Raw genomic sequence first — 72,089 nt, 5'->3', positions numbered from 1 at the left:
TTGTAAGTATTCTCATACTTCTTATCAAACTGTCTGTACTGGGCTAGCTTGATTATCACTTCAAAAGTTTTTTTCTCTTACTTAATTGGCCTCTCAGAGTTGGTAAGACAAGTCCCACCTGTTCATGCTCTCTGTATGTGTGTATATATATCTCCTCAATGTATGTTCTGTTCTATATGCATCCGAAGAAGTGCACTATAGCCCACGAAAGCTTATGCTCTTATAAATTTGTTAGTCCCTAAGGTGCTACAAGTACTCCTGTTCTTCTTACAACAAATATAAGGCTTGGTCTACACTACCCCCCCCCAATTCGAACTAAGGTACGCAACTTCAGCTACGTGAATAACGTAGCTGAAGTCGAAGTACCTTAGTTCGAACTTACCTTGGTCCACACGCGGCAGGCAGGCTCCCCCGTCGACTCCGCGGTACTCCTCTCGCCGAGCTGGAGTACCGCAGTCGACGGCAAGCACTTCCGGGTTCGACTTATCGCGTCCAGACTAGACGCGATAAGTCGAACCCAGAACTTCGATTTCCAGCCGTCGAACTAGCTGGTAAGTGTAGCCAAGGCCTAAGAAATTTAAGAAAGCCAGTCAAGTTCTCTCCTTGATCTTTGGAGAAATCCCTTTATAGCTAGTCTCTTTATCTTAGACTCAGCAATACATTATAAAGAGTAGGGCATGCTCCTTTCTAAATCCTTCTCATAGTTATACCTAAATATTACATCATCAGCTTTAAAGAAAGTTGTATTGGCATTCTCAATAAAAATGTTCTTTACTTACCCCAGGGCTATGGAAATTACTTTAATTAGTCAGAATTAACTATGGGTCTCCACAAGTCACAGCAACATTGCTTAAAAAGCTCCCACATATTAATTTCCAGAGTTAAAAGGTTCATGTTCACTTTTGTTCTAAGGTAGTTTAGTGTCCACCCATCTGTTAACAGATGTTCTAGTATCTGCAACTTTTATAAATGTTCCCTATAGCATTTTGAGATTAGAAATACATAAATAATAGATCACATCTCTTGAATGGTATATTTTTACCAAGATTATGCCCTGACAGGCTATGAAAAGTTTGGTTTTTGTATAGATGCGCATAACTCAGGGGACAGGAGGAACGTTTGGGAGGGCACGGTGGGCCGGGCCAGCCCCCAATCGGGGCAGGGAAGGAGCACCACCCAGCCCTGCCCCCAACTCTGCTCCAGCCTGGCCCCAGCTCCTGGCCCTGCACCTGACCCCCGTCCCCAGCCTCAGCATGGATCTGTATCTGGCCAGGGGCCTGGCTGCCAGCCCCCACCATGGCCTAGCTGCGGCTCCACTCCCGGCCCCACCCCCAGTCTTGGCCCCTGCCTGTGGCTTCGTTCCTGGTCCAGGGCTGAGGCTGGGAGTGGAGCCGCACCCAGCCATTGGCCCAGCTGCCAGCACACCACTACAGCCTGGCTGTGGCTCTGCTCCCGCTCCCAGCCTCAACCCCTGGCCACAGCTCTGTCCCAGGCCCCAGACCCATCTTCAGCTGTGGCCCCAGCTTTGGCCCTACTCCTGTCTGCATCCCCAACCCCCCTGGAGCTACGGCCCCGCTCCTGGCCCTGGCTCCGAGGTGGGGACACAGACCGAGGGAAGGGGAGTGCTAACCTCAAAAGTTTGGGGACAACTCACCTATTGGAAAGGGTCTGACATCTTCACAGAGTCCTGCAGTGAATCACCATGACAATGCATTTCTCCATTCTGCAGCAAATATATGGGGCTAGACTGTGATCACCTTTCCTCACGTCACATGGAACCTCCATAAGTAGCTACATTGAGTTCTATGGAGCTCTATTTGGAGTAACATACTATTCAACATGACTAAAGGTATCAGAATCTGGCTTGAAGTAAAAGGTCCTGTATAGTTCAAGTTCCCCTTTAAAAGACTTCTGTTTATTTTGTATTCTTCTGTTTTAATTTTTAATCAGGTGTAATAGCTGACATCTATCCTATTCAGTTGTATTGTCTAGATGCCACTGAAACCAAAACAATGTTATTAACTAAAATAACAAGGCCCGGATTATCTCTCACAGAATATCAATAGCTTCCACTGAAGTCAATGGGTATTTTTTGTATCAGCAAATAAACTTTCTTCCCAGCATTCCTGGGTGTCACACTATTATTAATCTCAAAGCATGCAGGTAGAGTACATCAAAAGTTTATATAACTCATTGAAATTATTCCAATTTAGATATACTACATAGTATACTCACCAACATATTTCTCTCCTACTTTCATTCTTATGTGCAAACACACTCACTCGTCTCTATATACTGTTGTAAATACAGTTAAAAACCACCAGAAAGATGGTAACCCAGGGATACATTCCCCTCTCAGAGCAAATATAACTCCCATTAATTTAATGGGAGGATGGCAGCACATTTAGAGAAGACTATATACCCTTAGGCATCTATTTGAACAAATGCTGTGCTGACAAGGTAAAGGAACAACTCCGTTAGCGCTTATCTTCCCCAGGCTAATATTACAGTCCTGAAGTAAAAAGCTTTGCAGCCTCTCTCTGAACTCTTAACCAAGGAACCCTTATACATTTTTGAAAATTTTACCTAATATTTCAGGGATGAGCAAGCAAACATAGTTTACAAAATCCACAACCAAACAATATTGTCCAGCTTTGTCAGGATCACCTGGAGCAAATTTATATAGGTAAGAGAGGAATACTTATTAACAATTTACAAGTAGTCTTCCTGGGCCTCGCTGAACTTCAATAAATCAGATCAAATATTTGGTCTATTCTCTCCCATTTCTTCACAGTCTCTTGGATAGATTTTAGAAGACTAAAATTAGAAAACCATTTTCAGCTTTTAATGGGTTTCATAAAAAAGTTTAGAAAACGATACCGATGCTGTTTTTGGTTTGTTTTTTGTTCTTCAGTCTGAGGATCCAAGATGGAAGAACCTGGAAGACATTGTTTAGAAATATTTAGAGATACGTGGCACTGTAGAATATCCTGCCTGGTAGTTCTTTTCAAAGGTTTGTTCAAAAACATTTTTTTCAGTGGAAGGTCTTAAAGAGAGAGGGAGAAAACGGACTCTTTAGCTTTAAAAGCATTATTTACCCTACAAAGTAAAATGTTTTAAAAAAAATCTCTTAAACTTTACAGAAGCACCTATTCAGAATAGTATTTAAGCATGTGTTTAAGAGCTCTGCTGAATAGACTGCTTTCCTGAATCATGGACTTAGAGTATAAAGTCTTCTTGGATTTTGATTGTGAACTGTTAATGGGATTCATGATCCTGAATTCTGCAAGTACTTTTAACCCCCCCCCTTTATTATTTTAGAGAAAATGTTGCTGGAGAAAAGATGGGGTTTGAGATGTGCTTTGAAAATGGTCATTCTGTTAGGCACAGAGACATGAAGGTGCTATTCCTGATGGTGGGGGTAACATGAGGGAAGCATCTGCAAGAGTCCACTTTACAGTATAACTTCGAAGTGAGTTTGTAACTAATTAGCAGAATGGATAAATGCATAGTCTGTGTCCACACAAAACATGGCTAATATTCTGTTAGTAACTGTAACAGCTCATCATGCTTTTCCCTTGCTAGTAGCCAAGATCGGTCAATGGTTGTCTTACTCCAGCTTGTTCAGCAGGCTGCTATCCTGCTTTATGGACGTGACTCCCTATGATAAAGTGTACTCCCCACACCAGCTGAATGAGGCCAGGTGGGCCCAATCAGCCAATTAAGCAGCAAACAGGGAGAGAGTTCAGGCTAGGAAGAGACCACTAATTGGAAACAAGCTCACCTGTGAGGGAACAAGCAGGGGCTTACAGAAAGCCAAGACTAGCAGTTATTCTTCTTATGGGAAGGGAGGATAGGACTTTGTGGGACTTAAGAGAAAAGGGTCTGACTAGGAAGAGTGGAATCAGTTTAGGGGTAAGAACAGTAAGGTTAAGGAAACTGTAGACCTTGATTGCTTGGTAAAGGGCACTGGACTGAATTGAACCCAGAGTAGAGGATGGGCTTAGATACCCCTTCCAACCACTGTAGGGTGGTACCGTTTGGGGGCAGTGCAAGAGTGATAGTGTTAGGGTAGTGGTCATGAGGACTGTCTGATGCCACTTGAACAGAAGAGAATTTGAAGGACTTTACCCTGGAAAGGGAAACCACTTAGTGACCTGCTGGAGGGCTGAGTTACAAAGAGGGCGCTACAGCTCCTGGAGTAAGAGAGGGGCTGTAGCGTGAGTGAGAGACTCAAGAAATGACAAAGATCACATCCTGCACTTGCAATCAGCCAGATAGAGCTAATACCCAGAATCACCGGGAGGATGTGCTGTCAAATGGTAAGTAGGAAACCCCCACCCCGGTCATACCCCCTAACCATGACTATGTAGCCAGTTTAATGAGTTCTCCACCCTCTGAAGTCTGTGTGTGGCAGGACATTTCAAAGTGTGTGGCCTTAGTGCTGCTAGTACCATGCTGTGTGCATGTCCTTAGTACACTATCCTGTACTGACTCTAAAGTGGAGAGCTGAGTCAGATGCCCCCTCCCCCAATTCATGAGATTTGCTTAAACATAATGAGATATTCTTTAAGTATAACTATGGTTTGTTTGTTTTTTATTGTATCTGCTTCTTTTTTCTGAGCACTGAGTTAATATTTTCAAGCTTTCTCCTGCAATTTTGAGATCTAAATTTAAGTGGCAGCTGATATTCTGGTGCATTCATATGGTTCATTAGGAACTGGGTATTTAAGACACAGAGTAAACATAGTGAGACTCATGATAAGTTTGCAACACTGGTGAGTGTCACAACCCAACTACAAAATCATGGTGTACTTGCAGGGTAGCTGGGCCCAGATGGGGGGTGGGGGGAAAGAAAAAGACCTCTGGTATTTGAGGACCATAAGGAACAGGCTGGGGCACGGAAAGAGATTAGGTTAATGGATCTCCTGTAAACATCAGATCCCTTCTTTTAGAAACATCTCACATTTTAAATTTACCTATGTGGCAATAATAGTAAGCTCAAGACTAACACACATTTCCTCCATAAACCTTGAGCATATTATATGATAAAGCAGCTAAACAAAGGTGCAGACAAATGGCAACAGGTTTTCTTATCTTGGCTAATCAGGCTAGAGATAATCAAAATGAACATATGCCCTTAGAGAAGTAATTCCAGCATGCAAGTGATCCAAGGATCGAGGCCTCATTCTATAAATGCATGAATAAAACAAAATCTTGGTTTGTATGTTAAAGCAGCTGTGACTATCACAAGTAAACTTTTTTTTTTTTTAAAGTGGTCTAGTCCACTGGACCCAAAGCCTGAATAGGATTGAAAGTAATGGCAAAACTCCCATTGACTGGACTGGTTCCTTATTTTTTTTATTTGGCATGTCATTTTATTGTAAAATGATCCCCTGGTTCCCCCAATAATGCTAGTTTGGTTTAAGATTTAAACAAATCTTGCAGCTCCCTTTGGAATGCTTCATACTTTCCCTTGCCCACTGTACTGCATCTTCCTAGCTTGTTAAGAAAACACTGAGGTTTTTTTATCTTTATATCAAGTGCCCCTTAGTAGGTCTCAATCTTTCCCATCTCTCATCTTCCAGTTCTCTGCTGGCAAGAGCAGAGAATAGCCCATAATTCAGAACTAAGGATAAACTATTATATAAAGATGGGTGTGATAGGTAAGGGGGCACCGAAGAATAGGGACATATTTCAGGAAAATAAATTGGCCTACCTGTCCTTAACTCACAACAAATACAAATGACTGCCTTCATGCAATCCTTCATATCAAAAATAGCAAAAAATTGGCACTACTTGGTCATCTTCCAATGAATCACTATTAGACGGTCTCTTCAGCAAATGTGGAACTAAACAGAAACACTCCTAGATGGATCAACTTACTCCAGTAAGAACTTTATCACACCTTAAAGGAAAATGGAGTGAAGAATTGCTCGTATCCTCACAGGTAAAGAAAGGGACTAGGATTCTCTCAGTACATCAAGGACATCCCTAGTTTCTTAGCACCCTATTTTGTTCCAGGATAAAAGACTCCATACACATTACTGGAGTCCAGACTATTGGTATAAAATACATTTAACAGTCCCTTGGAAGGATACAAAATGTTTTGTAAGTTTGCCATAAAATATGTAATCCCTGGAGCAATCTCTTCAAAGGCCCTTCAGTTCTGAACAGGCATACAGCATCACCAAGTCTGGGTATTAGGAGTGAAATCCTGGGCCCACTGAAAGCAATGGCAAAAATATTATTGATTTTAATGTGGCTAGGATTTCACCATAAGTCTATGGGATAAGCTAACTTATCCAATGGAAGTCAAAAATGCCATTCTGTTAGCCAAAAGAGTAATTCCCATGAAATAGAAAACAGGATCTCTTCCTTCTGATGCATACTGGCTGAGCAAATTGTCCACAATGATGTAGATGGAAACACAGGGGGATGGCAACATCTGGGGATACTCTTGGGAACTCCACACTTATGTCCTTTCATAACCACTGGATTTTGTCCCCTCACTTAGAATCCTTAATTCTCAAATAAAAAAATGTTTCTTTGATTGTTATTTCAAAAGCCTTTCCAGGTATAAGTGAGGTCAGATACCCAGGCCCCAGTACAGCAAAATACTTAAGCAGATGACTTCAATGGGACTACTTGGCCTTAAAATTAGGCACAGGCTTAAGTACCTTGCTAAACTGTGGCATGGGGTTAATTACTGAGTATTGATTAAAACTGATTAAAAACAGGCTCATTTGACAACCACTAGATGGGGATATTACACTAACAAAAATAATGAAGTTGGTGGAACAGAACACATATAGCTAGCAGATTAACACAACTGCTACTCTGAAATTAATCTGTATCTGCAAAAAGAACAGGAGTACTTGTGGCACCTTGGAGACTAACAAATTTATTAGTCTCTAAGGTGTCACAAGTACTCCTGTTCTTTCTAGTAGATAAAGTGATTCAAGGAGGGTGTATGCCTTACTTCTGTATTATTCTGTCACGTAATAAATGAGTATTAAACTTTCTTTGGTCTGATTCTCTCACAATACAGTAACATTTGTTTTTCTAAAAAATCAGTGTTGAAATAGTGTCCTCTAGTCATAAATATTTGTCCATAAAGCTAAGGTAAAATTCCTGAACTGACAAGCAGTTATTTTCAGCTAATAAGTATGACAAAGTAGCTGTAAGTTTTTCTGACTCAAAAGGACATTAAGAGCTCAGTAGCATTACTATATATAATTGCTGCAATCAGGAGAAACTGTGTAACAAAGGATGACTTCAAAGATGCTAGATGTTTTGATCTGCAATTGCCTTCTTAGCTGAATGCAGCTACACAATATTTGCATTGATAATGACTGGCTAAGTTATATGCAGCAAGTTTTATTTACCTGTTTTCATTTTCTCATCTCTCAGTTTGAGAACTAACCAATCACTAAGACAACTCATTTTTTTTTCAGATGAATATTGTTTAATAATTGTATATGAACCAATTTTCATCTATCACTATTAAATGTCCTTGGCTAAAATAGTGTGGGTGGGTTTTGTTTTTTTAAAGAATATCTTGGAAAAGTCAATATTTTAGAGTCCACTAAGGACCTAGTTCTGCCATCTGCTCTACTGGCTTCAGCAGTGGCCCCACCTCTTCCCTGCTCTTTCCCCTGTGAGATGTGGGGGCATTCCCTATGCTAAGGGGACTCCAGGAACTGCAAGTATGACTGGAGAGTGTCTCTGTGTACACAAGGGGCTTGTACATCCAGACACACAGTTCAGTGAAATGCCCCAGGCAGCATCTGTGCAGTACTCAAGTGGCTATTCATAACTCAGAATAAATATGCTAATGCTATTTTGGGGATGACCAAGCATATATGCATTAGTTCTCCTTTATCAAACCCTGCCGGGGTGTGCATCCAGAATGTTATGATGCGTCCATCTCTTTAAAAAACACCCTGCTCACTCCATCTCCCTCCGTCTGTTGCTCACTCTACCTTATCCTCACTCATTCATTTTCACTGGGCTGGGGCAGGAAGTTGGGGGGGGGCTGGGTGAAGGCTCTGGCTGGGGCTGTGGGCTCTGCAGTGGGGCTCCAGAAGGGAGTCTGGGTGCATGAGGGGGTTCTGAGCTGGGGTTGGGGAACAGGAGGGGGTTTGGGGTGCAGGCTCCAGGCAGCACTGATCTCAGGTGGTTCCTGGGAAGTGGTGTCATGTCCCTCCCGCTCCTGGTTCCTGGCCAATAGGAGCTGCAGACCTGGTGCTCAGGATGGAGATGTACAGGGAACTCCCATGGCCACTCCTCTGCCTAAGAGCCAGATGGACATGCCGGCCGCTTCCCGGGAGCCAAGCAGAGTGCCCACCAGCCCCATTGTGCCACCAACTGGACTTTTAACAGCCCAGTCAGCAGTGCTGACCAGAGCCGCCAGGGTCCCTTTTCAAAAACCGGACACCTGGCAACCCTAACTGTTGTCTCCACTTCTATTAGATTAAGATCTTCAGAGCAGGAATTGTTCGTTTTGTATCATGTACAATCCTCAGCAGATTGGACTTCATGGAGTCTCATGCACACTAAGGACCTGGCTATTGCTATGGATTTTATGTGGAAGGTGTTCAGCTGCTAGCTGATGGGCGGTGGCATAAAACCTTCAGCTCTTTGAGAAATGGTAAAATAACACAAAGCCTGACTTACACAGCTAATCTATGTAGTTCAGTGCTATTTTATATACAGTGGGATAGAGAAACAAATTGGAAAATGTAAGAGAATTTATTTTCAAATTAGTGCCTAAGATACTGGAGCCAGCAGCAAAACTTTCATGGAGTTCTTTGGGATTTAGCTGTAGGAGTCTTCCATTTGTACACTGGTAAATGATTTGGTAACACTCAAAATGTTAAGATTTGAGAAACTTGGTTCTAAACATTCCCCTACCCCCTCCTTCCCCATCCTAGGATCTATCCTTGTGACAAATGTGTGTCTGCGCAGCCTGGGGTGTGGGTATGCACTGCAAGAGCTGCAGTCATTATACTAAAGTTACCTACACAATTCATTTAATTAATTCTCTTCCTTCATCCTGCCTCAACTCACTACTTTTCTGTAGCTTTTCATCACTAATCTCCATTTTGTGCTGTCTACAACCCACTTTACCGCCTGATTATAAAAAGCCAATACATTGCATAGAATTATAGTAAGCAAAAGCTAAGAAAAAACAACCTGTTTTCTGGGAAATCCCATGCTTTCAAAAGCCATGTTTCCTTTCCTCTTGGTCTCAACTGTTTCTTCCAGTGTTCTGTTGTCATTCTCCATTCTGCTTTCCATCTCATGTAGGAGTCTGTCCTGTGAGGTGTTGTCAGCACCTCATAGGAGGGGCACCATCCACAATGCCCATAAATCCCATCCTGAAATCACTCTCAGCTCATCAAAGGATCAGCAACTTGCAGGATTTGTACCTTCGCTTTTATAAGCAGTGGCCATATGGGCTCACTTCTTTATAAAGAGTCATATGCACCTATGTCATAAACCCAATCCTTTACCAATGAAGTCAGTGAGTTTTGGCATTGGTTTAAATTAGAGTAAGATCTGGTTCTTTATGAATAATAAAACATAAAGAAATCTCTTCAGATAGCAACAATAAACTAAAGATTTCACCTGCACCATAATCCTCAACTTTATGGAAGAGACCCACATTACAGAATTAGGAATAAATGGAGATGCCAGGGGACCCTTCCTTTTAGTATTGTAAAGTTAATTAAAGCTACTTATCACAGGCCGAAGTCAGCAAACACTTAGTAGATTTTTAAGGCCAATAGAGGACTGCTGTAATTATCTAGTGTCACCTTCTATATAACACAGGCTAAAGAATTTCACCCGGTAGTTCCTGCATCAAGCCCATATCTTGTGGTTGAGCTAATGTGCTGCCACCCCCCCCTTCTTTTTTTTTTTTTTTTTTTTTTTTTTTAAGACATCCAATCTTGATTTTAAAAACTTCAGATGGTGGAGATTCCACCACATCTCTAGGTAAGTTGTTTCAATGGTTAATTATCCTCACTGTTAAGCTGCAATTTTTTAAATCTCTAGACTGAATGCATCTAGCCTCAGTTTCCAGCTACTGGATCGTGTTCTCTTTGTCTCCTAGGTAAAGAGCACTCTACTATCTAATCTCTTCCCTATGTAGATAATTCAATACTATGATCAAGTCTTAATCTTTTAGCCTTCTCTCTTGATAAATTGAAAATACAGAGCTTCTTAAATCTTACTGTAAGGCAGGTTTCCTTGAATCATTCTTCTATCTGTTTTAATGTCTGTTTTTTGAAGTGTGAACAACAGAACTGGATGCAGTATTAAAGTACTTTTTTCTCCCATGCTGTATAGAGGTAATACCACATGAACCACTCAATCGTCTCCTGCTTGTACATTCAAGCATGTGCTTCCCCCCCCATCCCTTTCAAAGCACTAAAACATGTCAGTGAAATCAATGGAATGTAAGTATATCTTAAAATTAAGCATGTGCTTAACTGATATGCTGAATGGGGATGGACTTTAAGCATAGTTTAAGTTAAGCAGATGCTGAATTGAGGCCATAGATGAATGTACTATGGCTCCCAACTGCTTTTCATGTACAGTAACTCCTCACTTAATGTTGTTTCAAAGTTACGTCACTGCTCAATTAGGGAACATGCTCATTTAAAGTTGTGCAATGCTCCCTTATAACGTCGTTTGGCTGTCTGCTCTGTCCACTGCTTGTAAGATTCTGTAGAAGAGCAGCAACTTTACAAGGGAGAATTGCACAAGTTCCTCTTGTTCGCCTCCTCCCCCCTCCCAGCACCTCCCCTTAGGGCTTAGGACTTTCTTTGTGGGAGGGAGAGGGAGGAGCGGGGATGCAGCATGCTCCGGAGAGGAGGTGGAGTGGGGGTGGGAAGAGGTGGGCCTGGAGTGGAGCAGGGACAGGAAGAGGCGGGCATGGAGCATCCCCCGGCAAAGACGGCACCTGTTCTTTTCCAGGGAAGCTGCTGCTGTGAAGGTGCTTCCTAGCATCCTTGTCTGCAGCAGGCTAGGCCTGTGTTAGGTAAGCCAGGGGCATTTCCCAACCACAGTACAGTATATAATGCCTTTTGTCTGCCCCCAAAAATTTCCTTGGAACCTAACCCCCCACACTTACATTAAATCTTATGGGAAAATTGGATTCGTTTAACATCGTTTCACTTAAAGTTGCATTTTTCAGTGCAATGTTAGTTCACTTAACTACAATGTTAAGTGAGGAGTTACTGTAGTTTCTTTCTTGCTTTTGAATTTGCTTGATGTAATCCTTTTACAACTTAACCCCAGACACAGTATCTATACTTTTAACTCCCTATTGGTATTAGTTAGTAATTCTCCCATCTATCACAGTTAGGGATTTCTCAGGTGCCATTATGTATACATTGAGTGGCTATACCTCTTTTCTGATCTTTGGGGGGGGGAGGGTTATGTAAATATTTTTCTGTAGTGCTCTGGGTGCTTGTTTTGAAATGGATGTAGGCTTTGCTACACTACAGAGTACAAAGGGCTAGATATATTTTCTGAATAGAGAGCTGCATAAACTCTTCTCTCTGAACCAGTCTAATTCCATTGCTTCCAATCTGCCAACTGTATGAGAGCACAATTTTTAACAGGCCTAAAAGAGGACACAAAGTTTCAACGGAGAAGCACAAAAACTATTAGAAAGGGGATTACAGAACATAAAAAAAGTAACAAATCTCTTTGCAAGTGACAGCCTTAACTGACTACCCTTGAAATGAAATATATACGTAAACTACTGTGGGGTGGGGGTGGTAACCTATCAAGTGTTAAAGATTTTTATTTAATCTCAAAAAGCATGTTGCATGAGCCTTCCAGCATCTGATAACAGACCACAACTGTGATTATCCTGCTGTTGCTGCTCTGTGACCTGCTAGAAGTTTGTTCTTAAGTAACAGTCAGCATGGATTTGTCATCACCTTTTTATCTTCTATGTGTTTCCAAATTGCTTAATTATTTGCTCCACAGTATTTCAGTATCTGAAGTTAAAAAGCTGATAGGTCTGTAATTTTCTGTCTTGTCCTTATTTCCCTTTCTATAAAATGGCTCTATTTGCCCATTTCCAGTCCTGTGGAATCTCTCCCATCTTCCATTACTTTTTTTTTTTTTAAGCTAATGGCTCAGTATCTCCTGAGTCAGCTCCTTGAGTATTCTAGGATGTATTTCATCAGGCTGGCGACTTGAAGACCTTTAACTTGTCTAAGTCATTTTTAACTTGTTCTTCCCTTATTTTAGCCTCTGATCCTACCTCATTTTCCCTGTCATTCACTAATGTCCAATTGCTACTAACTGTTTTGGTGAAACAAAAGTCATTTACCACTTCTGGTATTTCTAAATTTTCTGTTTGTTTCCCCTCCTCATTGAGTAATGGGCCTACCCTGTCCCTGGTCTTCCTCTTGCTTCTAATGTATTTGTAGAATGGTTTTTGTTGGTTTTTTTATCCTTTGTCTTTAGCTAGTTTAATCTCATTTTGTGCCTTTGCCTCTCTAGTTTTGTCCTCACATACTTGAGTGTTTGTTTAAATTAGAAAGGATGAATCTAGGCATAGCCAGCCTCGAGAGGCAATTGTATTGGTATAGCCAGTTTAAAATTGTATTTGTCTGTGAAGTAATTGAGTTTTGATTTCGGGATTTTTATTTTCTTCCTGGGGAGAGGAACTAATAACTTCCTGAAATTAATGGAACAATCATGAGTTTGGCAGAGGTGTTAAGTCTCCTGTTCTTTTGCTGAGTAACTCCCAACTTCAGGTGTACTAACCTCCTGCCTGAATCTCCCAGAGAAATGGGGCAGTTTACCAGGAATCAGGGATTAGATACGTGTGTGTGTGTGTGTTCGTGTTCATCTCCTTTCCTGCCAGAAGACCTCCGAGCATAGATGCTACAGGGTGTGTTGTGGGATAGTGCCTCTGTTCAGATGTATGTGTGGTGGACTTTTAAGTGTCAACTGAAGCTGGGTGGGGTGGGAGGGAAGAGGAGAAAGCCCTGTAGATCTCTATGATTTGAGCTCTCAGGGAGTTGGGCTGCTGGACAGGAAAGAGCATCTCCACTGAAGGAAAAAGGAGCCAGAATCATCAACGATCTTCTTTCCAGAAGCTTTTGCTATGAGAGTTCCTATGGGCTCCTTCATGCTTATGACCTTTATATTGTGCAGGGCACCTAGCTTCAGATGAGTGTCCTGTTAAGATGCTCTCCGGCTGTGGGGGAGATTGTACAGAACTGATGGAATGAGTAAAACTCTTTAAACACACACCACAAACCTTAACCCAAAATGGTGTCAAGTATCAAAGGGGTAGCTGTGTTAGTCTGGATCTGTAAAAGCAGCAGAGAGTCCTGTGGTACCTTATAGACTAACAGACATATAGGAGCATGAGCTTTTGTGAGTGAATACATCCGAAGAAGTGGGTATTCACCCATGAAAGCTCATGCTCCTATACGTCTGTTAGTCTATAAGGTGGCACAGGACTCTTTGCTGCTTTTACTTAACCCAAAAGACACTCCACACATGAATGGCAAATGAGGACTTCCTTCTCTACCCCTGTGAGTGTGACTCCAGGCAGGGGACTGCTAACATTAACATTTGTGTGGCTTTTTTCTTTGCTAGCTTTCTGTCCTGGTTTGGCTGGACAGCTCATTTTTACCCCCATCTCTTGCAGTGTCTGGGTTCCACTTCTTGTGGCTGCTGGAGTTCCCAATATGGGAGATTATTGGTGAAGAATATTTTTAAACCATAAATCCAAGTGTTTAACTGGGACATAGGGCACTTACATTTCCAATAAAATGTTAGTATTTTTACTGGCTCTTCTAATGTGCCCACCATTGTAGCTGAGCTACTGGTTCTGTGGCGAGAGAGTGAAATTGTATGCATTATAAATGTATGCATAATATACACATAGGCATGAGGTAATGTGTATTAATCAAATATGCAAATTGGAGAACTACTTTCAGGTTCACTATCTTTGTAAGGGTTGCAAGAGGTACTAAAGTGGAGAAAATTTCATGCAAGCAGTACTCAGTATCTTTTCCTTGGTCACTGAGGTAAAAAATAGCTTCTCTATCTACTATTAAATGTCTGTCAGTTTCAATGATGAGGGAAATTGTATCCTGTACTAAAATAATTTTAGTTCATCTTTAAGAAATTGCAGAGAGAAATGGACTGGTGCTTCCTCTTTTTATATCTTATGATTTTCTGAGACTTCCTGGAGTATGACTTGGTTTTTCTTCAAATTTCTGCTTTTATTTCAGAAATATCAGGTATATTAAGACTTGTCTTTCCTGTTCTCACTGGAGAATTGATTGGGAGTTGTCAGCTTTTAATTGAATATAGACACTGAATCTTGAACAACTATATTTTTCTTCCAATTTATTTTTTTACAACTATCTGAATAAAAAAACACTGAGTCAAGCCTCTGATCTTGCAAAAACATATAGGCTTAACTTTACACACGTGAATGGGGAATTCAATGAGATTAGAATGTTAAACTCATGCTTACACTTTTTTTTGGTAGGATTAGAGCCTTAGACAGAAAGCAAATTAAATCTGTTTCTATGTTGCTTGGATGTTATAAACTTAAGTCCCCCAGTTGTCCATTGAGTTTTTGGGGAGATCAGGTATAGAAGGCTAGAATTACTAAGAACTCTTCTCCCCCCGCCCCAAGCCTTTTATTCCTCAGGGAGAAGCAAAAACTTCTTTTTTTTTTTTTTATTGTGGGCTACTTTTAAATATGCAAGGTGCCTTGAGTCCCTGGTACAAACTGAAAGCAAATTAGATTTGGCTAAATGTGTGTTACAAAGCTTTAATTGAACCTCTAATGATCCTTCCTAATTTTTTTAATAATAATAATTACAGAAAATAGCAAGTGCTAGCACTAGCTTGTGAAATGTATTGGGGGGGTGCTGCAGGTGACCTTTGTAATGCTTTTCTCGCCAGCACCACACCCTTACGAAGTTATGTGAGTGAGGTTTTTTGTTTGTTTTTTAATAAACATATTCCAAAAAAGCACCCATTTAGTAGCCCCCCAGGTTACGCGTGATGGCTCTAGCCTTATGCATGGAAAGAGTCACTCTAGATTAGCCAAAACATGTAGGAAATGATCCTCCCGACATCTCTGTTAGTTCAGATCGAGCCGTAAATATTGTGGTTAATCGGGGGTAACTGCCTGTTGCCTGAATCTGGCCCTAGGGAGACATGAAATACAGACTCTTGCAGAAGGGATATTGGTCATAGAGGGTCAGGGACTTCACCCCCTTCTGTTTTCTACCTACGCTCTGCATCAACAGGGCCTTCCAGCGCAGGCTTTCTCCACCTTTTACCCATGTGAACCTGATAAGATGGGCAGGACATAAGGTGAACCCCCCACCCCAGCCACGTCTGGATGTGTTTAACCTGCGCTGTGTGCGTGTGCTGGAAACAGCCACGCGGTCTCCTGTGCACAGCTGCTTTCAGCCTTGTCGCTGAGCAGCACCGGGCGAGTGTGTGCCCGAAATGCCCCCGCCCCGAGTGGGCAGCGGCACCGACCCGCCCTGTCCGAGGAGGCGCACAAGCCCCGCTCCCGTGCGCCCACATCCCAAAGTTTGTCCCCATCTTGCTCAGGGAGCAGAGGTTCAGGACAGCGGCTCCCCTGGTTACTGAGCATGCTCAGCTCGCCGGAGCGTACCCACCGGCATGGGGAGTGAAGGCGAGAGACGCAGGAGCGGACACTCGAGCGGCAGCTCTCTGAGCGGAGAGGGAGCCCCGCCGGAGCTCCGGGACTTACCCACAGCAGCAGGCGCAGCGCTGGGGCAGGAGGGCTAGGCAAGCTGCAGCGCGCGGCGCGAGAGCAGGAGGGGGCCCCGCACTTGTTCAGGGGGGCGCTAAGAGCAGCTGGGGGGGGGTCGCACTGGCAGCAGCGGAAGGGGGCACTGGTAGAAGTTGCGGGGGCACTGGCAGCACCTTCGTTCGCTTCGCTGAGAGTCCAAGCAGCGCAGCAGTACCACTCGGGTGCATCGGCTGCAGGAGGGAAGCCCAACAGCAGCCCCAATGCACCCTGAGTGCAGGGGGCGAACCGGGGGCCGCCGCCGCCGCGGAGCACGTTGCTAGCAGGAGCGAGCTCGGCAGCGGTGACTGGCTGGCGGACTGAGCGCCCCCGGGGGATCCAATGGGGCCAAGCGGCGGGCGCCCGGGAGAAGTGGTAGCAGTGCAGCGCGCTCCCGCTGCTCTGGCCCCGGACGGAGGGACCCAGCCATGCTCCAGTCTCCAGGGGAGAATCAGACTCTGCTCTTCCAGCCTCGCCCGCGTTCGCTGCTGTTGCAGCAGCCCGGGCCGCCTGCAGTGGGCGCTGGGGAGGGCGCAGGGGAGCCGCCTGTGGCTCCGGGGCCGGCGCAGATAGTGGCTGGCAGCCTGCTGTCCCTGCTGATTCTCTGGACGCTGTTCGGCAACGTGCTGGTGTGTGTGGCCATCATCCGCTTCCGGCACCTGAGGAGCAAGGTCACCAACATCTTCATCGTGTCCTTGGCCGTCTCTGACCTCTTGGTGGCCCTGTTGGTGATGCCCTGGAAGGCAGTGGCTGAGGTGGCTGGCTACTGGCCCTTCGGGGCCTTCTGCAATGTCTGGGTGGCCTTTGATATCATGTGTTCCACTGCCTCCATTCTGAACCTCTGTGTGATCAGCATGGACCGGTACTGGGCCATCTCCAGCCCATTCAGGTACGAGAGGAAGATGACGCAGAGGGTGGCTTTGGTGATGATCAGTGTGGCTTGGGCTTTGTCTGTCCTTATCTCCTTCATTCCTGTCCAGCTCAACTGGCATAAAGGTGGGGATGTTGGTGGCGGTGGACCAGGCACTACCTCGGCAGCAGCGGGCACTGGCACCACCTGGGCGGAAGGGATTGGCACCACCTGGACAGTAATATCAAAACCCTCTGAGGGGACCCCCGGCAGCAATGAGACTCTTGAGGAACAGGCTGAGAGCTGTGATTCCAGCCTCAACAGGACCTATGCTATCTCCTCCTCGCTGATCAGCTTTTATATCCCTGTGGCCATCATGCTAGTCACCTACACACGGATCTACCGCATTGCCCAAGTGCAGATCCGCAGGATTTCCTCCCTAGAGAGGGCAGCCGAGCATGCACAGAGCTGCCGGAGCAACCGCGTTGACTGCCACCACCACACCAGCCTCAAGACTTCAATCAGAAAAGAGACCAAGGTCTTGAAGACCCTCTCAGTCATCATGGGAGTCTTTGTCTGCTGCTGGCTGCCCTTCTTCATCCTGAACTGCATGGTCCCCTTCTGTGAGAGCCCCCCCTAATGATCCCCATGCTGGCCTTCCCTGTGTCAGCGAGACCACGTTTAATATTTTTGTATGGTTTGGCTGGGCCAACTCATCCCTCAATCCCATCATCTATGCTTTCAATGCTGACTTCAGGAAGGTTTTCTCCAACCTCCTTGGGTGCAGTGAGTTTTGCTCTAGCACTCCAGTGGAGACAGTCAATATAAGCAATGAACTCATCTCCTACAATCAAGACACGCTTTTCCATAAGGAAATAGTGACTGCTTATGTCAACATGATCCCTAATGTGGTTGATTGCGAGGATGAACCTTTCGACAGGATGTCCCAGATCTCCCCAGACCACGAGATTGCCACCGACTCAATGTGTGAGCTGGACTGTGAGGGGGAGATCTCCCTAGACAAAACAACACCTTTCACTCCAAATGGTTTACATTAAATTGCATCATGTCCTGTCTGCTTTTACTGGATTGTACAACAAATTACAAACACAGAATGAAAAGACTAGTGGACTCTAAACTGTAGTTTGGTCAGTCAATTCACTCCAACTGTGTCTAGCACTTTCAGGGTTTAGAAATTGTCACAGAGAGTTGATAAAACAAACTTAATTCAACAATCCCAAACTGAGAGAGGATTAGGAAGTTAAATCAGCCCTGGGGTGTGATACTGGGATATGATTGCAGTTAGTGTTTATAAAAAGCTCTGAAGATGGAAAGTGCTCTCAAAGCATAAAGTATCATGACTTCTAAGAACAGGGACAGATGTAATGACATGGTCACTAAAAAGAAAAATTATTAGATTGCCTGTCCAGTTCTTGTTTTTGTTTGAATTTTATGTGGAGCTAAGGGTTGGAGTGGTGGTGAATTGGGTGATTATTTAAATACTTGTTTCTGTTTCTTTCAAAACAGTTTCTCTGTAATTCATGTGTTTTTCCTAGGCAGCATTATTGCTGTTGATATCCTTGCCTTGTCCTGAAGATGAAAATAAATGTTGTTGATCAAGGGGTTATTTTTCCTTCATTAGCCTGAAGATTTACATTGAGTAAACAAATCTTAGCATTTCTACTTTAATCATTCAAGTAACTTATTATTTCAAAAGCAAACTAGTCTAGTCTATGTAGAAATAGGATGTCTGAGTTGAAGCAGTGCCCACAGGAAAAACCTGATTTTAAACTAGCTCTTTTTGATATTTCTACTCAGAGCTAGATTATTGCTTACAGTTTTTGTTCCCTTATCATTAATTGTCACTGAAGTCCTTTATTAGTCATGATTTTCTGTAGCTACAATATCAAACATGTATATTTATAAAATCTTCTTAAACATCCATTCAGGTTTAGAATTAAGATGCTAATAGTGAGCAAAGAATAACCTCCTTTGATAGTGTTCACAAAATGGTATATTTTCTATAGTAATTATTGTTATCATTTTCTAAAATAGTTAATCATTCCCAGTGTTGCTACTAGGTTTTATAGTTGTAGGGAGTGCTCACAAATGCCAAAATGCATGACAGTGCTGCTGTTGGATTTTAAACCGAAATCTCTGGTCTTGCCGAATCTTTAATTCAAACTTTTAAAATGTTAAAGGGTATTTAATGAGATTTAGGATTTAGAAGATTTTACTACAGGTTTAAAAAATCATTACTTTGAGGTGTTTTAAAGAAACTTTAATTCTATTAACCCATTCCAAGTGCAATGGAATGATATTTTTAGAATAGTTGGTATATTATTTTAGAAACATTCTAAAGCATTTCAGCTCAGAAAAGGGACGGGAGTTATTTCTTCCCAGGCAATTTATCAAAGGGAGCAAATTAAATATTAAAATGTGATTTTAAGAGTTGTCTTTGTTTTATGAATAATGTTTGAGTTTTGTCTTTTTTTAAAAGAGTGTCATTGCTCATTTGCTTAAAGTTAGAAGAGCTTAAATAAGACTGAAATCAAATTATAAATGGCTTGATCCCACAGTCCTTATTCAGGCAGCACTTCCACTGAACACAGTGGGGATTTTGCTTAGTAAGGATTTAGTGATCAGACCTTTTTATGTGTGCAGTATTTTTGGTGTACTGTTTGGCATTAACTGGTTATGTAGATGTTTGTTTTCATTTTCTCCTTTGGTCACTGAGGGTGGATCTTCCTATTGCTTACAAGTCTCAATTCATATCCTCTTCTTCTTGCCTTTGGATTAGGGTATTGTGGCTCTAGTTTAGGAAAGTTTTGGAAAGCAATAGTCTCTTGTACATAGTCAGGGTCAACCACCCACTAGGTCCATCTTAGGGATCAAAGAATACAATCAAACAGGTTCTGTATGCAAGATCGTATTTACCCAGAGTAAAATTCACTTTCCCCAACTAAGTCAGAGAAACTGGACTTTTTGTGGATAGAATACCCAGAATCTGGTGGTGGAGAGAAATATACTCCCAACGAGGAGCCAGGTCTCCACAGCTTCTCAGCTGTTACTCTAGTTTATGGGCTTGCACAGCGTTTGAGGGACATTGGGTCAGCAGAGGTTAAGGGAAAAACAGGAATGTCTCCCATGACAGGTTCTCTGGGCTCCAACCTGGAATTGGAGTACCGCTGCGCCCTCTGTCTCACCAACCTGGGCTCCCTCTCACACTGTGGTGCTGTGACAAGCTGCAAAACCCTCTAGGTCCTGAACTTACACAGACATCCACAGGTAGGGACACACCCAGCTGAGTTACATGAATGCTTTTGCCAGCAACTCAATAGCTCCAACCAATTCCCCATAGATCCCCAGCCTAGGACCCCAGAGCTATACTGTCTTGCCCTGGTCAGATGCCTGACAAGTGTAACTTTTTATTACCCAATCTGCCCCTCCCACAATGTGGAGAGGACATGCACCAGTTTTTGTTCCTGAGCAGATTCCCCAAGTATTTGGAGCAAAATACTGTTTCAGGTAAAATATAAAGCGGATTTACTAACTACATAAAGGTCAATTTTAAGTGATTATAAGTAGTAAGTGTACAGATCAAAGCTGATTACCTAAGAAATAAAAGTAAAACTGCAATCTGAGTTCTATAAACTAGACAGGATTTGAATCAATCAGTGTCTCCTCCTGATGGCATTGTTCCTTAATACACAGGCTGGAATTCTCCTTTCCAGCCTGGGACCACCTTCCTAGTTCAGTCTTTGTTCTCCAGACATGTTTCCAGGTGTTGCGTTATGGGGGAAGTAAGGATAAATGATGTCACTTCTGCTCCTTTATAGGTTCCTGCAGCTTGCTGGAAAGATCTTTTGCTATGACTGAGTCAAGCAGTGTCCATTGTTTACGTGCTTCCACTGAGAAGCCTTCATTGTACACAGATCCTGTGATGATCCTTAGTTGTGTGGATTCTCCTTAATGGGCCATCAACACCATCTGGCTTCTCCATTGTTGTTCCAGAAAGACTGGTTGTGGGTGTTTCCAACTTCCCAACATATTTGAGTAACATGCACATAGCAGAACTTTGTAACTTCCCACACCATGATAGCACGTACAATCCAACAGGATATTAATATTTAACAGGCCAAGACCTTTTAAATGATACCTCACAAGGCATACTTTGTACAAAACATAATTATATGATAGTGGTGAATATGGGGATGCCAGGCAGGTGTTTGGAGTACAGTGTGTCAAATCTCTATACCCCCACATAATGATGAGGGGGTCCCCATGCAGGTCTTGCATAAATCAGTCATAATGGGGCAAGTAAAGAGAGGGGCCACGACATCCTTGTTCATGTGGATCTAATGTAGAGTTTGAATTGTGTAGAGGACCTTGTGCTGGCCCTTAACCCAGGTGAATTTCACTCCAAGGAAATAGTTCCCTCAAGCTTATTTCCATCCATCTCAAGAAGGTATCTCAATAAGACTGTTTTCTCCATCAGTGTCAAGGTGAACTTCAAAATGTCAGCACACAAAATATGAACTCAAGGAACGTAATAGTCTAAAATGCAATGTAACATGACAATCCACCTGATTGTATATCCCACTGGTGCCTTTCAGACAGTGTTTACCTACACCTCCAAATGCCCTGTCATGTGTCATCTGTGCTGGTTCCTCCATCCTTTCAACTTCTGCTTCACAAATAGCCCTGATTTTGATGGGAGTTAGACACCTAAATACCCTAGAATAGCGATCGGCAACCTCTGGCACGCGGGTAAGCACCCTGGCAGGCCGGGCCAGTTTGTTTACCTGCTGCGTCTGCAAATTCGGCCAATCACTGCTCCCACTGGCCATGGTTTGCCGCTCCAGGCCAATGGAGGCGGCGGGAAGCAGTGTGGCGTGCCAAAAGTTGCTGATCCCTGCCCTAGAAGATCTGGGCCTTCGCCTTGCTGTGCTTCAGCACCTTAATTTTACATTGAGGATAAATATTTAGTTACATCTTGAGTGGTACGAGGATAAATACAGTAATAGAAAATTAGGAATATAGGAGTTGCCCTTCTGGATCAAACCAATGGTTCCTCTTGTCCACTATCCTATCTCCCATTATGACTAGTACTAGCTACTTCAGAGGAAGAAACCCTGCAGTAGGCAGTTATGGGATAACCCACCCCAGGGAACATTTCCTCTTAGCCCCTGGTAGCTAGAGATAGGTTTATGCAGCAAAACTTGAAGGTTTATATCCTTTCCAAAGCTCTTGTGTATTTTTTAAAATTACTATTCTAATTTGATACTCTCATTTGTATAAAGCTCTAATCCATTTGGAATCCTGCTAAACTTTTGGCCTCTGATAACTTGTGGCAATGAGTTCCAAAATCTGAATGTTATGTGAAAATATTTCCTTTTATCAATTTTGAATCTTCACCCCTTATATACCACTGAATTTGTTCTTGTAATATGAGACAGAGATTGGGAACTTCCAGTCACTCTACTATTTATTAATATCAGTTGGTTCTTCTTTATCCACTATTTTATTGACCCATTCAAAGAATTCTAACAGATTAGTGAGGCTTGATATTCCTTTGCAGAAACGATGCTGGTTAGTCCCTTTCATATCCTGATTGTCTAGGTGTTTTATAATTTTATGTTTAATTATGGTTGCAACCCATTTGTTGGACTTTTTTGGTCTAGAAGTCACTAATCACCCCCAAGGCCTTTTTTAAACATTTTTGTGTGGTGCTAAGATACTATGGTAACATGGGCCACACGAATAGTTAATAAAATAATCTCTCCATTTGGCTTTTCAGCAAGGTGTCCATTTTTAAAGGGACAGTGCCTTTTAATTTTCATCTGATCATCTTCATACTAAGGGGAGAATCTTTTGACCTAAACTGATATGTGGAACGCTACTGTGATTCTACTTGAAACATATTGAATCAAGTGTTTTGTCTGGAAGTTGCTCACATGATTGTAGTGTTTGGAGTTGACAGTGTTTTGTTTCTGAGATGACTGTCTTGCCTCTCACTATGAAAGTGACAGCATTTTGATCTGAACATTCCAAAAAAGTATTGGCTTAATTAGTTTCTCGCAGATGAACCTGCTGCCCTACCTTTTAAGTGGTCTCCCTTTTTAGTATTTGCAAGACAGGTTTTTTTTCCCATAGCAGTTTTTACTGGAACAGCAAGTAAGGAGAGTGATTATTACACATCTAATCTCTTCTTAAGACTTTAGATGCACCTTGTACCTCAAAACATCCAAGCAGCATGATTATTCCATGAATGTCATCCTACTCCTCTCATGTTTTTGTTCCCTAATTAAATATCAGATCACTGAGTTAGCCCAGTTCTTTCTTTTAGTGCTTTAAGTGTGGCTTTATGAAGTAATTTAAATGTGTAATACATTTGGCTTTTGAGTAATCCTTGTTTAGTAATCCCAGTTCAGTCTAATAGGTGGACTTCAAGATCATAGGCTTATTTTCTGTTTCTATCTTGTGTTATAGTTATTGTTCTGTAGCAAATCTTACATTTAACAGTGATAAATATTGCAATTTGATTGCAGCTGGTGCAGTGGTAATGATCAGGCCTTAAATATGGCCTGATCCAAAGCGTAGCATGAGGTTCGCGTCAAATCTGGGAAAGTCCATCAGCAGTAGAATGTTTTCAATTAATTAAAAAAAAAGACTATGCAAGGAGCTCCTTGTTAATTTTTAACTTGTCTTTATGAGAAGCAAATATAGACGTGGAACATTTTATGTAAAAAAGCAGCAAACCATTATAAATATTGCTTTAATATTCAAACCCCAAAAGAGCTGTTGCTAGTGTCCGCTTTTGTGAGTGTTATTTTTTCGGAGATAAAGAAACTTAGAACATTTTCCTGGAGTTGGATACAAATAGAATGCCTGTCAAAAGGGAAGAAAAGTGCTGCAATACGTTCAGTGCTTTACCCTCATAGCTTTTGTTGTGTTCTTTATTGTTCCTATCGAGCCACTCACCCACATCTTGTTCATTCTTGTACTGAAAACTCATGCTTAAATTTTTAAAACAATGCTTTGACTCCAAAATGGAGTGATCAAAATAAAATACTTGGCATTTAGAGGGGTCAATCCTGTATCAACGCTGCATGCAAAAGGGTGCAGAGCTTTAGTGCGCTGTCCAGAACACACAGTCATCAAGTTGCAGATGCATAAGGGGAGTAAAATCCTTTCACTGTGTGCATGTACCTGCTTTCCTCTATCCATCCTCCGTGACATCCTGACCCTATGGAAATCAATGGGAGTTTAGCCATTTACTGCATTGGAGCCAGGATTTCAAACCCACCCCCCAATTTTAAGCTGTGATATGAGTACATAGTGTACAGATATGAAAGAGCGTGATTGTGGGAGGTGTGTGTGAGTGGTCATTGGTGGGGTGGGGTGCAAGGAGATGTGTGTGCAGGGGGTGTTCTGTTACTCCAGTAACTAATGCAGGCGTTTGTGCCTGGGGCAGATTGTGCTGAACAAGATACAGCACAGGGCTGCTACTTGGTCTGCATTTCCCTTCCATTATGCTCATGAGCACCTCTCTCCCCTGCTTTTACCCAGGGCAGGACCTGGCCTCTTCATCTTCAGGGCACTGTAAAATTATAATTAATTAATCCTCTGACAGCCCTGTGAAGTGAGTAAAGGAGGAGAGCGGGCTTTTTAAAGAAAGCTCTTTAAATGGGCTGTGGGTAGATGGTAAGGAGGTGGTCGAGAAGGGTAACTGGTTGTGGAAGGGAGGGAAGATGGTATTTCATATCAAGTCATGCGCAAATCTGGAGATATCTTGTGTGTAACCTAGTAGTGATGCATCTGACGAAGTGAGTATTCACCCACGAAAGCTTATGCTCCAATATGTCTGTTAGTCTATAAGGTGCCACAGGACTCTGTCCTTTTTACAGATCCAGACTAACACGGCTACCCCTCTGATACTAGTAGTCATTTAAACTACACTATTTCTGCCAATCCTTTGGGGATCTTTTAAGCCAAGTATCAAAATTGACAGTCTTTTTTTTTTTTTTTTTCCCCTCATTATTTATGATATTTCACCAGGGACACTTTCTTTAGAGGACATGATTAAATAGCTAATCTTTTTGAGAGCACTTAGGAGTCTTGCCTGCATAAAGATAATGGTATTGGGAACTTAACTGGCACCCAGTGAAATTGTAAACCTACTTACTAAGGGCTTAGTCTTAAATTAGATGGTGTAAGTACATCAGGGCAAGGTCTGTTTTGTATAGTGCAGTGGGGCCCTGATCCTGATTGGTGTTGCTAGGCACAATACAAACACAGTAAATAGGTTTTATTATTTATCTTATTCAAAGGCATTTTGAGGGAAACAGGCTTATATACTCAAATCTTACAATTTTGCTATTCTTTAATCACAGAAATCAAAGACAAGTACAGCTTCCCAAATACTTACAACATCCTGTTTTCAGTTAAGGACTGTAAATCTCTGAAAATCCAAAAGTAGATTATTCCACCATCACAGTGAAATTGAATATACAAAATTGTTTTGCCCAATTATTTTCTTCACTGAAAGAATTTTTAGCAAGATTTGCCTATTGATCTTAAACTCTACAGATTATTTTGAGACTTGCAGCAGTGAAGCTAGATCATTTAGAAGCATCTGTGTCTTTGAAAAATAAGTGTTCGACAATATCACTGTCTTTCATTTTCAGTGAAAAGAAGCTGCAACCTGCTCGATAGGGTACAATGAGGTTCTGTTTCATCGACAGACAATAGAAATCTGCATAACCTATTATACAGAGTATCCAATTTAGAAAAAATAAGTCAAGCTTCCTGAATTATAAATTTCACAGTCAGTTGCAAGGAAAAATATTTGCCAGATTAACTATTTTCTAGCCATAAAACGCAAACTGCTTATTTCTGCAAAGTAATTTATTAAGGGCAAGATTCAGTAGTACACTCTTGATGCTTTGGGTCACTCTGGTGACCCAAACACCTGTGATTCCAGTTTAATAGGACAGTCAAAGTACCAATTATCTGCGTATACTTTTGAATCAGGCTAGAAGCGTAATGTTTGTCAAATTATGATCAGTCTATACAAGCATATGCACAGGGCCATCCTTACCCATACGCAAAGTACGCAGCTGCGTAGGGCACAGGAAATTTGGGGCACCAGAATAGCTAGGGACAGCCCTGCATGTACATGTATGTTGTGGTAGATATGCGAGTGATCTGTAAGAAGTTCTTAATTTTCTGTGTGCACCTAGTATGGTGTAATATCATTGATTTAAAGGGGATGGGGCAGGCAAAAAGGAGGCGATGGCTTAAGATGGTCCCTTGTTCAGCTTCCATTTAAAAGTGGTTAAAGGACACAAAGCCAGAACTATTACTGCTGATAACTCCGCCTTAGTCTTCCAGACAGCATCCAGGAGGGGCAAAGGCCTGCCAACACATAAAGAAGCCACATACAGGACAAAGAATAATACTGTATTGGGGGCTTGGAGGAAACAAAGGGACACACTCAAACACAGGAGCCTGTGGGGGGACGGAAGGTGTCTAAAGAAGCTATACCTGGCCTCTGTCACCATTAAGGGATAGTAGTACTTAAGGTAAGACAGATATGCCCGTAGGCTGGTGTATTTTTTTTTTTAACCCTTTAAATCCTCTTTAATTCTCTAATCATACAATATCAGCGTTGGAAGGGACCTCAGGAGGTCATCTAGTCCAACCCCCTGCTCAAAGCAGGACCAATCCCCAGACAGATTTTTGCCCCAGATCCCTAAATGGCCCCCTCAGGGATTGAACTCACAACCAGGGCCGGTGCTACCATTTAGGCCAACTAGGCGGTTGCCTAGGGTGCCAAGATTTGGGGGCACCAAAAAGCGGTGCCCCAATTTTTTACATCGTTCCAGCGGCCGCTGTGCTGGGAGGGAGAGGAAGTCTGAGCCACCGGCAGGCAGCCCAGGGGTTCCCCGGTGTCCACGCTGGGCTGTCGGCGGTGCGCAGACACAAGGGAACCCCTGGGCTGCCTGCCGGCGGCTCAGACTCCCTCTCCCTCCCAGCGCAGAGGCTGCTCCATCCCATGCGATTCTCCTCGTTGCCGGCAGGGGCGCCAGCAGCTGGGCAGAGTTCCGCTTAGCGCACGTGGCACAAGCCCGACGACAGGCGCAACAGCAGGGCTTCTGGAGGAAAGGGGCGGCTGCCTCCTGTCTCAGCCTCCACAGTCAGCCCCAGCAGGGGCACGGAGAAGAAAAGAGCTCAGGCGGCGGTCTGGAGCGGAGGAAGAAAGAGGACCCCAACGCCAGTGCCTTAGGCAAGGTAAGCGCTTCCCCACGGCTCGGCCTCAGGCGCCTGTGCTCCTGCCCCCTTGGTCCTCGGCTGGTCCCTGCTCCTGCTCCCCTTGTGCATGGGCTGGGCGGCTGGAGAGGATGGCAGCCTGCAGAGCTGAGCTGCTCCAGTGCCGCTGCCCCCCGCCCCCCTGCTCCAGCCTCTGTCATGCCCAGTATCTGAGTTCAGGGGGGGCCAATGGGGCAATTTGCCCTGGGCCCTGCAGGGGCCCCCATGAGTACGTCGGAGGCTCCCCCTGCCCCACGGGTATGTCGGAGGCTCCTGGGAGAGGGCGTAAGTGGCATGGTAAGGGGCCGGGCAGCCCCCCCGCCCCCGCCCCCCACAGCCCTGCCCCCCCCCCCCAGCTCCAAGCCCAGCCCTTCTGAGCCAGACACCCCCCTGACCCCATCTCCCCATATCTCTGAGCCCAGCCCCTGTGAGCCGGGCACCCCCGAACCCAAAGCCCAGCTCCCCATCCAGCCCTGGGCAACAGCAGCACCACCCCCAGGCAACGCAGCCCAGTGGTACCAACCATCACAATTGCCCAGCAACTGCCCATTATGTAATTGCAAATGTATACATACCATTACAGCTTTTAATGTTTTTAAATAATGTATTTAGTGTATTTTCAAATTATTACAATTACATTCAAGAATTATTTCACTAGTTATTTTTTACATTTCCAATACATGTTACTATAGTATTGCAACTTTTTTTTTTTTTTTATGGAAGGGGCCGCCGAAATTGCTTTGCCCCAGACCCCCTGAATCCTCTGGGCGGCCCTGGAACATGACATTGCTCACAGCATTGACTTGGAGGAACTTGCTTTAAGTTTAGCAAATTTAGAAACGTGGAAACATAAATTCTAAATTATAACATGTCACTCTGTGACCATGTATTGTGTATAATGTATGTGATTTATTGGGGGTGGGGGAATCGCGCAAGGTGGAAGTTTCGCCTAGGGCGCAAAATATCCTTGCACTGGCCCTGCTCACAACCCTGGGTTTAGTAGGCCAATGCTCAAACCCCTGAGCTATCCCACCCCCCTTGTTCAAAGTGCTAAATAAAAGTACTTTGAGGCAACTGGTCCCTATGTCCCAGGCTCCTAAAGGGAGGAGGTGCAGGTGCCCAAAACCCATTCCAATCTGTAATATGATCAATGTTGGTAGCCTGACCTGTCTGGCTACCCACTGTCTGTTGCAGTCTGAGTGGAAGAATTGTGATGTTGCCCCCTGACACAGGCAAAAACAAGATGCCCAAGACCTGAGCAGTGTGCACTCAAAGACCAAAAAGGAAACAGAGGTGCACCTAGCCCTGCGACTGACATGTTGACCATCTAGATATATATCAATAACATCTTTTCTATTCTCTCTGTGTATAGACAGTTTCTTCCCCAATGTGGTCAAATATATGTCTGAAACAGAAGAGCATTACATTTTTTTTTTCACTTTTTAGATAAGTATATTTAAACTATATTTGGATGTTAAATATGCTCCGGTAAGTTTTTTATTTTGATTTAACAAAATTTGTACACCATTATAGTATCACTGGCTGATTTCATAAGGTGAAAGTAAATCGCTTTTGTGGATTTTTGAAGTTAAAGCTATACTATCCTGTGTCGGATCCTGGTGTATGGTTTGAACTGCAAGGAATGCAAGTCAAAAGCAGTGACTTAGAGCTCATCATTTTACTACTATAGTCAGGGCTGGTCTTCATGTGCAATGTTAGAGCAGCATAAAGTTTGCTCTAGTTACGCTGGGTCACATAAAGCCATGACAGGGCAAAAATGGAACTGATTATCAGTGTGGCATAGGGGTATAGCAGCTGAGTCCTTTCTTTTGGCCATATTGTCTTTCTCGTGCTGTGCTGGTAGCAGGGAGGGAAATGGCATCAGAATTCCTTGTGTCTGTCTCTCTCACTCACTCATTAGAGGATCACTGGTAATTGGGGAGATCTTACCTGGGCAAGTTAAGCAGACTTTAGGGAATGGTCTTCTATGGTAATGTAATGTAGTGTGTGTGTGTAGTTTTTTTGTTTAACTTTTAAAAAAAAGATAAATGAAATTCCATATTCCACAAATGAGAAGTGGGTAGACTCTGTTTACTTGTGTATATACCTTCGACTACACTACATTTCTTGTCAGACTGACAAGCCCACTCATGAAAGCTGACGTGGTGAAGGGGAACCAAATTAACTTTAGTAATGTCTTGCTTAACGTGATCTTTTAAATGGCTACCCATTTCTTAACATGGCTGTTTGTATGTACACATCAATACATGGCTCACCTGCTTGGTTGCTTTTTTGTCTTGTTACACCCAACATATTTGGCATCAGATATGCTGCCACATGCAAAGTAGATCATGGCAGCTGTACACTTACTAGAAGACCAGTGGTGCAAGTAGGAATAATTTCTTGCCAATATGCTACACTCATGGGAGGGATACAAAGGGGGAGGAGCATGGGACTCCTCTCTGCCCCACAGCCTGGGTCCCTCATGCTCTCCCGTCCCCTCTCCATGATCCACATCCATCCCACATTACCTGGGGGGGCCTCTGTCCTCCTCCTGCTGCACCGATGACGTCTGCTGTACAGATGCCAGGCAGGAGGACTCGGGAGACACAGCTGCATGGTAGGGCTGTGGGCAGTATAGCAGCCGTGCCAGAGGAGCTGCTGGTGTGGGGCTGCCCGGCGGCCCCTCATTCTGTTCCTTTCCCCGCGCGGTTCCCGGGAGAGCTCAGCAGAGTGGCTGCTGTACCGCCTTCCGCCCCAGCTCTGTCCTCTGGCAGGGCTGCTATATAGACCCCAGGCAGGAGGACTCAGGAGAGCTGCATGGAAGGGCTGGGAGCAGGCTCCTCCTGTGTCTTTCCAGTATGCCATACCAGCTATAAATATCATACAGGTATGGCGTACCATACCACTGTACTTGCATCACTGCATAAGACTACATGAAAGAGAGCTGAGCTTTATTTTAGCAAATAAAGGCTGATGCAGAGGACAACCCACTGTCAGAATCTTCAAGTGAACAGGAGATAGAGGGAAATCACTGGTTTAATAGAAGCTGTGTTTCCCTGGCCATTTTATGACTCATATAAAAATGTTTTAATTCTTTTAACTGTGTGATATGTTACTTTTATGAGCACTATGTGAAACTTAATGCTAGCTCGACTGAACATTTCTTTTTAATTTGTGGTTTAGGGCAGTTTATTTGTGTGTGGTGTGTTGTATGCCACAGATATTTACAGATTTCAAATTGGGGTGGCCATGGGTTTGTTACTACTTAGCTACTGACAAAGCTCAGCTCTGTACAGATATGGAAGAATAGGCTGTCTCTCCTCCAAGAATCTTGCAATCTAAATATGGTAGAATCTATTGGTATGGTCATCCTCAAGACTGAATAATAATATCCATACTACTGAAGTTATATCAGGTGATTAAACTTATACGTTTGTTTCTTTTATAGCAGTAGTAATTTGGCTTGGTATGACTTATTTTTGTTAACAGCTAAAAGTATAGAATGCGTAAGTGTCCCTCCTACATGAACTGGATAATGGCATACTATAACTTCTATCTAAACTATGTTCTGATGGAGATCAAAATAAGAGCTTTTTTATTTTTAAAAGCATCTTTAGAAAATGTGACTCATTACAATGATTTGTTATATATTTAATGTTGTCCAGGGGTGGGGTGGGGTGTGTATGTGTGGTATATAATTTCATTCTGCAGTTTTTTCTGGGAGGAAAAAAAAAAAGTTAAAATGGCACAAGGTGGTGCCATGTATACTGACCCTTAGTGACTCCAGATCAAATCTGCCCAATATACAAAAATAGGTATTTTTCCCCCAACCCCACACTGATAGCCCTGAAAACCTGACCTGGAATCTCAAAATAAAGGTGTGTTCTTTCTGTCTTATGCATTACCAGTAATAGAAATTCTGCAATCTGAATTTAATGATATTTTGGGATAATGCATAAACTGGAATAGAATCCAGATCACATATCATAGTTGTTTTAGCTCTGCAGAGCAAGCAGGAGTAAAAAGTAATCGCAATGTATATTCAACACCAAACCCTGCACCGGCAGATCCTTGCACCTGCACAGAGCTCTATTAATCAGTAGAACACCATGTGAATGGCAGGATCTGCCCAGGCAGAGCCAATTGCAGGATCAGGGCCTTAGTTGCTAGAGTGAGCGTTATTATGTTACATCCTTCCCATGCCAGTGTAGGCACACAGGTTGTCATTTGCTGCTGTTTCCATCTGGTCTATGGTGCTGAGATCATGAGTTCTGCCCTCCCTACCAAGGGTTCTGCTTAAGGTTTCTGTTGTGTGCTTTTGTTTCCTCACACCAGCTGATGACTTCATGTGGGAGTATGCCCACGATCTTTGGTAGACCGTTATTTTTGAAGCTGTCCAGTTTTCTGTCTAACATTTTGGCAGAGTAGGCATACGTGAATCTAAAGACATGGGGGGAGGAGGGGGCGGGGGCTAGATTATTTGAATGTGCAGGTGCCACTTTAACTTAATAACTTTTTAGACTAGAGCTGCTTTTGGATGGCCAGTGTGTATGCATACTCTCATGTGTAATTGAAGTTATTAAAATAACAAGCTTAAAAGGTAGAAAATCTAACTTCATGTCTGATATTTGGGATATTAAGTGTCAATTATATACAATCAAATGATAAAGGTACCTATTGTTTTATCTGTATGTGAAATACTGTTCTTTTTTTCCTCATCCACTTCACAGAGTCTGTTAGTGCTATCCAATTCACTGGAGTTCAAATGGCCAGACTGCTGTCTAAACATTTTGCCTGGATCCCACATACACACATAATACCTGTATTTTAGTGTGTTTGGTTTTACACATGATGCAGGAAGAAATCCTATTCTAAAGTAGCATGTACAGCAGAATGTCCCTCAGCCTAAAACACAGATTTATTCATCAAATATACTGAAGCAAATACCTCTTGTTTAATCCTTGGGCTAGGGGAGGTCTCCGTATAAATCCTAAGGGGAAGTTGGGACAGCATCTTATTCAGGAGATGGAAGTGCATCAATTCTTCTAGGATGTTAAAGAGGGGGAGGCAAGAAAAATGAAACAAATGGACAAGGAAGTCCCACTTGGCCCAAAGCAATCACTCTATATAAGGAAATCAAGGGGCCATGTCATTCGTTCCCAACAGTATTGAGACTCTTGCAATTTGGATCTGCAAAAGTGACTTGCACATGAAGGTCTTGTATACAATTTCCTTCAACACAGACCTGATTTAAAGCAAATTGGAAAGATGAATTCATTTTGACTTCAGTAGGCTTTGGATCAGGCCCTCTATGCTGAATTTATCTATCTATCTAAGGTACTTATAGAGCCCCTGTTATCATTGAGGAAAAATATAGTGACTCTCAGTCTTCAAACACCCCTGTGACATAGTGAAGTGCTAGTCCCCACATTTTACAGGTGCAAACTCAAGTTAATGTCACACAGGAAGTCTGTAGCAGAATAAGGGACTGAACAAGGTCTTCCAAGTACTATGACAGCACTTAAACACAGGGAGGATGGTTTAGTGGTTAATCACTAACCAGACTGCCAGGCTAAGAAGAACTTGAGAGGTGGGGAAATATGATGCTATGATTGTGGTTGAGTTCTCCCCACTCCACCAGCTTTCTGATGGAGTAGATCTACTGGAGGGATGGCTGAACTACCCTTTCCACCTCTTTTTGCATAGGGATGTGGAGATTTATGTATCCTTAGGACATGAAGCATTTCTAAAACAAATAATAGAAATATCCAAAACACAAGACTTAGTGGTAATGGAGGCTTTTAACTTCCCAAACATCTGCTGGAAAAGTAATTTTGGCAAAATTCTAAAAGTCAAATAAATTCTGAAACACAAAGTTGTCCCCAGTGCATGCCAGGAAGGTGGAGGAAGTAACCGGGGACAGCCACTTTAGATTTGATTCTGATGAACCAGGAAGAATTGGTTGCAAATATGAAGATTGAAGGCAATTTGAGTGAAAGTGATTATGAAGTGATAGACTTCAGAATAAGAAAAATCAACTTCAGAAAAGCAGACTTTAGCAGTCTCAGAGAATGGGCAGATAAGGTCCCACAGGAAGAAAATCTGAGGGGGGGAAAAGGGAGTTCTGGAGAGCTGGCATTTTTTTAAAAGAGAAAATATTAAAGGCACAACAGCAAACTATCCAAATGTGAAGGAAAGATGGGAAGAATACGAAGAGGCCAAGATGGCTCCATCAAGAGCTCTTTAATGACCTGAAAATCAAAAAATGAATCCTACAAAAAGTAGAAACATGAATAAATTGCTAAAGATGAGTACAAAAGAATAACACAAGCATGTACATACAAAATCAGAAAGGCTAAGGCACAAAATGAGTTGTATCTAGCAAGGGACATAAGGCAATAAGAGGTTTTATACATAAATTATGAGCATGAGAAAGGTGAAGGAAAGTTTAAGTCCTCTACTTAATCAGAAGGAGTGCTAATAATGGGTGACATTAAAAAGGCTGGGGGGGTTCAGTCTTCCTTAAAAAGGTTAAGGGTGACCAAATCCTCAACACAATAGTAACAAGGGGAAGGAAGGTAAGCCAAAAAAAGGAAAACAGGCTAAAAAAATTAGATAAGTTTAAATGTATTCAAGTCAGCATGGCCTGGTGAAATTCACATTAGGGTACTTAAGGAACTAGCTGTGGCAATCTTGGAGCTTTTAGTGATTGCCCCCAAAGGACTTATGAAGAATGACTGACTGTCCCAGAAGACTGGAGAAAGGTACTATGTTTGCCCATCTTTAAAAAGGGAAACATAGAAGGCCGTGAGAATTATACATATTCAGTCAAGCTCACATCAATACCTGGAAAGATACTGCAAAAATATTAAACAATCAATTTGTAATTATCTGCAGGATAAGGGTATAAGGAATAGCTAGCATGGATGTATCCAGAACAAATCATGCCAACCTAACCCAATTTCCTTCTTTGACAGGGTTACTGTCCTAGTGGATAGAAGGGAAGCTGTGGACATGATAGTCTTGATTGTTAGTAAAGCTTCTGTCCCACATGACATTCTCATAAGGTTAAAGCTAGAGGAAAATAGCAAGCAACTATCTTGGTCCTTTGGGTGCTTGTTTGGATGCAGAAGCAGTGAGATTGAGATCAAGCAGGGAATAAGCAATGTCAATTTTGGGTAGTAGTATTTGAGTGTTGCAGATTCACAATCTCTGAACTATTTTATTAAAGTCTATTCCATTGTGGCTTCTCTCTAGGGCTCCCTTCTGCAATGGAGTAAGACAAGCTCCCTCCGGAGACTCTCAGAGGATAGTATCAGAGGGGTAGCCGTGTTATCTCAGAGGATAGTTCATTATGTTTAATCAAATAGAAAATAACTTTCCGTAGTGAACGATGAATCGAAAGGAATCAGGAAAGAATAGCCAACAAAAAGAATCAACTTTACAGTGACAACCTCTTCTCTTTTTAAATTATCTTCTCTATTAAATTAATTGTATTGGTACATTAAAGTTAGTGAGTTTATAGTGAGGTCATCACCAGATTAATCACAGTTTTGTTTTTGTACGCGAAGCACTGAAGTATTGGAACTACTGAAACATCCTGTGCAAAAGGATACATTGTGTAATTTATTTTAAAGCAGTATTTCATAAGGTTTGATTTATGTGCTGTGCCTCTTAGGGTACATCTACACTTTGAGGTGCGGTGGTGGATGGTTCCCTGCTGGAGGAAATATACCTATGCTAGCTCCAATCGAACTAGTGCACTAAACATAATATAGTCACAGTGGCATGAGTGGATAGAGGAGCTAGCCACCCCAAGTACCCACCTATCCCAGGCACTAGGCACGTACTTGAGGCAGCTAGTCCCTCCCTCCACTCATGTCACGGCAGCTACACTCTATTTTTAGCATGCTAGCTAAATCAGAGCTAGTGCAAGTACACATCCTTGAGCCGGGAATCACATCTCCAGTTCAAAGTATACAAAATACTCTTAGATGAAACTCTCTGCTTAGGGTAAAGGAGGGCAAAAGTATCTATAAAACATGTATTGTACCTTTCTGACTCTGGAAATCTTACATACACCACTCCTGTTAATACACTCCAAAATAATAGCAGCCTTTTTTGCAGCTGCATCACATTGTTGACTCTTATTCAATTTGTGATCCTCCATAATTCCTAGATCCTCTTCAGCAGTACTAGCACCTAGCCAGTTATTCCCCATTTAATACTCATGAATTTGACTTTTCCTTCCTAAATGCATAGTACTTTTCACTTATGTTTAATTTATTTTGATGAATTCAGACCAATTCTCCAATTTGTCAAGGTCATTTTGAATGTTAATACTGTCCTCCAGAAGGCTAGCAACCTCTCCAAGGCTGGTGTCATCTACAAATTTTATAAGCATACTCTCAACTCCATTATCTAAGTCATTAATGAAAATATTGACTAGTACCAGACCCAGGACAAACCTCTGTGCAACACTATTAGATGCATCCCTCCCCGCTCCCAAGTTTGACAGTGAACCATTGTTAACTACTCTTTGAGTATGGTCTTTCAACCAGTTTTCCACAAATCTTATAGTGATTTCATCTAGACCAGTTTCCTTAGTCATTCACTATGGAAAGTTATTTTCTATTTGATTAAACATAATGAACTATCCTCTGAGAGTCTCCGGAGGGAGCTTGTCTTACTCTGTTGCGGAAAGGAGCCCTAGAGAGAAGCCACAATGGAATAGACTTTAATAAAATAGTTCAGAGATTGTGAATCTGCAACACTCACAAATACTACTACCCAAAATTGACATTGCTTATTCCCTGCTTGATCTCAATCTCACTGCTTCTGCATCCAAACAAGCACCCAGAGGACGAAGATAGTTGCCTGCTATTTTCCTCTTAGCTTTAACCTACTGGGGGTGGGGGAAATGAGAGCCACTCTATAACACAATCCATTTCTACCTTGTTTCTTTCTCCAGGTCTGTCTACTATTAAAATCTTAATGTCTCCTCAACTATCACATAACGAAATGAAAAACATTTTGTCATATGCATGTGCATGAACACACAAGTGAGTTATTCAACATGTGCTGCTTGGATAGCTTTGGCTATCCAATCAGTTTCTGCTTCACAATTGCACATCTTTGACGATTTTTTTCCCCCTGCAGAAAATTGATTTTTTTTTTTGGCAGAAATTAAAAACCTGAAATATTTCCAAAATCCAGGCGAGGAGCCCACACCATAGAGGAGAATGGGGACTTAAGGCAACTGAACTACACCTCTCATGAGGCACCATGGCAGCATTTCCAAATCAAAATATTTTCAGCCAAAATATTTCATTTTTTTTTTTTTTTCAATGAAAATAAACTAAAAAAAAATCATTTTTTCTGTGGGAAGTAAGTAGTTGTTAGGAAAGATTTCACTTAATTGAAAACCACATTTTCTGTCAAACAATTTCAATGAAAACTTTTCAACCTGTTTTAGTGGATGCCTCATAGCCCTACTATTCATGTAAAGGCATTTGTATGGCTGAAACCCAGTAAAAATAACTGATCAGAGCTTGGTGACTTCTGATGGAAAGCTCAGTTTTGGATTTTTTTTCCTTTTATTCAGTGATCTACAATGAATGATTGTACAGAGCTGCAAGATTCTAGCTCTGCTAGAACACAGAATTTAACTGGTCCTGATTATGGGGTCAGGTTGTCCTAAATGCAGTGCAGGACTGAAGAAGGGATGGGGGGGGAGTCATCAAAGATGGCATTATATCAACTTTGTAGTGTCTCTATCTTGGGGTGTCAATGTACATGCACATGACTTGGGGCTAAGGGCTGATTCAGTGTTTAAAATGGTCTTAGTGTTCTATTTTGGAGTATCCAGGAAGACTACTCAAACTCTGGACAGAGCCGTAGGAGACTTGCCCATCTACTTGACAGTCTCATTTTTCATTCTACTACACCAAATTGGTGACAAAGCTGAGGAACTGTCTGAGACTGAGGTGTCAGTAGAGGCGGCTTTGGAACAAATTGATTAAGTCAGCAGGACCTGATGATATTCACCCAAGGGTTCTCAAGGAACTCAAAAATGAAACTGCAGAATTACTATCTAAGGTATCAAGTATCAGAGGGGTAGCCGTGTTAGTCTGGATCTGTAAAAAGCAACAGAGTCCTGTGGCACCTTATACACTAACAGATGTATTGGAGCATAAGCTTTTGTGGGTGAATACCCACTTCGTCAGATGCATGAAATGGAAATTTCCAGAGGCAGGTATAAATATGCAGGCAAGAATCAGTCTGGAGATAACAAGGTTAGTTCAATCAGGGAGGGTCAGGTCCTCTTCTAGCAGTTGAGGTGTGATCCTTTCCAGCACCTGTTAGTCTATAAGGTGCCACAGGACTCTTTATTGCTTTTATCTAAGGTATGTAACATCTCACTTAAATCAGCCTCTGTACAGGATGACTTGAGGGTAGCAAATGTGATACAGATTCTTTAAAAAGGCTTCAGGGACAATCCTGGCAACTACAGGCTGGTAAGCCTAACTTCAGTGCCAGGCAAATTGGTTGAAACTATAGTAAATAATAGAATTATCAGACACACAGATGATTACAATATGCTTTTGAACTAGGGGGTCATCTGATGAAATTAATGGGCAGCAAGTTTAAAATAAACAAAAGGAAGTACATCTTCACACAATGAACAGTCAATCTGTGGAACTCATTGCCATGTGATGATGTGAAGTCCTAAAGTATAACTAGGTTCAAAAAAAGAATAAGAAAAACTCATGGAGGATAAGTCCATTATGGCTATTAGCAAAGATAGTCAGGGATGTCCCTAAATCTGCCATAATGTGGTACTGAACGACAGGGGCTGGATCACTCTAAATTGCTGTTTTGTTCATTCCCTTAGAAGCATCTGGCACTGGGCACTGTCAGAAGACAGGATCCTGGGCTAGATGGACCATTGAGCTGACCAGGGCTGGCTCTGGCTTTTTGGCCGCCACAAGCAAAAAACAAACAAACAAAAACCCTGCAGTGCGGCCGGAGCGCGGGTGCAGGGGGACCAGCTGGGGGTGGGGGGAGGAGGAGGAGGGAGCGGGTGGGAGAGAGAGAGAGAGAAGGGGGTAGTCAGGGCTACAGCGGGGGCGCTGCCATGCGGCCCCTCCCACTGCGTTGCCGCCTGCTGCGAGGGCTCTGCTCTGGTCGGCGGAGAGGGAAGGAAGAGGACTGCCCTGCAGGGCGCTCTGGTTCTCTGCGCCGCTGCCCCCTACAGGGCGGCCGGAGTGGAAGACCTCCCCTCCCCCCAAAAAGTGGCTGTGCCGCCCTAGGATTGGGCAGAATGCCGCCTCAACAATCTGCCACCCCAAGCACCAGCTTGCTCAGCTGGTGCCTGGAGCCGGCCCTGGATCTGATCCAGTATGGCCATTCTTATGTTCTTACCAGTCCTTCCACAACTGTGCAGGCTTCCTGGGATAACTGGATACAGTTTGCTTGGGAACAATTCAAAGCACTGAATTTGATCTATAAAGCCTTCTATTATGCCTCTCTTCTCAATCATCATGACTGCTGTTTAGTAGCAGCTGAGTGGCTCAGGGGAGCAGTCCCCAGTGAGGACAGTGGCAGAATGTTCTCAGGGCAGAATCGTCTCTGGAATTCACTTCCCCTGAGGTTTCAACAGATACAAGGTCTGATATTTAGGGCAGGGTAAAAAGCCATGTCTTTTTATCAGGCTTTTCTGAGTGTGGGGTGGTTGGATTGTCTCTGACTTGGGAGAATTCTTATTTATTTTATTTATTCATTTTTTAAACCCTTAATAAAAAAAAAAAGACGTTCTGTATTTCTGAGCAACTGAAACTTCCTTGTTTTGGAAGCTGGTTGTATACATGCTGGAAAGGATCATATTGCTCAGGGACCTTTTGAAGTAAATTAAAACTACTCATTTTCACAATTACTCTTTATCTGTCCAAGCAGTCAGTCTGTATTCCCTCTCTTATCGAAGTGAATCCCAGGTTGGCTTATAAAGAAATTGCTTTCAAAGATTTTAAATGTGAATCTCCTGCCGTAAGGTTTTCTTTTATTGAATGGGCTGTGGAATCAGAACCAGAGCTGTCCTGCAACTCCTGCTTCAAAATAATGGCCCAGAACTTGAGCTTTGGCTGAGGAGTGCTACTTGTAGTTCAGTATGGGGAGGTATGCAGAGGTGATTTTAAGCCATCTTTGGTCCAGGATTGGAGGAGCAAATCTGTCTACTCCACTGGCACAGCTTATAGCAGCCTGAACATTATGCTAAGTTGTGCTACAACAGCTTCATGGAGCTTATTTGACAGCCAAGGAGGAAAGAAAACCCCAACCATGATCCCTTCGCTCCATTCATATCCACACACTGGGGGTGTGTGATGAATGAGCAGCTATGGCCGATTTATCCCACTTGTGGATCCCCCTAAACAAGGGAATAGATTCCCTGGTTTTAGGGCAGTCCTCAGTGTGGCTATATATTTGGATACAATTTTTCAGTCACCAGTTATCAGTAGTTATACCTCTTCATAGCAGAATAGTAAATGCAGAACTATGGAATTACATGTCCTAGAATGCATTTATAGTGTGACATTCCCATGGCCTTCAGGAAAAAACAAGCAAGCTAACCCAACCAGAAGCTCCTCTCAGGAGTCTATCTGAGAGTGCAGGCAGCAGGAAGGATGCCAGCTCAGCAAGTAGATCCCTCTTTCTGGAAGACTGTCCTGGAGGCACAGCAGTATAAGAGGTTGTTCTAGCTGGCTAGAAAACCCTAGGAATAAGTGAAGGGAAGCAATGGGAATTGGCAAAGGGATGGCATCAGAAGATGTTGTGGGGTGAGGGAATGGGGAAGTCATGGAGTGCACTAAAGAGGAATCGTAGAGAATAGGAAATATGTAAAGAGTTTATGTGAGGACAGGCATGAGGCCAAGTCAAAGAGAACATGAGGAGATAGAGATTTGATTAACCCTCACTCAAGAGGTTTTATATTCCTTCCAATACACTTTTTTTAAGCTTGACTATAGCAACTCTGAATGTTCTTGATAACCATATAGATATCCAATCCCTCTTTGGATCTTGCTAAATTGTCTCTCTACAACATCCTGTGGCCTGGTCTAATCATGTGAGGCATGAGAAAGTATTTCCTTTTATCAGTTTTGAATTTGGCACTTGCCAATTTTATTGAACATTCCCTTGTTCTTGTGTTATGGGGCCAGGAAAACAAAAGCACACACTCTCCCATCTCTCGACTGTTCATTATTTTGTACCCTTACCATGTCCCCTTTTGTCTGTCTCTTTTCTAAGGTAAACAATCCCAAGCTTTTCAATCTTTTTATATGAGAATTTTCCCGTGCTCCTACATGTTTTCATCTGGATACCCTCTACTTTTGAAATAATCTCTTTGTGATGGGGTTACCAGTGCTGCACCCACTATTCCAGATGAAACTGTGCCACTGATTTATATAAAGGCACTTTGGTTCCATTTACCACTGCATTACTTCAGTTTAACTCCATTGATTTCAACAGAATCCTACTAGTGTAAAATTGGAGTAACACAGTGGTGAATCATGTCTGAGTGGCAGAAACAAATGTAAAAGAAATCAAGGAACATTGTTCAGAAAGTGAGTTTGAATAAGGCATTGAAATAGCTCTAAAAGCTACACAGTAATCCCTCGGTCATAACATGTCTTCCTCCAGGTATTTTCAGCAAGCTATTGGAAGTTCCTGCCCCAGATTAGCTGTTAATTCACATGCAAATTTTGGAACATTTTGAAGCTTTTTTTTCAATTATACAACCTACAGTGAGGCAGGTTGGATAAAGAAAACGATTGAAGTTTCACCCAACATTACTGTATAGCATTAACTAAGTTACACCACTGTCATAGATAACATGTCATTGGAAAGACTCCATGAGTCACCATTCTTTCCTACCGTGAAGGATAGTAACAGTTATCATACATGGGATTTCACAAAAATATTAGGCTGGGTAGCAAGTCAAATGCTTTGGGGAAAACAAGAAAAGGTTAGATTACCCCCTATTTTATTTATTTAATAATAATTGTTTTTATTAATGAAATGCTTAGGAACCCTACTCGTGGACCAGGACCCCTTGTGCTAGGTTGTACAAATGCACAACAAAAAGTCTCTGCCCCAAGGGGTTTACAGTTTAAGTACAGGACAAGAGATGGCTATAGACTGATAGGGGAGTATAAGTAAACAATAAGACGATATTGGTCAGCATGATAGGCAGGGGTTGCTGCACACTATCAGCCTGATTGTTGTCAGTTCTGCAGCTTGTGATGTGTTGGTGGACACTGTGTGCAGGTAGGTTTCAGCGGGGCTTTGCGGGGGATGCTGTGGTAAGACTGTGTGCAAAGAATTGCAGGACATGGGGCTTAGTTTTCTACCCCACAATTAAAAAGTGGAAATACATTTAGTTTTAAAGTTTGAAAAAAATATAGCCACATTCTACACCTTTATGAAAAATGAGTGGGATCTAAGTTATGAGCTGACTCTGTGGAAGTTGCAATGGTTCTGAAGGGTGAATTTCATTAACAATCTGATTGTCCAGACTAGTGTGGTTGTTTAACATGGATTTTTATACGAACGTGTAACTTTTTATAGTCGGAATAGATTTTTAGGGTCTTTTCCCCTAGTTCTTGGACTTAGGGTATTGCTTGTGCTAGCTTAAAAATGTAAGTAATCTTCAGCCCTTTCTAACCTCTCCCTTCACTAATAGTCAGGGATGGCCTGCATAACACAGCTATAGAAACCCAAACTCAAAGGAGATCAGACTTCCTTTTTCTTTTTAAAGATAAGAACCAGGTTTATGACTCTGACTCCTACCATTTAAAATCAGACCAAAACTGACCCTTATAAAAATCATTACAGATTTTCAGACCAAAACTAACCCCCCATGGTGTTTCAAAAGGAGTGTTAATTAAATGGACAGGATGAGAAGTCTTGTTTCTGATCTTCAAAGCAGGGCCGGCTCTAGGATTTTTGCCGCCCCAAGCAAAAACAATTTTGTCCGCCCCCCCCCCCATTTTTAATTACTCCACCCCCAGCCCCACCTCAACTCCACCCCTTCCCCAAATCCCCAGCCCTGCCTCCTCCCCCCAGGCTCTCAAGCCTAGGAGGGAGGGAGGGGGAGACTCCGAGTGGCCGCGGCGTGGACACCGCTTCCCCTCCCTCCCTCCCAGGTTTGAGAGCCTGGGAGGCAGGTGGAGATCCCGAGCGGCTGTGGCGCGCGAAACAGCTGATTTGCGCGCTGCTGCTCCCCCTCCCTCCCAGGTTTGAGAGCTTGGGAGGGAGGGGGAGCAGCAGCGGAGGTGAACTAGGGCAGCCGGGGCACATTTTTAGGGGCGGCAGGGGCGGCATTCTGGCGCCGGCCATGCCGCCTCTAAAAATGTGCTGCCCCAAGCACCAGCTTGTTTTGCTGGTGCCTAGAGCCGGCCCTGCTTCTAAGTAAACGGAGTACGTTTCACTCTTTAAAAAACTCAAAGGTTCATTTAAAAAAAAAAAAAAAAAAAAAAAAAAAACCTAGAAGGTTCATGCCAGGTAGAAACCAAATTGTGGAATGAATTTGAAACTCAGTTTTTGTTGTTGTTGTGGGGTTTTTTTTATTTTGTTATTTTAAATTAGTGTCCTGCTGTAACTTTGCATCACCCACAATACTGCTATAAGGGACATCAAAATAAAATACAGTGAATTCGTTATCCTTCTTTAATCCTGGGTGAACACTGTAAAAAACTTTAATGATTGCTTTTAGAAAAGCATACCTGGCACTTCACAGCTTGTTCAGACAGTTACAAGGTCCTTCACACCAACAGAGAGACTGTTAAAAACTGACTGCTAATTTTTAGATGTTATTCCTTTGCCTCTACTTCCTGGGGTTGAAGGGATTTCAGCATGGTAGTAGGGGACAGAGAGGCAAACTAACCTGCACTTTCAGGAGAGCAAGGAGAGTGGGTTGACAGCAAAAGCAGCAACTTCCCCTATTGATTTCACAATTAGAGGGGGTTCAGAAAAGGTCATTAGAATGAATTTATATGGCCCCTCATAATATTTAATGTATATAGCCTCACAACACCCTTTTGAGGTAGGAAGTACTATTACATTTTACAGATGAGGAACTGATACAGAGCGACTAAGTGACTTGCTTAAGGTCACACAGAAAGTCTATTGCAAAGCAGGAAATTTAAATCTATGGCTAGGTCTGCTCTACCGCAGTAAGTCAATCTATGCTACGCAACTCCAGCTACATGAATAATGTAGCTGGAGTCCACATATCTTAGGTCGAGTTGCCACGTGGTCTACACTGTGGGGGGTTGACGGGAGAAACTCTCCCACTGACTTACCTTACTCTTCTCATTGGGAGTAGAGTACAGGGGTTGACTGGAGAGCGATCTGCTGTCGATTTGGTGGGTCTTCAGTATACCCACTAAGTTGACCGCTGGTGGATTGGTCTCAAAGCATCGATCCCAGCCAGGGCCGGCTCCAGGGTTTTGGCCACCCCAAGCAGCCAAAAAAAAAAAAGAAAGAAAAGAAAAAGCCGCGATCGCGATCTGTGGCAGCAATTCGGCGGGAGGCCGTTCGCTCCGAGGCGGAGTGAGGGACTGTCCGCCGAATTGCCGCCGAATACCTGGATGTGCCGCCCCTCTCTGGAGCGGCCACCCCAAGCACCTGCTTGACTAGCTGGTGCCTGGAGTTGGCCCTGTTAACAGCTGTAGTGTTAGACAGAGCCTGGGACTTTGGAGACCTAGGCTAGCACCCTAACCACTGGACCATTCTTCCTCTCAATCTACTTTGCTTCCTCCCTGCTTCTGCTTGACCATGTCCCCCTTAGCCTTGGCCTTCTTGTTCCACACAGAGTAAGAGACACTCAAATTTGTCTCCCTTATATATCAGTAGAGTTCCTTCTCTTCTCACTTTCTTGGGCTGAGGGGAGCTCGGATACCCCTGACCTCCTCCTCCTCCTGCCTCTCCACTGGTTGGTGAAATGATGACTGATCAGACAGGAGAACGTGCAGGAGGATCTGGTGTCTGGCTGGAGAGTTGAAGGGGATCCAAGCCTTTCCTGCAAGTAAGTAGAGCGTCAGCATCTGATGGGAGAAGAAAAATTATCCAATGGAGAATATCCAAAAGGGCTTGTCTATACAGAATGCTATTCAAATTTAGTTAAGTTGGTGCAACTTTGTGTGGGGACACTACTTTTATTTAAACCTAGCTTCCATCTGCTTAGTTTTCCCATTAAAAGGGAGACCCTGCCACTGGATTCCTCTTGCTTATCCAGCTTGAAAAGGGGAACAGAATGGTCCTGTCAGTCCCCTCTTCCCTCCTGGCACTTCATAGATGGATGGGGAGGATAGCTGGGAGCACCAGGAATGTTCCTCTTTACAATCCCACAGTGTGCACACGCTGCTTTTGTTTGGTCAGATATGGGCATGGGTGAGGCCATGAGTTCCTTTCAGATACGTTTATTATTCCCTTGCCCCCATTCTTTTCCCTGTTCCATATCCCAGCAGATAAGATGAGATAACATCAATTCACCAAATAGCAGCAAAGCCCACAGTTACATAGAACCACCAGAATTAGTGAGTGTTAGAATATAGATATTCAGGCCTGTCTGAAAAGGCCTATACTTTAAGAATTTAGGTGTATTTTTATCACTTAGCTAGTTATAGAGTTATAAATCAAAATCACAGTCCACCTGTGTATGGGCCTTCTCTCACTGTGACAGTCTGAGGCCTGTTCTTAGGCTGAGGCCTTTGACTAAGCAGCAGGGGCAGCCATAAGCTGCGAAGTGAACGGTCACATCCTCACACCCCAAACCAGTCACATTGAAATAAGGTGCTATTGGGCTGTTAGAAGACGATCCTATCCTGACGGTGCCCATCATCACTACCAGGTAAAGAAACAGATCTTAAGATGGTTAAAGAAAACTTAGTTCGATAGCGTCCTGACTGGCAAGAAATCACATATCAGTGGTGGTGAAACCCTCATTTCTGTATTGTTTTATTTTTAAGGCCCCCACTTTTCTATTGTTAATCTGTCTGGTTTGCTAATTGTTTGTTTGCTGTACAATTAATTTTGCTAGGTGTAAATTAATGATGGTAGTGGGATATAATTGGTTAGAGAATTATGTCACAATATGTTAGGACTGGTTAGTTAAATTTCAGTAAAATGATTGGTTAAGGTATAACTGAGAATATTACTATAAACTGGGGTCAAACAGGAAGTGGGCGGGAAGGGGAATTAGAATCATGCTTGCTAAGGGTTGGGAACGAGAATAGGGAACGGGGACACAGGCAAGGCTCTGCAGTGTCAGAGCTGGGAAGGGGGACATGGGGTAAACGCTCTGTGGCATCAGAGCTGGGAACAAACTCTATCAGCATATAGAGGTAAGCCTGACTGGTGTGAAGGTCTTCAGAATATGCCTGCTTGGAAATTAACCCCAATAAACACTGCATTATCTGCACTTCGGACTTCTGGTCTTTTGCTGCTTGCATGACAGGGAAGAGGGTGAACGGAAAGTCTTCTAACAGTGAGTTCTCTCCAATTCTGGTCTACTTAGCCACTGGGCAAATCCATGTGAGAGTCCTAACTATTTCTTAGGCACTGACATGGGCCCCCATCATCATAGTATCTGAGTGCCTCACAAAGGTCATGCAGGACATCCGTGGTGGAACAGGGTCTAGAACACTGGTCTCCTAAGTCTGAAGCTAGTGCCTTGGACCCTCCTTCCTGTCTAGTCAGTCAGTCTTCCCTCCTGGCTACTATGTAAGGATTTTCTGTTGTTATTGACCACTTGAAACTTATCAATAAAATCAATAGAGTAGTACCAGCTTTACAATAACACACTCTAATAGATGAAAATGTCTTGCTCTTTTATGCTATTATTATTTTACATGTCATGTTAATACATACATAGCAGTGTATGCCTATATTACATTAAAATGCTTCTTAGTTTATAATTGGTATGACCTTAGAGCCGCATGTTATTAGAACAAATTGGAACAAACCAACTACACCTTTTTCCCCACTCATATCTGGGTACAGCTCCTGAAATCACCATGCATTTGAGGAGAATTCAACCTCTCCTTCCACCTTCACCTGGTCTAGTATATTTTCCAAAAAATACAAAAGGCCAAATTCAGAGTGTGTAAGTGGCAGTGAACTTGGACATGGACACATCAGGTCTGAAAGAAACTCAGTCTCTGTATTACACTAATTTGTGGATGATTGTTATTGGGTGTTCTGTATTCTGGCAACATTCCCTATTGCTTCTCTGGTTCCATCTCTTCTGTTGGTTTCCTTTTCATGTGATTGGGTAATTTGGATGCAGTTTGCAGTTGCTGTAGAGTTGGGGTTTTTGTTTGTTTGTTCTAGCATTGGGTATTTTTTTCTCTGGTCCACAGAGCCTTGTATCCTGTTTTTTAGTTCTTATTTCAGTCAGATGCTATGTCCGAGTGTTTTACCCTCAGCTTAACATATTTGGTATGAATGAGGAAATTTTTTGCTTTGTGTTTCACAGAAGTTGATTTTCATTTGTTCTCTAAATAATTCTGTAGACAGTCACCTACATTTAACTTTGGAAGGACTTCTGCATAATTAGCCTAGTACAACTTTTGGTTTAATCTTCATGTTTTAATTCAGTCATCATTTTCTAATGAGACCTTATGTATCATTGGTATTAATAATGACTTTGAACAAGAATGTTTAGATTTTATTTAGTATTGGAGTAGGTGATTCACACATTCTTGTTAACAGTCGAGGTCAACTGCTGGTACTGTCTTCATAGGCAACCCATTTGTCAATGGATTTCTGGGTGACAGAGTAGTGTGTTTAAATCCCTCTTTCATGTAAACCTTTATGGCCAATAAGCAGCTTTTATTCCTCTATCCTCTTTTTTTATTACAAAGGCTATTTTTCATTATGCTCCAGCAATAATCTGATCACAGTTATGGGTAATATTGTTAAGCACTAAGGGAAAACCTTCCTTTGTGGTGTTTGAGGTAAGCTAATCTTGGAGGTCAAACAGGTTTGAAAGCTGGACCACTGATCTGCTCTTGTAGGGAATTCTTACGCTTCTTGTATACCTGACCACTAGGTGGCAGTATGACAATATACATGGCATTCCTGGGGCACCTTTCTAGTTCCACCAGAGAGCAAAGGAAAAACCAGGATAATAATACTTATTCATAGATTCACAGAGTTTAAAGCTAGAAGGGACCATTAGATCATCTAGCCTGACTCACTGTCTAGCGCAGGCCATTATATTTCACCCAGTTACCCCTGTACTGAATCCAATAACTTGTGTTTGGCTAAAGCGTAATATCCAGAAGGGCATCCAGTCTTGATCTGAAGACATTAAGAGACAGAATCCACCACTTCCCATGTCAGTTTGTTCCAGTGGTTAATCACACTCACTGTTAAGTCTGTGCCTTATTTCCAGTTTGAATTTGTTTGGCTTCAGTGTCCAGCCATTGGTGGTGGTTCCGTCTTTCTCTGCTGGATTAAAGAGCCCATTAGTACCAACTGTATTTTCCCTGTGAAGATATTCAAGTCACCTCTCAGTCTTCTTTCTCATAAGCTAAATGGATGGAGCTCTTTACCTCTCTCACTCTAAGGCATTTGCTCCAGTCCTCAAATCATTTTTGTGGCTCTTTTTTGCACCCTCTCCAGTTTTTCAATATTCTTTTTAAATTGTTGGCATCAGAACTGCATACTCGCTACTTCCTGGTTTATACATCCAAGGACCACACTAGCTCTTTTGGTCAGCGTATCAACCTGGGAGCTCGTGTTCAGTTGCTTGTCCACTATGACCCCTAGATCTTTTTCAGAGTCACTGCTTTCCAGGGTACACTTCTCCATTCTGTACGCACAGCCTGCATTCCTTGTTCCTAGATGTATAATTATGCATTTGGCTCCAATAATAATAATACCACCTAGCTTTTATATATCCCTTTTCCTCAATAGATTTCAAAGGAGATCAGTATCATTATCCACACTTTTTAGAGGAAGGGCAACTAAGTTACAAAGAAGGGACGTGACATGCCAAAGGTCATGGAGCAGGCAAATGGTTGAGCTGAGAATAGAACCTAATCACTCCCCAAATCCCGGTCTCAATCCACTAGGGTTTGAATAGACCCAGGTTACTAAAAGATACAGATCTGTCTGTCTTATCTCATCATTATTTACCACCCTGCCAATCTTTGTGGCATCTGCAAATTTTACCAGCAGTGATTTTTATATTCCATATAATTGATGAAAATTTTGAATAGCATCAGGCCTAGCACCAATACCTGCAAAATCCCCTGAGAAACACTCTCATTGAATGACTTCACACTGATGACTGCTTTTTTTGACATCTGTCAGTTAGCCAGTTCATAAACCATATAATGTCTGCTTTATTGCTATTGTATAGTGCTAATTTTTAAAATCAGAATGTCATGAGCTACTTTTCTAAGATGTTTGACTTAGTAAGTATACTAGATGAACACAGTTACCTTTACAAAGCAAAATTGTAATCTCCTCAAAGAATGAAATCAGCTCTGACAACTGTCTTGACTGGTATTAATTATATTTCAATCTCTGAATTCTTATTAATCCTCTGGAAGACTAAATCTTGATGGTAGCCTGGCCTGAGCAGGTTTTCCTTAATTAGGGGTGTGTCAGGCACTGACACTTCCAGCAGGAGAAAAGAAGGCCAGATAGACCTATCCTTCCCGCTCCTTCCCCCACTTTCTCTCCTCCCTCCCCCCCAGGATTGACATCAGGATAACCAGCCTAGAGTTACCTCAGTCATCCCACTTGCCCTTTTTTGAATATTGGCACAAAGTAGCACTATTTCATTTTCTGGAATTTTCATTATATTCCAAAAATTTTAAAACATGAACATCAGCTAGCCAGAGAGCTCCTTAGCCAGTTCTTTTAGGACTCTTGGATAGAAGTTATATGGGCCTCTTGATTTTAAAAATGTTTATTCCCCGTTGATGTTGCTTAACCTCCTGGGTTACTAATGGACTGTAACATATTTCATCACCCTCATGTGATACAAGTATATCATTGTGATTTTCCTCTAGGGATCTCAAAGCACTTAAACCTAGTCTCTTACCCGGGATTACACATCAAATAAATGGCAGAGTTGGTAATAAAACCCAGGTTTCCTGACTCCCTGTCAGAGGCCCTATCAGCTGGACAATATTACTTATACAAATCAGTGGAAGATGGGAAACTAACTGGAAATAATATATTTGGATATTTGTAAAACATGCAATAGATGGTCTCACAAAATCCTACTTCCAGTCTGATGCCCTACACACTGAAAAATGCTGCCTCCCTATAGGCTACTCCAATTCCACAGGGAAAAAAAGATGGGTTCACAGAATGCAGCAGTAAAGTATATTCGATTTCAGTAAAGCAAATGTTTAGGAATAAATATTTTCAATAGGGTTGGGTGGGAGTGAAAACAGAGAAACAATACAAAGAGTTCCAGAAAGGTTAAAATTAGGGACTTAGAGGTAATAGACAACAAATTATTTGATAGACTTACTGACCTAGTGGATAGGAGTGGGGTGGGGAGCAGCAGAGGTGATGTCTTGATTTTAGTAAAGCTTTTAACACAGTCACACATGATATTGTCGTAAGCAAACTAAGAGAATGTGGTCTATATGAAATTACCATAAAGGTAGGTGCAAAACTGGTTGAAAGCCTGTACTCAGAATAGTTATCAATAGTTCACTGTCAAACAGGGAAGGCATGTCTATTGGGGTCCTGCAGGGGTCAGTCCTGGGTCTGGTATTATTCAATATTTTGAGAGGAGAGTATGCTTATAAAATCTGTGGATGACACCAAGCTGGCAGGAGTTGCAAGCACTTTGGAGGAAAGGATTAGAATTCAAAACAAGCTTGACAAATTTGAGAATTGGTCTGAATTCAGCTAGGTGAAATTCAATAAAGACAAGTGCAAAGTACTTCACTTCGGAAGGAAAAAAATCAAATACACAAGTATTAAATAGGGAATAGCTGGTTAGGTGGTGGTACTGTATTTCTGAAAGAGATCTGGGGATTATAGTGGATCACAAATTGACTATGTGTCAACAACGCGATGCAACTGTGAAAAAGGTTAATATGATTCTGGGGTGTATCAACAGGAGTGTTGTATGTACTAGATGGGAGGAAACTAGCATGCTCTACTCGACATTGGTGAGACCTCTGGAATATGTACATGAACATACAAATCACAGTATATTGGAGACCAGGTGGGTGAAGTAAAATATAAAATAAAATTATATATCATATATATTGGACCAGCTTCTGTTGGTGAGAGAGACAAGTTTTCGAGCCACAGAGAGTGCTGCTTCAAATCTGGGAAAGGTACTCAGTGTCACAGTTAAATACAAGATGGAACAGATTGTTTAGCATAAGTAGTTAACACTTTTTGTAAGAAGCAACAGAGGGTCCTGTGGTACCCTGTGGCATAAGCTTTCGTGGGTGAATGCCCACTTCATCAGATGCAAGTCTTGACTATGCTCCAATACTTCTGTTAGACTTAAAGGTGCCACAGGACCCTCTGTTGCTTTTTACAGATTCAGACTAACACGGCTACCCCTCTGATACTTTTTGTAAGAACCCATTCAAGGTGAAGTGGCCAGTTAATTGTTGTAAGAAGCCATAAATCCAATTTCTTTATGAAGACCATGATGTTTAGTGTCTAGCAAAGGCTTTTTTTTTGAGGGGTTTATGCATGTTTCCTTTGAGGATGAGTACTGAAAGGTCAGTTATGGAGCGATAACTTTGTGAATATAACTTTGTGTTTGCCTATAGGTGATACGTTGTTTTTGTCTTATAATTTTCCTGTGTGAGTTCATTTTGAGTGCATAGTGATTGTCTTTTATTCACCCACATAGTTGTTGTTAGGGCATTTAGTCCACGGGATGAGATACACCACATGTTGTGTTAGGCATGGGTAGCAACTCAGGGATCTTGAAAGGTATGTTATGGGGGATATTGATCACTGTAACAGTGTAGGTAAGACTTCAGTTTTGCATCTGTTGTTCTGGCAGGGTCTGGTGCCACACTGAGTTGGTGTGTCCTGGTCTGTGGGAAGCTTGCTTCTGATGAGTGTGGTGAGGTTGGTGCATTGTTTGAAGCCCAGAAAAGGGGATTTGGGAAAGATTTATTTCAGGAAGTGTTCCCCATCAAGTATGGGTTGTAATTGTTTAATGATATCCCACCTGAGTTCCAGAATAGGGTGGGAGGTGACAATTAAAGAGGTATGGTCAGAGGGTATTTTTTTCCCACTGTATTGAAGCAGGTTCTCTCTGGGTATTTGGATGGCCTGCTCCATGACCTGATCTACTTCTCTGGTGGAGTGTCCTTGTTTAATGAAGGCAGTTTAAGTGTGTTACGGTGTGTATTCTGAACTTTCTCCTCTGAGTATATTTTGTGGTATCTGAGTGCCTGGCAGTGAATAACAGATTTTTTCTTGTTGTGTTTAGGGTGGTTGCTGGATCTGTGAAAATAAGTGTGGTGATTCAGGCTACTTGTATATAGTTGTCTGAAGGGTTCCATTGTTGAAGCAGATCATAGTGTCCAGGAAGTTGATGCTGGTGCCGGAGTGTTCTAGAGAGATTTTGATGGCTGGGTGGTGGTTATTATATTATCCATGTGTCTCAGGTATATCATTGGTTTCATGGTGCATTTGTCCAGAAATTCTTCCCCAAGGTGGCTCATGAAGAGGCTGGTATATTGGGGAGCCATCTCAATACCCATGGCTGTTCCCATGGTTTGGACAAAGTGTTGTTGAATGTCCGATTGTTTTTGGTGAGGATGAAATGATGATGTGTTTGGGGTGTAGGTGTTGGAACTTCGGGTGCTGCAGCAGCCCTGGCTTGAGGCGGTTTCCATCATATACAGGGTTTACAGTTCGGCTCAATGGCTCTCAGCACCCCCACTATACAAATTGTTCCAGAACCGCTGGTTTCGAGTGGGTATTTGAGTGTCCATTGTCTTGTAGATATTTAAGGTAGGCAGCAATTCCATCATTGAGGGATGTTGGTGTATAAAGGGAGATTGTTAAAGTTGTGGAGTTTCTAGAGAGAAGTCAGTTGTGTCCGAGAGGAAGCTGGCCCTTTGTGTGGTGAGTGGTTTGAGGATGGTTCCTAGGAGTCCCACTATTCCTTTGGTAAGAGTGCCATGGCCTGACATGATGTCTCTGCCTGGGTTCCCTTGTTTGTGTATCTTGGAAAGCATATAGAAGGTCCCTGCGGTGAGTTCATGGGGGATGGGGTTGTAGAGTTTCTCTTGGAGTTTATTTGGGGAAGGATTTGATGGTATCCTTAAATTCTGGGGTGAACTGTGGCATGGGGTCATCCCTGAATCCTTCATAGGAAGTGGTGGCAGAGAGTTGTCAGCTGGCCTTATTAACATAGTCATCATGGTTGAGAACTATGATGGCATCCCTTTTGTCTGCTGGTTTGATAACTGTCTTGTGGTTGGATTTCAGGGACTGTATAGCTGTCCTTGCGGCAGTGGATGTGATGTGCATTAAGGATTTCACAGTCAATGTTTTCCTGAAGCAATATCTTAACATTTTGGTGTGACGTTGTGCAGTCTATATGGTTTTATAAAAACTTGATAATAAGTCAGTATAATGTAACTGGGATAGTTTTAGAGAAAATATGGTAATAAGTTAATATAACGTAACTGGGATATGCTTCATGTAAAAGGTCTCTTGTAAGGTATCATTACAAAGCTTATAATCTACTGAGTATGATCATCTGATTTGTATAAATGTACCACTCTTGTATCTAAAACTAGAAATATAAAATGTAACTCTGAGGGCCTATTGTAATTATGTAAAGTGTGGGCCATTAATGATGGTTTGGAATCTTGATGACTCCCATTAACCAGGACCATTGTCTGCAGATGGTTGTGTTTACCTGTTAGTCTTCCTGTATATATGTGTGCTGGCAAGTGGGCAATGAAGTCTTGCAGTGACATGTGATCATGTCACCTGAACTGGAATCCATCTTTAACCTGGTGCTTTTCCAGTGTGTGGGGGGGTAAGAAACCCAGAGGGACAAAGGGTTCCCGCCTTATGCAAAAGATATATAAAGGGGTGGAACAGAACAAAGGGGAGAGAGGAGCCATCATGAAGAATCCCCTAGCTATCACCTGAGCTGCAACAAGAGCTGTACCAGGGGAAAGAATTGTGCCCAGGCCTGGAAGGTGTCCAGTCTGAGAAAAAACGTACTGAAGCATCTCTGAGGGTGAGATTATCTGTATTCAGTTTGATTAGATTTGCGCATTTTGTTTTATTTTGCTTGGTGACTTACTTTGTTCTGTCTGTTACTACTTGAAACCACTTAAATCCTACTGTCTGTATTTAATAAAATCACTTTTTATTTAGTAATTTACTCAGAGTATGTATTAATACCTGGGGGAGCAAACAACTGTGCATCTCTCTCTATCAGTGTTATAGAGGGCGAACAATTTATGAGTTTGCCCTGCATAAGTTTTATGCAGGGTAAAACGGATTTATTTGGGTTTAGACCCCATTGGGAGTTGGGCATCTGAGTGCTAGAGACAAGCACACTTCTGGGAGCTGTTTTCAGGTAAACTTGCAGCTTTGGGACAAGTGATTCAGACTCCGGGTCTGTGTTGGGGCAGACGGGAGTGTCTGGCTCAGCAAGACAGGGTGCTGGAGTCCTGAGCTGGCAGGGAAAACAGGAGCAGGGGTAGTCTTTGTACATCGGGTGGCAGCTCCCAGGGGGGTTTCTGTGATCCAACCCGTCACATTTGGTACATGCTTTGTATTCGTAAGAGGCTTTCATTTAAGCAAACCGAGTTGGGTGAATACCACTAAAATACAATGATCATCAGGTTCTATTATACTTTCTCAATAGGTGAAGAGAACTGTAAATGCTTTCCCGTAAAAAAGAGCTAATATTAATGTTTCAAATTTATCTTCCATCGATGGTTAGGATAAAATAGGAATGTGATTGATTTAGAAAATGAGATACAAGTAAAAGTAGGCCACTAAAAAGATTTTTCTCTACAGTATGAACAGCAGAATGAGAATAAAGATTATTATTTAAGAAATGTGTATATCCGAGATGAGTGCATTCAAAGAGGCATATATTAGAGTGATGCTGATCTAATATATTTCAAAACCTGTATTGCACATTTTCAGCATTCAGTTTGCTTACAAAACTTGCTTAGATATGGAAATGCTAAGAAAGGACAAAACTCCCATTGATTCAATGGTGCAGAATCAGGCCATAGGATTCTAGGTAATGTATCCTAGGGGATGTGCCACGTGCTGAATCAGCACACCTTGAGCAGCCTCTCACAGTTAGGCCAGCCCAATCCCCTCCCTGACTGGCTTTTTCTAATTTGTGGGGTGCACTGGCTCTGGAGGAGTAGATCTGTGGGGCAGCTTGCATTGCTGTAATGCCTCCGCCACACACACGTCCCAATGAACTAGGCACTAGCAGGGGCCTGAGGTCTGCTAATGTAGGCATGTGCCCCACTTTGGGTTGGTTCTGGTCTGTGTGGCTCTCAGGACAGAACATCTGTGGGTTTAGAGAGAAACCTTAATTCCCTGCCAGTTTCACCCTGTGCCCCTGGTGTCATAATGTGCAGGGAACTCTTTGAGTTGAAACTCAGAGTTTGTCCCCTGTGTTGGAAAAATCTTGCAGGGAAGAATACAGAGCATTGATGATATTTCTGCATCATCACTGGGAAGGAAGAAATGCTTCCCCAGTGTCCATTGCCTTACTTCATCTCTGGTTCTGTTTTACAAACTAAAGGAAGCATTCTTAATTAGAATTACACTATTGTCTATCTTCTAATGACCCAACAGAGCTTCTAAATGAATTCCTGTATTGCTGGTGAAAATTAGTTATTTAATAAAAAAAATTCATTTTGAATACTATTATCTTTAATTCCCATTTTTCTCAACATGTGTGGTATAACTCAGGGTCTTGGATGATGTGATCAATAATTCAAAACAGTTCCCAGTTTCTGAATGCCCTGAATAGTTTGAGATTTTCTTGGGAGTCTCCCATACGCTGCAAAAACAGTTGGCAGATCCAAATTTGAACTTTTGCTCTTCTAGCTAAGGCTTCTCAGACTGAACATGATCTGAGTAAAGATTCACTTGAAGCAATATTGATCTGGTCCAAGATCAGTTTGTTCATACAGTATGTTTCTTCAACTGTAGTTTCTAAGAAAGCTGCAATAAATGGATATCTACATGGGATCTTTAACAGAGTGTAGGATAGCTGATGCATAATGAACTCATCGGTTATAAAATTCTATTTCATAACCACATTAGATTTCTTTTCTCTAGGTTCATCAATTACCATTACTTTTAACTTATGATAGATTATTGTTTTGATCTATAATAAATCCATGGAATCATGACAGGATAACTGATATGCATGTGGTAGAAAAGCCATGTGATCCTCAATTTAATCCTGGTTTTGTAAGACAAGGAGAGAAAGTGGATAAAGCACATGGAAAATGCTGGAAATATGTCATGGCAATTAATGCTTGCTTGAACAGTCCAGTGCCACACCTTTTGCTCCTATTTTGCTGGTGGTCAGTATGCTCTCTATACATTCAAACTGCACCATAGAGTATAAGCCTATAAGTAGAAGCTTCAGAGCAGAAGGAACTCTTTGCTCCTTCTATTGGTGGAAAGATAAAAGAGCTGCTATCAACAGCCTAGCTGACATATCTTGCATACCCACAATTCCACCAGTTACTCTTGGAAGTCACCTTAACTGTACCAGACTTGGTCTTTGGTAGAGAGGTGAAGTCTGACCTCTGAAAGGGAAAGAACTCTCTGCTTATGTTAACATGTTATGGTTAACATAAAACATAAAAGGGTATGTTAACTTATCTCCAGGTAGCAAGGATGCTGACCCAGTGTCCTGAATGCTCTTGTCTTCCTCATGCTAAGGATCCTGTGGTGCATAGAGGACTCCTTGACAGAAGATAGCACAGCGAAGCCTCCTCAACAGAAACCAGAGGGGCAGTAACAATGCGGAGGTGACTTCAGTGAGCTCCTCCACTACTCAGCACTTAAACTGAGCTGAGTCACAAAATCTGGGTCAGGTGGTGGCACCTCATTGTGCAACTTGGAAAGAAGCTTCAACAGGGCCAAAGCCAAACATGCAGAGAGTGCTGCCCTTAGGTGTCTGGGCTACTGCTATTCACTGACCTGAGCCGTCAGTGGGATTTGTGGTAGGTGGCCCGGGAACTCTTGCCTATTGGGCATTCAGAGAGACTGGTGGGAGGGAGTTGAATGGAGTGCTTTAATCTTAATTTGAATGTATTACTACTGATTTTTTTCCCCCCAGCTTCTGTGTCCTTGTTTCTCTTAATAAAGTTTCCCTTGTTTGTCTAATGGACAGGGTGCCTGGGGGAGGGGAGTCCTGCCTGCACAAGGAACTGGAGCAAGATTTATTTCCCCCCAGAATTCTGGGTGGGGGCTTGATTTTTTTTTTTTTTTTTTTCCCCAAGAGACTTCACCTAGACATACTGACCCAGCCTTCATTGCTGCTGTTAAGCACCTGGGAGAAAATTACAAGAGTATATTTCTGCATAGACATTTTCAACTGTGTTATCACCTGGTCAGTTACTGCCTATCTCTACCAAAGAAGACGAGTTGCAGATTTTCCTTTCTTCTTCCTTCTGAAGGTTTTGTTTTGTTGATAAACATTATGAAATGGTTTGGCATGAAAGTAATTGTATTGATAGCATTTCTCATAGATCCACTGACTTCACTTCAGGGCATCCATCATCTGGCTAATATAACGACACCAGATGTCTTTTCCTGTTGATCTTATTGTCTTGTGCATGGTTACCAATACTATGTTGTTTTTGGCATTACAACTACTTTTCATTTCTCCTTTTTAAAGCAGTCTTGGTTTTTTTCAGAAACCACTTCAGATTTGTCTGACTTCTGTGCCTTTAGAGATTATCCAGCCAGGTATTTATATGACCCTCCTCACCTCCCAAACATTAATGAATGTATTCTCCCAGCATCCCTGTGAGGGAGAGAAGAACTATTATTTCTGTTTTACAATGTGGCAGAGAGAGATTGAATCATCCTTTCAAAAGTGTCTAAATGAGCCATCTCCAAAAGTGACTTAGGCACTTAGAAGCCTAAGTGCCAAGTACCAAAGTACCAGTTTAGGGACCACAGAGATGCACAAAATCTCCCACTAAAGTCTATAGGTGCCTGAATTCACTCAGCACCCAAGTTTTTGGAGTAAAAGTTCCCTTGGGAACAGATCCCTGTTCAAATCCCTTCTCCCCAGGTAGAGGTGGGACTTGAACTGGGGGGGCCTCGCACATCCAATTGCCTTGGGGCTGCTGTAATTTACACCAGGCAGCGAAGAGCCACAACGTGGCTGGCTACAACCCCTTTTCCTCCAGCCATCTCCCATTTTCCCTGTTATAATGGCAGCAGAGGGGGGGAGCGGTGGAAAACCCCTTTGTCAGCTCTATTTCCCCAGCGATCACCCATACACTGAGGTGAGGGTATGCCCGCTCCCAGCGCCTGCAAGCCCTGCCTCTGCAGCATGCAGCGTTCCTGCCAGCGGGCGGGCACCGGGAGCTGCCCCAGGAAGTGGTGAGCGGCGGCGCCGCAGCTGCGGTCCAAACGGTCCCTGATATCAGGACAAAGGGCTTCCCGACCAATGTAAGGTTGGGACCCGGTACAAGTCCCCTAAAGTCGGGACTGTCCCAATAATATCAGGACATCTGGTTACCCTAGGCAGAGTGCAGGTGGTTCCACAATTTTTCCTTTTAACCTTATTTAGGATACTAGGGAACTCTCTCATTAATTCCCTCCATTTTTTTCTTGAACTTTTTTGTGGTGCCAATATTCCCTGTTCCTTTCTCTCTTCTTTAAATGTGAGTGTAGCTAATTTTTAGTGCTTTTTTTACTTGTTTTGAGTTTCTATTTTTAGAAATACAGCTCCAGATGTTCCAGATGGTAACTGCATTGCTGCTCTACTTTTTCTCTTTAACCCATCCTTTACCCATTCCATAACCCTCTAGAAGAGTAGTAGAATTTAAGGCCAGAAGTGACCAACAGATCATCAAATCTGACCTCCTGTATATCACAAGCCACCAAACATCATCTGGCACCTGTACACTAAGCCCAGAAACTAAAATTAAACCATATTGCAGTCCTCAGGAGACTAAACTTTTATGTGCCACAGGCAGAGAATAGGAGGGACTGAGGTGCAACATGTCAAAGGCTCCTGCAGTGACAGGGAATTGATTAAAATGAAAGATACCTGGATAATCTCCGCAAGTGACTTGCCCTCACACTCCTGAGGAAGGCAACCCCCTCCCCCCCAAGGTCACTGCCAATCTGACCCATGGGAAGATTCCTTACTGACCCTACGTATGGCGATCAGTTAGACCTGAGCAAGCAATCCCATCATACAATACCAACACACAAATTTGTCCAGATCTCTCTTAAAACTAATTATGTTTTTTGCTCCCATAATTCCTATTGGAAGGTTGTTCCACGCCTCTGATGTTTAAAGACCTTCTTCTAATTTCCAGCCTGAATTTGTTCATGGCCAGTTTACACCCATTTGTCCTTGTGCCAACATTGTCATTGAGCTGACCTAGCTCTTCATCCTCCCTGGTGTTTAACCCCCTGACATATTGATGGAGTACAGTCATATTCTCTCTCAGCCTTCTTTTTACTAAACTAAACAAGCCAAGCTCTTCCAGTCTCCTCTCCTAAGATAGGCCCTCCATTCCCCTGATCATGCTATAGCTCTTCTCTGCATCTGTTCTAATTTAAATCCATCTTTCTTGAACATGGGTGACCAGAATTGTGCACAGATATTCTTTATCCAGGCTAGAAATGCCTCACCTGATACACCCTAGGATTGCATTTGCCTTTTTCGCAGCTGGATCACATTAGTGGCTTTATCTTCTGACTAATACACCAGGTCTCTTTTCTCTCTCTTCCAACTGATGAGCCACCCCAGCTTATAGAAAAAATTCTTATTAGATCCTAAGTGCATGGCCTTGCACTCTGTACTACTGAATTTCATCCCATTTCTGTTACTCCAGTCTTCAAGGTCATTCAGATCTTCCTGAACAATAATCTGATCATTATCTGTACTGACTGTGACTTCCAACTTTGTATCATCACCAAGTTTCATTAGCATCCTCCTCCTTCTCATGCCAAGGTCATTAATAATGATATTGAATAAGAGTGGTCCCAAGACTGATCCTGGAGGAACTCCACTAGTAAACTCCCTCCAACCCAATAGTTCTCCTTTCAGCACAACCAGCTGCCTTCTCCCATTTCCCACCTTACAATTCTTGTACTAATCACCTTCTTCTCTAAATAAATTAATAATTTCCCATGTGGTACTGTGTCAAATGCTTTACTGAAGTCCAAGTATTAGATCAGGGCAATTAGATCTTAACTGATTTTTTTTCTCAAAGAAGGATCTCTGGTTAATCTGGCACAATCTACAGTCTAGTAAATCCATGTTACATTATACCCCCTTTTATGTTTACCTCCATGAATTTCATTATTCTCTCCTTCAAAACGTGTTCTAAAATCTTTTATACTACCGAGATCAGACTAACAGGTCTATAATTGCCCAGATCACTTCCACCCCTTCCCCGCGCCTTTCTTAAATGTAAGTACAATGTTAGCTATTCTCCAGTCATATGGTACTATTCCCAAATAGACATATTTATTAAAAATAAATCCTTGCAACTGGACTGGCAGTCTCATGTGACAGTTCTTTCAGTAGTCTAGGATGGAAATTATCCCATGCCCCCAACTTTAGCGCATTAAGCTACTTAAGTTTTAATTCTGCTTCAGTTGTGGTAATTTCCATTTTTATAAACTCATTTCCATCCGCCTTCCTGCCTTCATACCCGTGTTCCATATTCTCATCTTTATTGAGAACTGGGGCAAAGTATTCATATTGGTTTTGGGTCAGACCTAGATTATCTTTAATCTCTTCCCTATCCACACTGCATAGCAGCCTGACCACATCCTTCCTTATTCTCTTTTTATTTATACAGCTTAAAAAAAACCTCTTATTATTTTAATTTCCTTGGCAAGATCTAATTCAGCTTGACTGTTACCAATTCTCTCTTCATACCTACATTTCTTGACCTCCAAGATGTAATTTTCTTTGCTTACTCCTAATAACATTTTGAGGTATTATTCATCCTGTTGGGTCTGGAGCCTTTACCTTCAATTCCTCCACCCCACCTCCTCACTTGGCATGCAAATTGCAGATAGCTTTTTTTTTTTTATAGTTAATTTAAAGAAAATTCCAAACCTCCTCCATATTTGTCTTTTAGCTCTTCCATTCAGTTGACTTCTCTAACTAATTTCCTTCATGTCCCAAAGTCTGTCTTTTTGAAATAAAAAAACATAATTGATGACCTGGGTTTGGATTGTTCTTCCATTTTATTTAAGATGAAGAGTGTGAACCTGTTAGTTGGTTCTCCTTTGTAAATTTAAATCAACTTTATTAAAAAGGAGAAACTTTCCCTATGTTGAAATTAATGTCAGAGTGCTGAAAAGTGTGGCAAGCTCACGTGAACCTCAGGAGTTTATGAGATGGCTTCTATAAATGGTGTATTATAACCTGACGACCCATCCTGATCCCCTGGTTGATCCTTTCATATATTACAGAATCCCCTCCAACTCCAGCAAATATCACCATAGCAATCCAGTACCTACAGCTGATGGCAGGCTGTTTAGTGGGAGTCAGATTTCCTTCAGTAAATAAGTCAATATTTCCTCTGAATTCTTTCTGCAGAACTGATTATTCTACATTGCCTTAAATAAGGCACTTATCTGAGGGTATGTCTACACTACGGGATTAATCCGAATTTACAGAATTTGAATTTTGGAAACAGATTATATAAAGTCGAATGTATGCGGCCACACTAAGCACATTAATTCGGCGGTGTGCATCCATGTACCGGGGCTAGTGTCGATTTCCGGAGCGTTGCGCTGTGGGTAGTTATCCCATAGCTATCCCATAGTTCCCGCAGTCTCCCCCGCCCATTGGAATTCTGGGTTGAGATCCCACTGCCTGATGGGGCAAAAAACATTGTCGCAGGTGGTTCTGGGTACAGCCTCACCCCTCCCTCCATGAAAGCAACGGCAGACAACCGTTTCACGCCTTTTTTCCTGGGTGAACACTGCAGACTCCATACCACGGCAAGCATGGAGCCCGCTCAGCTCAAGACTGCAGTCATGAACATTGTAAACACCTTGCGCATTCTCATGCAGTTTATGCTGAACCAGGACCAGAAAAATGAGGCAAGGAGGAGGCGGTGACGGCAGCGCAGTGACAAGAGTGATAAGGACATGGACATGGACACAGAATTCTCTCAAACCGCGGGCCCCGGTGCTTTGGAGATCATGTTGTTAATGGGGCAGGTTCTATCCGTGGAACGCCGATTCTGGGCCCAGGAAACAAGCACAGACTGGTGGGACCGCATAGTGTTGCAGGTGTGGGATGATTCCCAGTGGCTGCGAAACTTTCGCATGCGTAAGGGCACTTTCATGGAACTTTGTGTCTTGCTGTCCCCTGCCCTGAAGCGCCAGAATACCAAGATGAGAGCAGCCCTCACAGTTGAGAAGCGAGTGGCGATAGCCCTGTGGAAGTTTGCAATGCCAGACAGCTACCGGTCAGTCGGGAATCAATTTGGAGTGGGCAAATCTACTGTGGGGGCTGCTGTGATGCAAGTAGCCAAAGCAATCACTGAGCTGCTGCTATGAAAGGTAGTGACTCTGGGAAATGTGCAGGTCATAGTGGATGGCTTTGCTGCAATGGGATTCCCTAACTGTGGTGGGGCGATAGATGGAACCCATATCCGTATCTTGGCACCGGAGCACCAGGGTACCCAGTACATAAACTGCAAGGGGTACTTTTCAATGGCGCTGCAAGCACTGGTGGATCACAAGGGACGTTTCACCAACATCAACGTGGGCTGGCCGGGAAGGGTTCATGATGCTCGCGTCTTCAGGAACACTACTCTGTTTAAACGGCTGCAGCAAGGGACTTACTTCCCGGACCAGAAAATAACCATTGGGGATGTTGAAATGCCAATAGTTATACTGGGGGACCCAGCCTACCCCTTAATGCCATGGCTCATGAAGCCATACACAGGCAGCCTGGACAGGAGTCAGGAGCTGTTCAACTACAGGCTGAGCAAGTGCAGAATGGTGGTAGAATATGCATTTGGCCATTTAAAAGGTCGCTGGTGATCGTTACTGACTCGCTCAGACCTCGGCCAAACCAATCTCCCCATTGTTATTTCTGCTTGCTGTGTGCTCCACAATCTCTGTGAGAGTAAGGGGGAGACCTTTATGGAGGGGTGGGAGGCTGAGGCAAATCACCTGGCTGCTGATTACGCGCAGCCAGACACCAGGGAGATTAGAAGAGCACACCAGGAAGTGCTGTGCATCAGAGAAGCTTTGAAAAACAGTTTCATGACTGGCCAGGCTACAGTATGAAATTTCTGTTTGTTTCTCCTTGATGAAAACCCGCCCCCTTTATTGACTCATTCTTTGTAAGGAACCCACCCTCCCCCTTCGATCACAGCTTGCTTTCAAAGGAAATAAAGTCACTATCATTTTAAAAATCATGTATTCTTTATTCATTGATTATAAAAAAGAGGCAGAGAACTGAAAAGGTAGCCTGGGTGGGGTTTGGGAGGAGGATCGGAGGGAAGGAAAAGGCCACTAAAAAAAGGTTAAAATAATGACAGCCCTTTGCTTGGGCTATCCACTGGGGTGAAATGGGAGGGTGTACGGATCCTCCCCCCGTGTTCTTACACATCTGGGTGAGGAGGCTATGGAACATGGTGAGGGGGGAGGGTGGTTATACAGGGGCTGCAGCGGCAGTCTGTGCTGCTGTTCCTGAAGCTCCACCAGACACCGGAGCATGTCTGTTTGCTCACGCAGCAGATCTAGCATTGCATCCTGCCTCCTCTGATCTTCCTGCCGCCACTTCTCATCTCGAGCGTCTCTCCTCTCCTCATGTGGTCCCTTCTGTCCTCCCGTTCACTGGCATCTTTCCTATACATTGAAACCGTGTCCGTCCACTCATTCAGATGAGCTCTTTCGTTGCGGGTGGATTCCATGATTTCTGCGAACATCTCGTCTCGCGTCCTCTTTTTCCAATGCCTTATCTGAGAGAGCCTTTGGGACGGAGGAGGGAGGCTTGAAAAATTTGCAGCTGCTGGAGGGAGGGGAAAAAAGGAAAATTTTTTAAAAAGATACATTTTACAGAACAATGCTTATACTCTTTCATGGTGACCAACACTATTCACATTACATAACACATGTGATTTCTGTGCAAGATCCCATTTTGCCTCTTAATATTGAGTGCCTGTGGCTTTGCTGCTAGAGATCAAAGACCCAGGTCCGGGCAACAGAATTCGGCTTGCATGCAGCCATGGTCAGCCATTGTCTTTCGGCTTCTGCACCCTCCTTTCCCACATACCAAGCAAAGCTCCTTGAGTGCTGCAGTTTTCCTGTTAACCTTCAGCAGCAGCAAACAAACTAATCCCGCCCCCGCATCCAATTCTCTGGATGATCGCTTTATCCCTCCCCCCACCGCTTGGCTGGTATCAGGGAAGATCCCTGCTAGCCACACGTGAAAAGCTCCACCCCAATCTCCCCCCGCACTTGGCTTACTACAGGGAAGGATTTCTTTTCAGCCACAGGCAAACAGCCCAGTAAGAAGGGCCACCTCTGTCCCCTTAATTAAATTCCCGTATTTCAACCAGGTTACCATGAGCGATATCCCTCTCCTGAGGATTACACAGTGAGATAAAGAATGGATGTTGCTTGAATGCCAGCAAACACTGGGACCATACTCTGCCAGGCTTTGTCATGCAATGATATCAGATTACTTGCTACTAGCATGACGTGGTCAAGTGTCCTACCATGGAGGACAGAATAAGGCTGCACTGCCCAGAAACCTTCTGCAAAGGCTTTTGGAGTACCTCCAGGAGAGCTTCATGGAGATGTCCCTGGAGGATTTCCGCTCCATCCCCAGACACATTAACAGACTTTTCCAGTAACTGTACTGGCCGCGAATGCATCCCAAGTCCTCAGGGCAAATTAATAATTAAAAAACACTTGCTTTTAAACCATGTTTTATATTTTAAAAGGTAAACTCACCTGAGGTCCTTTCCATGGGGTCATGGTCTTGGGTACTGGCTTGGGAGGGTACTTCAGTCAGGCTGAGAAAAAGATCCTGGCTGTTGGGGAGAACGGAGTGCTGTGTGCTCTCTGCAAGCTCGTCCTCCTCCTTCCCGTCTGCAGAATCCTCAGGTGTGGCTGATGAGATTACCCCTGCCTCGGAATCCACGGTTAGAGGTGGGGTAGTGGTGACGGCCCCCCCTAGAATTGCATGCAGCTCAGTGTAGAAGCGGCATGTCTGCAGCTCTGACCCGGAGCAACCGTTTGCCTCCTTTGTTTTCTGATAGACTTGTCTGAGCTCCTTGACTTTCACGCAGCACTGCTCTGAGTCCCTATTGTGGCCTCTCTCCATCATGGAGATTTTTTCAAAAGTTTTGGCATTTCATCTTTTCGAACGAAGTTCTGCTAGCACTGAATCCTCTCCCCATATAGCAATCAGATCCAGTACCTCCCGTACAGTCCATGTTGGTGCTCTTTTTCGATTATCGGCCTGCATGGTTACCTCTGCTGATTAGCTCTCTGTGGTCACCTGTGCTCTCCTGTGCTGGGCAAACAGGAAATGAAATTCAAATGCTCGCGGGGCTTTTCCTGTCTACCTGGCCAGTGCATCCGAGTTCAGATTGCTGTCACAATGGTGCACTGTGGGATAGCTCCCGGAGGCCAATACCATTGAATTGCAGCCACACTAACCCTAATTCAAAATGACAATATCTATTTCAGTGCTACTCCGCTCGTCAGGGAGGAGTACAGAAATTGATTTTAAAAGCCCTTTATTTCGAAAGAAATGGCTTCGTTGTGTGGACGGGTGCAGGGTTAATTCGATTTAACGCTGCTAAATTCGAATGAAACTCATAGTGTAGACCAGGCCCTAGAGATCCAAATTCAAGTCTCGTGTACGCTTTGTTTGGCTTTCAGATTTTTACATCAGAAACTCTGACAGTAACTGATTACAAGACCATCATCCTTAGGGAGAATTGCTGTACCCAGTGCAGACCCCAAATAACTGGGCTGTGAATTGAGGAAACCCTTGGGAATCTTTTTTAGTAATATCAAGGTGTCAATTCTCTGCTTGTTCATGAAAGACTTTTATAATCTCTTCCCAACTCTTTCTGGGCCTCTACATTCTCTCTCTCTCTCTCTCTAGTAATAAAAGGCTCAGACTTTTCTCCTTCCTCAGTGAAGGCAAATGATTTGTATGTATTTTCAGCTTCACTGCCGCTTGCATAAGTTACTAAGCTAACCTGTGCTTTGCTGCTCTGGGGTAAGCCTTGATGCAGCTGGGAATCTGATGAAGCTCTCTTTCCACTCAGCCTTATCAAACTGAAAGTCTTTAGAAGGGATGAACACTGGGCATTTTCTCTGAGTCTTCTTTTTGCTGGTTCAAAATGGGTCCCTGCCTGCCATGCTGTCACTTGACAGTAGTAACGAAATAGAGATTTATTTTCTTACAATGAATAAGGAGTATGCAGTGTTGCTGGAGCTGTGTTGGTCCCAGGATATCAGAGAGACAAGGTTGGTGAGGTAATATCCCTTCTTGGACTAATTTTCTGGCCAATAAAAAAAGAAGTTGGTCTAATAAAAAGATATATTGCATCATTCCTCTTGTCTCAGTGAATAAGGAACTTTATTAGGAAAGGAAAAACAGTATTACCCTCAGAGAAGCTTTAAGGTTCTCTCTATATTATACTGCACACTCCTTAGGCCGGTGTGTAGTGTGTCACACTGTCTAGAGTGACTCACAACTGTGAGTGCCTATCTCAGGGCAGACTGTCAGAAAACAAGGGCAGACGCCCCAAACTGGTGGTATATTCTATTATTAGATTTCACCAAGTCAGTAACAAATGTAAACTTCTGGATCAGAGTACCAGTCTTACCATGGAGTCACAGACAGTCCCCTTAGACTCTCCAATCTGTCTTGTCACCCAGGCAAACTGAACTTTGTGATTAAAAAGTTACTTAAACCTAAAATCACACCTCATCAGTTTTATCCCAGTCCCAAGAGACCAGTCATTCATTCTAGATCAACTGGTAGTCTAGATCTTACGCCAAAGATAACACTGGCAGCCAATTCTATAATAAACAAACTACAAGTTTGTTAGCTAAGAAAAAAGAATGAGAGTTATTGAGAGGTTAAAGCAGGTCAAATATAATAGGTAAATCACAGTTTGTAACTCCAAATGATGGCAGTGGTGTAATAAACTGCCAGTTTCCCAAAAGTCCTTCCAGTCAGGGCCGGAGCAACCCATTAAGCGACCTAGGCGGTCGTCTAGGGTGCTACAATTTGGGGAGCGGGGACCGTGGTGGTATTTCGATGGCGGGACCTTCCGCCGCCTCTGTGGGGGGTGGCACCTTCCGCCGCCTAGGGCGGCAGAAAAGCTGGTGGCGCTCCTGCTTTCAGTCTATCATGAATAATTCTGGGGATCACAGTCTTCTCATTCATTATTCCGCCCTATTAGAATTCAACCAGTCCAGAGATAAAGGATCTTTCTTTGAATCCATATTTATATCTTCTTCTCACAGAAGACAAGTTGACAGTCTCTCTACCCACATGGGCCTTTCCTTTGATGATAGCGAGTGAGGAAGGCACTTAAACTTTTGACCTTTGGCCATTTTTTATATATATATATATATATATATATATATATATATATATATATATATATATATATAAATGGCCACTTGCTGTGAAATTAGCATTTTCTGTTAAAGACCTTAAGTCCTTCATTAGCATGTCACAAGATTTCTTTGATGGGTAATGTAGTTGCAAAGATATTTACCATGTAAATGTTTGCTATTACATTATGACAGGAATAGATAAGTGAAAACAATACAAATAATCTTCCATTACTGAAATTTGAACACCAAAAACACTTTTATACATTTACAATTGCTTTGATCTAATACACAAGTGAATTGACCTGAATACACTCTAGCATGACCAGGTCAGCCAGGGACACATAGCGTACATACTCTGCATACACTAGCTCAGGTGTAAATTGCAATTTAGATGGAGAGGCATTGGTTAGGTGAGTAGAGTAAAGAAACACCTGAATCCTGGGGCCATGTACTCTACGTGGCTCTCTACCTGACAAAGCAGTACCTTTCTATATGTCTGAAGATCCAAGCATTTAAGGCTAAAGATGAATACTCAGATTGTGCATCTAAAAATCTATGTAAGGATTTTTTAGAGATGTGATTTTTATAATCTTCAGCAACACACTAATGAAATATTGTTAAAGCAAATTTTAAACTAAGGTCCTGTAGACTAACATGTTAGTAAATATTACAGTAATGCACAACTGTTCGTGTCAGTAAATTCAAAAACTGACGATATATACCTGGGGGTTGGCAAATGTCTGTTAAATGGCTTCATTACCACTTGAATGGCTCTTTAACAGTTTCAATGTTGAGCTAATAGGTCTGGGAGGCTGGAGGCTTTTTCACTTTTAAGTACTAGATCCTCTCTGGATGAAGAGTCGCTAGGCTTCAGCAGCCAGTTGTGGTGGGAGCCTGCAGGAAGGGTCAGAACAGGGGATAGCAAGAGGAGGGATGGTGGGACACTAAGACCCAGGGTCAGGGGTGACCTAAATTTTTGGGTGCCCTATGCAGCCACATATGCTGCATATGCCTAAGGACAGCCCTGGGTACTGATGTGATGCACATTTGCAGGCACCTAGATTAATCAGCACACTACCAGCAAATTCTGCGGAGTGGGAGAATGCTACAGCACTAAGCTATGGCTGGTTGCTGATAGCAAGAGAAGACAGATGCTGTGGCTTATACCCAGTGACTAAAGAGAAATTTGGTTGAAAGATACAGTTTGAAGACCTTTGGAACTTTTATTTCCATTCTGGTAATATTAATATATCACTAACTGACCCACAAGCAGTGGCATCAAAGCAGAAGGGCTCAGTTCCCTACATATCTCAGATTCAAGTATCCACCACCCAACCCTAATGGAAATTCCAGCTGAAAAATTTCAGCTAGTTCTAATTAGCAACTAGGTTTTGGAACAATACGGGTTCCTGTGGCAACTGGTCTTCCACTAGAAGTCAGTTAATTGATTCTAATGGAGCCTGTCAGAATTTCCATGAGGGAAACAGTCTGACTACAACTAAGGGATGTTCCGAATCTGAGGTACACCAAGACACATACACCACTGACTGAGCTGCTGCAACCACGCTTCACTAGTGTCAAACCTCAGCAGTGGGTATATTTAAATATTTGACTATTTATTAAGGATTTCTTATGTAACGGCTAAAGTTTTGGTCAGTAACAGGGATTAAACCAGGGTTCTCTAGAGTTTAAAAAGCATGAGCTGCTATGGTGTGAGCTAAAGTTCCCAAGCCAAGACATGTAGTAGACTCATTCTCTGTGGATTAGCAGAGGGAGACCTATAATACACACTCACCAATGAGTTCCATTTAACCCAATCTCTCATGCAGACCACGTAATGAAGTTGAATTTTGTCCTGTATCAATATAGTGACTCCAGGGATATCATGTTGCGATAGTAGTTGTACGTTTTGGGAATTGAACTTAAATTCTTTGGGGGTGAGACCCCATGCAATCTGGTGCACATAGGGTTATGTAGCAAAATGTATAATGCTTCTGATACTATATTTTCTATAATGTTTTTCTATCCCAGATCCTTAGCTGGTGTAACTGACGTTTCTCCATTGTTGGGAATGGAGCTACATTATTTTACACCAGCAGAGAATGTGCCCCCAAATCTCCCTCGATTCAAATATTTACCCATTGTATTGCATTGTATTGGTTATCAATTGGGAAAATGGTAAGAGACCCAATGGTCGTAATGGAAGGCTAATTGTACTAAGTAGTGAAAGCAACGATTATGTGTCAAATTAACTTAAAAGAACAATTTAATAGTGATCACAAAAAAGTAGCAAAAGTAAACCCAATACCTGTTAACTAGAGTGGCCCATTTGTGCTAGTTATTATGGTAATAGGAATTATAATACTAAAGATTCCTTTGGCACAGTATATTACAAATTAGGAGAGAGATCTGGGAACAAAGAAATTAGATTCCCTACAGAGGCTGCAATTACTAGAAGAAATGTCATTTTCACTTGTATCTTATCTAGTGCTTTTCATCCAGAAGGATCTCCAGGCACTTTACAAATTTAGCCGGGTGATCTTCTAAACATGAGCTGTATTCTTCCCTTGATATTCGCACAGAATGCCCATTAACATCAGAGGAAACTGTGTGTGAGGATCAAGAAGCATGATATGATACCTGGCACTTACACAACATCTCAAATCACTGTACAAACACTAATTAAAGGTGAACTGCAAAAGGAGAAAGATTAGGATTGTGCCCCTTTTCGTCTTTATAGTACTCCACACTGTTAGCTATCCTCATAGGAAATATTTTGGCTAGCAATCCCTAGAATGCCACTCGAGAGTCTGGGGCAGAGCATTCTCACTAGCAAGGACCTTGGTTGTGGAATTTGGTCCCACTAGAATGCACGAGAACTCCAAGACTGATTGTGTTGAAGACAGGATATTACACATCTGTGTTTATATGTGGGAGGGATAGCTCCATGGTTTGAGCATTGGCCTGCTAAACCCAGGGTTGTGAGCCCAATCCTTGGGGGGGGCCACTTGGGGATCTAGGGCAAAATCAGTACTTGGTCCTGCTAGTGAAGGCAGGGGGCTGGACTCGATGACCTTCCAGTTCTAGGAGATAAATATCTCCATTTATTTATTTATTTATAGTGCCTAGGGACCCCCAACTGGGATTAGGGCTCTGTTAGTCTAGTCACATCTTTTTTTTTCAGACTTTCTAGAAATGGGAAATACTGAATCTCCTTGATATTTAATTTACTGGATACTCTCTACTCTTGGGTCTCCAAAGAATTGGTGTTGAGTGTTGCAATTGGCTGAGCTACATCAATACAACCCATTCGGTCATATTTAATTCTTTTTAGATGGTGTGGAATTCACCTATATATCACAGTGGTGGACCTTTTAAGTTCTTTCAAAATACATACATGTTTTCATGCAGTGTGGAGAATGACTAAGGAAGCTTGGAACAAAACTACTACACTCCAGCTCTGTAGTAGGTTAATTACTGGTTGAACACTAACCATTTATTTCAGGTGCGTGGCTCTAGGAAGCCCTCCTGCAACCAAATCTGCAACACAAGAAGCATAATTTAGACCGAGAAGTTGGATCTACCTCTTGTGATTCTTGCATTCAGTGAGGTGTTTATAATTAGGGCTGGTCTACACATAGTTTGTGCCAATTTAACTGTAAGATTTAAATACAAATCTAGTTAAATCAGTGCAATCTGCCAACGTGAATGCATTTATACTGGTATAAAGGTACTTGTATAGATATAAGCCAAAGGGCCACCTCACCTATCAGTGCACCAACCAAAATTCTCAGCAACAGCAGGACTTCACTCCCTTTTCTTCAGGGCTGAGCTTTATTTCACCAAATCAAACGGTTCAACATAAATCCACCACATAAACCAGGTTCTGTCCTAAGGTCTCCTGAAGGTCTCATTTCCCAGGCTATCTGCCTGAGAGCTAAGGAAGGTCTGTCTACGCCCTTCCTTCTCTCCCTGAATTCAGGTGGCCCTCAATATCTTAGCAGGTCTGAGTCACAAGCTTCTGCCATTTGATCCCAATACTCATTCCCTTCACGTGGGGGAGGTTGGCTGAGTTTAACACAGGATGCAGCTAGGCCCCAACCCTCTTAGGGATGTCTACAAAGGGATTAAAAAAACCCCATGGCTGGCCCAGGTCAGCTGACTCAGGCTCACAGGTTTCCGGGGTTGAAAAATGGCTGTGTAGAAGTTCGGGCAGGGGGCAGACACTCCGTGCCCCTCCCCCCCCAAGCCTGAGCCCAAACATCTACACGGCAAATTTTCCCAAATTCCAGGAGACCAAGTCAGCTGCTGCAGTGCCACAGGTCTTTTATCACTGTGCAGACATACCCTGTAAGGGCTGCCGCCTCCTGTGATATGAAGTATAGCTTATTTCCATATAAAAAGATACACCAACATATATACCTTTATACTGGTATAACTGCATCCACATTAGAGACTTACACCAATTTAATAATACTGGTTTCTAAACTGATCTAGTTAAGAGTACAAAAATCTGCATTTATGCAAGCTCTCAAGAGCTCTTCTTATGAGTTTCCTTCCCAGTGGTGTTTAGTCTTTGTGAAGGTTTTTTGTTTTGTTTTGTTTTTGTAATTTCACACCTTATCTTTCTGTGAAATTTACATTAAACTTTGTGAATTAGGAAGGGCTAGATTCTCATCTCCATTAGACTGGTGTAAATCCAGAACAACTGAATCCACAGTTACCTTGAAAATGATTTATTTTTAAAGTCACTTACCTGAAATTTCATGGCAAATGAGCTTAGACACAAAGATCCACACCTCAGTAACCAGACTGCCTAGGGACTGTCCCCTTTTAGCAAGAAGGAGACCTATTTACTATACTTCACTTATTAAATTAATGGAGATATCCTATCTCCTAGAACTGGAAGGGACCTTGAAAGGTCATTGAGTCCAGCCCCCTACCTTCACTAGCAGGACCAAGTACTGATTTTGCCCCAGGTCCCTAAGTGGCCCCCTCAAGGATTGAACTCCCAACCCTGGGTTTAGCAGGCCAATGCTCAAACCACTGAGCTATCCTTCCCCCCAAGGGTCTGTGGGTTTGCAACCCACATCTACTGGCTCCTGGGTGGCTGCTGTGGTCCAGCACCTCTGGTGAAAGGAGGAACAGCAATTTATGAGCCCTATGGGTCAAGCACCACTGGATGTCCTGCCAACAGAGGTCCTGAGTGGCAGAGCCTACTGTATT

General features: G+C 42.7%; 1 protein-coding gene across 1 annotated transcript; it reads left to right on the top strand.

The window, feature by feature from the left end:
- The first annotated feature begins 16,260 nt into the window (after positions 1–16,260).
- On the top strand, positions 16,261–18,289 carry DRD5 (dopamine receptor D5). The gene is given in 2 exon segments (XM_034772101.1): positions 16,261–17,313; positions 17,315–18,289. Coding segments are annotated over 2 exon segments (1,479 nt in total). The 3' UTR covers positions 17,741–18,289.
- The last annotated feature ends 53,800 nt before the right edge of the window (positions 18,290–72,089 follow it).

This window comes from Trachemys scripta, chromosome 5, assembly GCF_013100865.1.
Source record: "Trachemys scripta elegans isolate TJP31775 chromosome 5, CAS_Tse_1.0, whole genome shotgun sequence".
NCBI lineage: Eukaryota > Metazoa > Chordata > Testudines > Emydidae > Trachemys > Trachemys scripta.
Note: the sequence above shows the minus strand (reverse complement) of the source record. Positions and strands in the feature narration are given on the sequence as shown.